Source organism: Alnus glutinosa, chromosome 13 (genome assembly GCF_958979055.1).
Source record: "Alnus glutinosa chromosome 13, dhAlnGlut1.1, whole genome shotgun sequence".
Lineage (NCBI taxonomy): Eukaryota > Viridiplantae > Streptophyta > Magnoliopsida > Fagales > Betulaceae > Alnus > Alnus glutinosa.
Window position 1 is genome coordinate 361,346 of NC_084898.1, and position 70,126 is coordinate 431,471.

Here is a 70,126-nt window from a genome sequence, read left to right on the forward strand (position 1 = left end):
ATTAAAACCATAAGAGAAAATGAGAGAGGGCCTAGAATTTTCGGAAAAACCGAGTGAAATAGAGTCTCTGCCCGATTTTAATAAAAGGGCCTGCCGTGCGTTTGAGATCAAAGGCCATGGCCGGCCTTTGTTCTTTTTTTTTTTTTTTTTTTTTAGAATGGCCGTCTGGCCCTTTTAGTTTTAATGGCCATCTGGCCTTTTAATTAAATGGCCCTTTGGCCATTTGTGTGAAGGTGGGGCGCAGGTCGCCCCACTTTCATATATATATATATATATATATTTTATTTTATATTACTTTTATTTTCTACTTTTTTCTTTTTCTAATTTCTTTGAAATTGAAAATATCTTCTTGCATTTTTAATGACACTAAATTAATTTTAATTAATCATTTACTCAAATTTTATACTTTAATTATTAAATAATGTCCGGGACATTACAACAGTTACTAATATTAAACATACTCAATGAAATAGTTTTTCAAGACTCAAGAGTATAAGAATAATCAAGAGATTAAATCGGAAACTCAAGGATTAAGAGATAGTGAAATACGGTGACAATATTTTTCATAACTTTAATTTCACTATAAATATTTTATGGAGGTGTTAAATGCAATTATAAGAAGTCAATGGAGCTTTGATTAATCAAAATAAATACTATAGTGCAATTTCAATTTTTTTTAGTGAAATAAATTGTAATTAATAGTAACCTAAAACAAGTTATGAGATATGTGTTTTAAGCCCATTTGAGCTTAAATATATTTTTAAGACACAGCTTAGTCAAAGACAATATAATATACTAAGCAAACATAAATATCAAAGAAAACTAGTATTATTTTTTTTTTTAAAAAAAAAAAAGAAAGAAAAAAAATTATCCACCTAAAAGTCGTTTTTCTTCAATTATTTAAGCCCCACTTGTGAGCTTAGTTCAGCACTTTGAATTTGAATAAGATTTTAGTATTTTCATAGTTATCCCCTGTTTTCTCTCTTCCTTAATTACTTCACAACCTTGTATATATCCACAATTTCTGCTTATTATATCCTTCGTTGTCAACTTGGCTTTTGCCTTTTACTTAACACGTGGTCCAATTTTAGTCATACAAATAATATAATAAATAAAAGAAAGGAATAATAAAAACGTGAAAGATAGGGAAGCTTCAAGCTTGATGCGGCCGCTAGGCGCCAGGTGAGTTGGTTGGTTGGAAGGCGTCCCAAATTTCCAGGACATTTTAAAAGAGGGGATAATTGCACCGTTGGTCCCTGTGGTATACCATAATTATTTTTCGAGAAATGCTTGGTTATATACTCTTATCCCACTCCTATCCCACTCTTGTCTACATGGACCAATAATGTTGTTAAAAAAATAGGGTCCCACTATACTCTCTCTACTATCTCTCACATGAGAAATGCTTGGTTGTACACTCTCATCCAACTTCTATCCCACTCTTGTATACTTGGACCAATAATGTTAGAGATAGTGGAGAGAGTGTAGTGGGACCCATTTTTTTTTGAGTAATGATTCACTACCACCTAAATATACAACTTTTCACCACCTTGTCTATGTGGCAAGGTGGTCTCCCACCTTAATTTATTTTTAAAAAATAAAAAAACTCAAAAAATAGTGGGGGACCACCTTGCCACATAGGTAAGGTGGTAAAAAGTTGTATATTTGGGTAGCATTGAATCATTATTCTTTTTTTTAACAATATTATTGGTCCAAGTAGGCAAAGGTGGGATAGGAGTGGGATGAGAGTGTACAACCAAGCATTTCTCCTCTCACATTATTAGTCCAAGTACACAAGGGTGGGATATGAGTGGGATGAGAGTGTACAACCAAGCATTTCTCTTATTTTTCACTCCCTATGGTTTAAAAAGTTCATAGGAAGTCCTTATGATATGCAATAATTACAAATCGATCCCTGGCGTCAAATTCTGTTAAAATTTTTAACAGATTCCGTTAAATGCCATGTCAGCGCCACGTGTCGTCATCTTATTGGTGACACGTGGCGCTGACATGTCTAATTTTAATAAAATAATATAAATTTATTTAAAAAGTAAATAAAAAATACTTATTTTTTTTTAAAAAAAAAGAAGAAAAAAACAAAAATGGGGAAAGGGGGTGGCCCCCAAAAGGGGTGGCCAGGCCACCCCCAGCCCATAGGGGTGGCCGCGCACCACCCCCAGAGGCCGCCTGGGGTGGCGCGCGGCCACCCCAGTGGCCGGGGGTGGCGCACGGCCACCCCATGGCCATTGGGGGTGGCCTTCGGGCCACCCCTAGATCTACTAAGGGTGGCCCGATGGCCACCCCCGGCCACTGGGGGTGGCCGCGCGCCACCCCCAGAGGCCACCTGGGGTGGCGCGCGGCCACCCCAGTGGCCGGGGGTGGCCATCGGGCCACCCTTAGTAGATCTAGGGGTGGCCCGAAGGCCACCCCCTGGGCCTTGGGGGTGGCCGCGTGCCACCCCCGGCCACTGGGGGTGGCCGCGCGCCACCCCCTGCAGCCACTGGGGGTGGCGCGCGGCCACCCCCAAGGGGTGGCTGGGCTACCCCTTCAGCTTTTTTTCTTTTTGTTTTTTTTTTTGAATTTTTTTTTGAATTTTTTTTTTTAAAAAAATAAGTATTTTTATTTATTTTTTAATAAATTTATATTTTTTTTTATTACGGTAGACACGTGTCGCCATCTTATTGGCGACACGTGGCGCTGCTGTGGCATTTGACGGAATCTGTTAAAAATTTTAACAGAATTTGACGCCAGGGATCAATTTGTAATTATTGCATATCACGAGGACCTCCCATGAACTTTTTAAACCATAGGGAGTGAAAAATAATTATGGTATACCACAGGGACCAACGGTGCAATTATCCCTTAAAAGAGTTTAAGAAACATCAAGGAAATTAACAGTTTTTCTTTGCTTTTGTGACTAACCCCCTAGACTCTTGGTTATTTGTTAACAGCCTCTGTACTTTTATGGTTTTTGCTTGCCGTTTCATTGACTAGACCCTAAAAATTGCCGATCGGGTTCGAGGCAATTTTAGAAGAGGAAAATGATAGTGTAAGACCGTCATCAAGATGAGAAGAGGTAAATAATGTTAGGTTGGTAGTTGAATGGCTCCTGAGAATTTTCGATGTGATCAGGTGTAACGTTTGTAGATGGTTAGGGTTAGGTTCGTCCATTTACTTATTCAAAGACACAAATAATTATAAGATTTGTCAGAGAATATTAGGTACACACTAATATATGGGTGACAATTTTCAATATTTAGCAAATAAAATAAGATAAAAGTAAGATCCAGCCGCCTAAAAGGAAGATCCAATTTGTGTATGCAAGCTTTGAACAGCTAGCCTTAACTAAAGTTGTCTTGGAGGTCAATTTCTTGTCTATTTAATGGTTTATTACATAGAAAAGATACTCAGCCTCTCGTTCATCAACTTCACCATCTCTTCTATTTGACACCAAAACCACATGAACTCCATGGAAAACCAGACGGGAACTGCATCCACCAAGGAATTAGATCATGATCATGATCATGATGAGGAGGAGAATCTCTCCCAATATGCTTTGCAGCTTGCAAGCGCATCAGTGCTGCCGATGGTATTGAAAGCAACAATAGAGCTTGGTGTGCTTGAGATCATACAGAGAGCTGGTCCAGGAGCCCTTCTCTCTCCTTCCCAAATAGCTTCCCAAATCCCCACTCAAAGCAACGCAGACTCATCTCCACTTCTTGATTCTATGCTCCGCCTTCTCACTACCCACTCCATACTCACCTGCTCTACTTCCACTCACCAGCACGACGGCCACGTTCTCCGGCTCTATGGTTTGGCGCCGGTCTCCAAATACTTCATCCGGAACCAGGATGGACGATCAATGGCACCCTTCTTAGACCTGGTACAGGACAAGGTCATCATGGATATCTGGTATGTATTACGAGTTAACAAAAGCTCGTTACTTTGTTTGTTATCATCATCATCATCATCAATCACCCTTTTCTCTCACAACAGGTACCATTTGAAAGATGCAGTTCTGGAAGGAGGAGTACCATTTTACAAGGCTCATGGGATGAATGCGATGGAGTACGTTGGGAAGGATGCCAGATTCTACGAGGTATTCAAGAGCTCAATGGAAGATTTTCACCCGGTGTTGATGAAGAAGATTCTTGAGACGTACAAGGGTTTTGCAGGCCTGAAATCGCTGGTCGATGTCGGAGGTGGCGATGCCACCATCCTTAACATGATCATCTCCAAGTACCCTACCATTAACGGTGTCAACTTTGATTTGCCTCCTGTTATAGAAAAGTCACCCTCCTATCCTGGTATGAATTATATTTCAATATTTGCATTTCTTCAAATAATTAAGGGATAATTACACTGTTGGTTTTGTGGTATGCCATAATTATTTTTTACTCTCTATGGTTTAAAAAGTGTATAGGAGGTCCCTGTGATATGCAAAAATTACAAATCGATCCCTGCAGTCAAATTCCGTTAAAAAATTTAACAGATTCGGTCAAATGCCACGTCAGCGCCACGTGTCGCCATTTTATTGGCAACACGTGGCGCTGACATGTCCATCTTAATAAAATAATATAAATTTATTAAAAAATAAATAAAAATACTTATTTTTTTTTGAAAAAATTAAAATTAAAATTCACAAAAAATACAAAAACAAAAAAAGGAAAAATGTGGCAAGGGGTGGCTGGGCCACCCCCAGAGGCCACCGGGGGTGGCTGCAAGCCACCCCTAGTAGATATAGGGGTGGCCCGATGGCCACTGGGGTGGCCGCGCGCCACCCCAGGCGGCCTCTGGGGGTGGCTGCGCGCCAACCCTGGTGGCCTCTGGTGGTGGCTGGGCCACCCATTGCCTGCCAGTTTTTTTTTTTTTTTAAAATAAATAAATAAATTGACGTGTAGGTCTAACAGATTCCGTCAAAATGGTGGACGGAAAATCGACCCAAGGAGTAAAACATAATTATTGCATATCACAGGAACCTCCCATGCACTTTTTAAACCATAGGGAGTGAAAAATAATTAGGGATAATTGCACTGTTGGTCCCTGTGGTATGCCATAATTATTTTTCACTCCCTATGGTTTAAAAAGTTCATGGGAGGTCCTCGTGATATGCAATAATCACAAATCGATCCCTGGCGTCAAATTCTGTTAAAATTTTTAACAGATTCCGTCAAATGCCACGTCAGCGACACGTGTCCCCAATAAGAAGGTGACACGTGTCTATCTTAATAAAAAAATATAAATTTATTAAAAAATAAATAAAAATACATATTTTTTTTTTTAAAAAAAAAATAAATAAAAAGCAAAAAAAAAAAAAAAAGGTGAAGGCTGGGCCACCCCCCGTGGCTGGGGGCATTGGGGGTGGCCCTGCCACCCTTTCAGGTTTTTTTTTTTTTTTTTTTTTTTTTTTTTTTTTTTAAAATAAGTATTTTTATTTATTTTTTAATAAATTTTTGCCATCTTATTGGCGACACGTGTCGTTGACGTGGCATTTGACGGAATCTGTTAAAAATTTTAACAGAATTTGACGCAAGGGATCGATTTGTAATTATTGCATACTACGAGAACCTCCCATGAACTTTTTAAACCATAAGGAGTGAAAAATAATTATGGCATACCACAGAGACCAACGGTGCAATTATCTCAAATAATTATGACATACCACAGGAACCAACGGTACAATTATCATAATAATTAACTCCTTTCTGACTGGGAAAATGCAATCGTTTAGATCATAAGTGTCTCAAATTAATAAATCTACTTCGCTGTCCTAATTCGTGTGTTGCAGGTATTGAGCATGTTGCAGGAGACATGTTTGCAACAATTCCTAAAGGAGATGCCATTTTCATGAAGGTTAGTCGATCAGTATAATCAAACTAGTTCAAATATTGCTTCTGTCCCTCTCAAAGACGGTACATAATTGAAGTACATACAAACTGAGTTCTTTCTAAGAGTTGGGTCTTTCTATCTCCCATGATAATTCAGAGAACAGCAAACATATATAAATCAGTAACTTGTTGCCTGCGCATTTAAATAACCAATTCATTGGTTGTTGTGCATTATGAAGAGTTTTTAACTGACATTGAGATATGAATGAGACAGTGGATACTTCATAGTTGGGACGACAAAAATTGCCTGAAGATACTGCGAAATTGTTATGAAGCACTACCAGACCACGGGAAGGTGATAGTAGTAGATGTGGTGAATACAGAAACCACTGCAACTACTAATGCTGATAAAAGCTTGTCTCAGTTATATTTGGTCCTGACGAATATAAACCAGGGCGGAAAGGAGAGGACAGAGAGAGAACTCGAAAGTTTGGCAAAAGAAGCAGGATTTTCTGGTGTTCAAGTGGCATGTCGTGCTTTTGACTTTTCAGTTGTGGAGTTGTACAAGAATATGTAACAATTTAGTCATGACATATTCTGTCATTGTATCAGTGGACATCGGCAAATAAAAAGTCCCCCAAATAATGTACTGTATGAGAGATAAAGATGCAAATAGAACCTCTTTCAAGACTCCTTTATACTTTGTTACTGAGCACCCACTAAATACTACAATACTAATCAGCACAAAGCCTATTCACTGACCCCTCAAAAGCCATTGCTTATCTCTACAGGAGAGGCCAAGACCATCTGTATTAAAACTGGCACCACATCAAAAACAGAACAACGGGCTCACAGCCTCATCAATTTAGGATCGAGATCCCTTACAATTGCATTTTCTCTAAGATCCGTCATAGCAACTGATTACAGAGGCAAAAATAGAAAGGTGAAAGCATGAAGCAAAGTTGTTGCATGAAGAAATCCACTCAATTAAGAATTTCCCGTCCACAATACACGCGTTACTAAAAAAGACCATCATAGCAGACATGATCACCGCATATAGAAAAGAATTGATACTTGAAAGACAACCGTTTGCAACATTATACCTATTATTGATTACTCTCTCTCTGGATCTACTGGCGCTCTATCTGAATAGTCACATGACTGATGTTGTACTCTCTTCGGATATAGTCTATAACCTTGTCCAGTACCATGTCAGCATCAGCCTCAGGCTTGACTATAACATGGCAAGCCAATAAGACTTTCCCCACGGTTATGGCCCAAATGTGCAGCTCATGGATAGCAACTACCTCATCCATCTCACAGAGACCTTTCTCAAGCTTTGTGGCATCGATTTCTCGAGGCGTGCTCTCCATCAAAACCTCCAGAATGTTCCGCAGCATCCTGATTGTTGTGACTAGCACAACCACGGAAAATACAAGGGTGCATATTACATCAATAATCTTCCACTCAGGCTTATACCATATAATTGCCCCACCAATCATAACACCAACACTTTGAATGGAATCCCCAAGTACATGAAGATAAGCCCCTTGTACATTAATGTTCCACTTCTTCTTCTTCTGTTTAGCTCCATCCTCTGACTGCTTTTCACCTTCACAGCATGTCTTCAGCAGAGGCTCAGTGTGATCTGCTTTGTACGCATGGTGGCGCTCTTCGTGTTTGGAATGTCCGCCATGTTTATGATGGTGCGCATCGTGCTTTGATGGTGCTCCATCCTCTGACTGCTTTTCACCTTCACAGCATGTCTTCAGCAGAGGTTCAGTGTGATCTGCTTTGTACGCGTGATGGTGCTCATCGTGTTTGGAATGACCCCCATGATCATGATTATGATGATGAGGGTGTGTGGTAATGGTTATCCCATGGCTATGCATTTCATCATGACCCCCGTGGCTATGACCATGATCACCGTGGCCATGATCATGTCCACCATGTGCATGATCATGGCCATGACCATGATCATGTCCCAACAAGAGAGCCATGGCAATATTAACCACTAAACCAAATGCAGAAACAACAAACATAAGAAAGCCTTGAACCTCACCAGTATCATTAACAATTCTAGCGATGGCTTCATAAACAAGGATTCCAGCAAGAAGCCATATCATTTGGATGGAAACAAGAGCACCCAATATTTCAATTCTGAAGAAACCATAAGACTGTCGTGGAGTTGCCTCCCATCCTGCTGCCCAGAGCGAGAACAGCGATATTGCAAATGCAGCTACATCGGACAGCAGATGAGCTGCATCAGTCAAAATTGCAAGACTGTTGGCTTTAATACCTCCGGCAACTTCTACACTCATGAAAATGACACAGAGTACAACAGCCATCAAAAGCTTCCGCATGGATGCTGACCGTTCCATGGCATCTCTGGAACTGGTTTTTGCATCTGAAAACCCACATGCTGCTTCCCCACAAATCTTACTCCCAGACAGACTTGTTCCCACTGCTGGCACATCTCCAGAGACTTCAATTATATGACCATGTTCAGAATTTTGTGCTTCCATCTGAAAATTAAAATTAACAAACAATGACAAACTTGAATTCTTTTTCAGATATTTTTTTAAGTATATGCATTATGCAGGCCTGTTATTTCGTTCCATACAACTATAAAAATGATGTCATAGCATGTTGCATCATTGGAATACAGCATAGTGAATGTACAGAACACTATATCAGAAAAAAAGCTTATGCACAATGATAGGAATCCAAGACAGTCAAGAAATGTAAATTAAGACGAAGATCTACTAAGAAGAAATAAATTGCATTAATAAGCAATTGACTATCTCACAGTAGCCTAAAAATGAGCTCCGAACTACAAAGAAAAGAAATCATTGAGCAACGTCATACAAAGACAATAGATTTGCACAAAATTCAACACTAACAGCCAAATCTGATGTCAGAGCCCAACATATGCTTTGTTCTAAGCCCCAGATCTTCCACATATTCAAAACCTGCTGGTTTGTGGATGCACTATGGGCAGCCTACATTCCAGAAGTGTACTTTATACTCACCAAAGCAGCAGTGTCGACAAATTCCCTACATTAGGCCCAAAATATAATCTCTAATCTATAAAGCATTTACCTATTCACCATGTCTGCAACATCCTAAGAGGCCACCAACAAATAGCTAGCAGTGGTTAAAAACACCGCCAGCTAGGTCCCACAAATCCTGATACAAACGGAGTCAAATGGAGCAATCAATGTCAGATTGGAGGCAGTAATGGTGTCCAGCCTTTATTCCACACCATTGCACCAAATCTAGCAAGCAGCTTATGTAGGGAGACATTTCATAGTGTGGCCATAAGGCAGCTGAAGATCACTAATAGAATGCTTCACCACATCAACAGACGGAAATCAAACAATAGAAAGAGATCGAAGTTTTTTTCTACACAACAATAAAAGCATACAACCACAATTTCAATCAATGTCAACAGATCAGAGGTTAAAAAAAAAAGAATCAATCATATAACTATTCTCTTCCCTTCCCTTCCCAGACTTCGCTATTGAACTTTCAAGTATTCAAAATTCCTAGCTCCAGTAATAGAAAAATCAATCAAAACCAGTGGTACTCCAGATTTCACCTCTACTTGTTGTATCAGGCTTGTTTGCAACCTCGCGGTCCTGTTCCATATGCCTTTACTGCTGACTTGAGGCACATCATTTTGCTACACATGATCACATAGCTTCCAGATATTCCTCATAAATAAACGACTAGTAATAATTGGAGAAGAAAAATTCAAGAACTACATCACCTTTGGGGGATGAGAGGGGATAGGAGTCTTGCATATAGACTCATTAGCCATTACCTTTCCTATTGCCAATATACACTAAATGGCTTCAACTGACAACACTGAATTTTCTTCAACCAACGACTCTGAAGATAACCCATCAAACCTATAGACACAAGCATTTGTTTTAACCAAACTTGTAACTTCAGAACTCCATAGAGCCTAAATAAGACCATCAATAGTCCCATACATCTCTAGCTAACTCCACTTCTCAAAGGACCCCGAAATGACCATCTTAAGTACTTCTAAAGTTGACTCTTAAACCCATTCCTTAACCTAAGATTACAAAATTAATCACCACTACTTGTTTCTTAAGCAGAATAAACTCTCAGGCCGTAAACAAAACTGTTTCTATGATAATAAATGAAAAACGATACAACTGAAGCCTTGCTTAACTCGTTTGAACATTTTTGAAAGGAAACAAAGTATCACACATGTTGCACTCGCAACTTTCACACGGAATTTCATGATCTAAACAGAAAAACAATCATGATCCTCTATTAACGGGCATTATGGACTCGGATAGTGAAATTAATATATGGGTATGTGGTATCAACAACAGAAACAAAAACTAAGCAGCAATCAACGATTCATTTAAGGCCCATAAGCATGGAATTCTAATTATAATCACCAAGTCCAATCCCATACAACAAATCAAGCATTCAACGAATCAACATACACATGCAACATACCTCAATCTGTGATGAGAAAGCAAAAATATGTCAATTTGAAAACCCTCCAACCACGCTCATTAAGTCAAAAACAAACCCACTTATCCACGAGGAACACAATCACGAGAACTACGTCGTCATCTATCCACATAAGAATCCCAAAAAACTCAAGAAACCCATAAAGCATAAAGCCATGCCACGTTAAAAGAGCACAAACAAGTAATCAAACAGCCAAAAACATACCAAAGAAACATGATTTCTTCTATCAATGGGATTTTGAGACGGTTTAATATGATTAAAAAAAAACATACTGCCTAATGAATCATGGTCTGGGAAATCGAAGGGGCATTGAATTCCAAAGGATGCAAACGAAACTAAACATATAATAAATGCAGAGAAAGAGAGAAATACCATGAGCCTTGAATATGTATGACGAGTATGTTTCAGTCAGATTGAAGCAGAGAGAGTAAAGGGGGGGTTTTTATGATTGGAGGTATTGGTGGTGGTCCGCCAGATTATCTGAGTTTCGGCTGCTCTGTGGTTTTTATTATAGTTCTACAAAACAAAACACTCGTACTTAATACTGCTAATTATCGAATTTGTTTGGATGTAAATGAATCTCAATCAATGACTTTGGGCTCTTGACCTTTTTGTCCTTTTTGGGCCGCCACCTTGATCCACATATATTATTATATAGTTTTATAGTCCTAACCAATTACTTTTATATATATATATATATATATATATATATATATATATATATATATATATATATATATATATATATATATATATATATATATATATATATATATATATACTTTTGTTGTGTAGTCAATTTTATGTCCAAAATTTATGTGATGTCAGTAACTAAACAAAATAACGAATAACCATATTTATCACATTTTTATCTTTAGATTTTTTATTTTTATTATTAATATGATTGATTCAATGGTTGATTGAGATTGCCACCTTAACTTTGTGAGATAATTAGAGAATAAAAATATAATTTCTAACATTACTTTAAAAAATATATATAATTAAGAGTACTGTTACTCTTTACACTAAGTTCATATCGGTTGATTTACCGTGTTTTAAGTAGTTAACACTTTTATTTTTTTTAAGTGACCTACATGAAAACCACTTAAAACACTTCACATCAACCGGTGAGGTAAGTCTATATCATTACTCTCAGTTAAAAGTTATGTAACAATTTCTTTTTTAAGAAAAATAAGAATAAAAAATTGTTAAATTGGTCATGTGGTTTGGTATTGTAATAATTAATAAATAAATTTGTGTAAAATGAATTTATAAATTTTTGTGACCTCCGTACAAATTCTGATTATTTTTCTACAGAGTTTATTATAATTTTATTTTTATCTTTAAGTAAAAAAATTTTTTTTTTTTTTAAAAAAAAAAAATCATTTAATGTATTAGTAGTGGTAGTGGATTACGATGTCGATGTCTCAATCCGTCCGCGTGAAGATATTAGAATTTTGAGGACAATGATAAGTGGATGACAATCCGACCGTGGCTTCTACGTTTGACCAATATCACTTGAATGTTGTTTCTACATGAAAACTACTTGCACTAGATGTATGTTCCTTTAATCCTACTTATAGTCTTACATGAAAACAACTTGGCAAAAGTGTAGTGCCTGAAGTCTTGGTTGAAAAACCGATATTTGGATATATAATATGAGAGGTTGTTCAGACCCTAATTGTTGAGATAATTGCTCGAACAATTTATATAGATAGAGGCCGAGGCGAGAAGCCTCTCATGTTAGATTGTACCGGATGCCGGTTCGGATACTTAAAAGGCTGGCCAGTTGATAAGATGTTAATAGACAAATTGGCCTCTTAGTATGGAAGCTTGGTTCAACCTTGGCTTGCAAGTTGGGTAATTTCATGTGGATAAGCTCTATCGACTTGACTATTTGGGTGTCAATTTTGGTCATGGAAGCCTTCTCTGGGCTCAAAAGCATGGTTGATTCTTAGGACCATATGATTCCATTGAACATCATTCTATGGTGTAAAAGCATGTCCAAAGTGGTAGGAAAATGTTCCGTGTAGACTGATGCGGAGCCCTTTATGTGATGCCCTTTTTGTGTCCCTAGAGGCTAGAGTAGGGATATTCTATCAATCCAAAGCATGGCTGATTCTTATATCATTTCATTCCACTAGACAACATTATCCGGCGGAAAAAGGAACTTCATAGTGGAAGGAATCTGTTACCCGTAGGCCGGTGCTTCACTTTTTTTTTTTTTTTTTTTTTTTTGTAAGGTTGACAATTTTTGACACGACTTACAAACTCAAGATGAAATTAACAAGTTTAAGGTAAGAGATCTAACTTATTTAATTAAATAGATCAGATTATGACTGATCTATGTAGTTACATATCCGTGCCTCGATATAACGCAAACCTAATACGCGACATTGGAACTAACAATTTTTTTATACGACCTGAAAATTCGACACAAACCAAATACGAAATTAGCGGGTTAAAGTCGAGGAATTTGATCCATTTAATTAAATATATCATATTATAATTAACTTATATAGTTTTCTACATATCTCGACATGACCCAAACACGAATTACTACCCATACTTTATACAAGTGCATAATCGTTTTGTGTTCTTTTTGGTCCCCCCCCCCCCCCCCCCCCCCCCTAAACAATGAACTTTGCCCTGTGTGATCAACAACTTTCAAGAAATCCATATTCAAACATAAAATCCTATCATAAACCTGTGAGTTAACTAAATCAAGTAATGCCCAGAAGACAAAAATCGAAGGTATCGCATATCAACTCAAGAATTTATCGATCTTATTGCACAAAGATGATTTCTAAATACAATTAAGGCAAAATCAAGGGAACAAAGAACAAACGCGTCTACAAAAGAACTTCCTTCTTTTTGGGTTCAAGAACCGGAGGATCAATATCAATTCCCATATTAGCTGCAGTGCCTGCTATAATTCTCATTGCTGATTCAATACTTGTGCAATTTAAGTCTGGCAGCTTTTCAGCAGCGATTGTGCGCAATTGATCAATGGTGATCTTGCCCACTTTCTCTAACTGTGGGTCTTTTGAACCTTTCTCTACACCTACATACATATCACTCAGTATAAGTAAATTATCACTACTCGATTATAGAATTTAAAGTGGGAGAAGAAAAATCACTAATTACTTAAACTTATAATAATAAGTTGTTATCAATATTCTACAGATAACAACACCATGGTAACAAGTCACTACCCGGGCATGCCATCAATACATATCACCAGGGTGACCACCTTCAAGCTGGATTCTCTATAAGACTGGAATATTTCTCAACAAAATAGAAAGAACAATAGCACATATGGTGAGGCAATCAAAAAGAAAGCATAAAGATGGTTAAATCAAAAGTTTCATTTAATTATTTCTTCCAATGTCATAGCCATTAGGACACCCTTGGGAGTCATACCAGCTATTCTTCTGCAACTAATAATGAGTCAATCTGAGTTTATTCTATGCATTTTGAACCCAATTTCTAATCATTCACACCATACACTAATAACTAAACTTAGATGGTTAATACAAGGTCAAGAGCCAATAGAAACATGAGTGTTTCATTGAACACTTTTTTCCACCTTAGACTCAGTAATTTAATTGTATAAGCCAAAATCAAATTAATACAACGTCTCTCCTTTTAACGTTTAAATTTATAGATATAATCATATTTGTGGTGCATCAAGCCTTAAAAATATAGAAACTTATAGTCTGGAGCCACTCTCAGGTGTTGTAATGTATTTGGGTGGGTTTTTTGGTTTAAGAGGTCTTTCAAAAATTCAGTAAGAGCACAAGTTCTCCATCCTAAGTATTCCAATAAACTTTTAGCGAAATACAATGAGCGCCTTTTTTCCATTTTTTTTATTAAGCACAATCAAATTCAATGCTTAAATCAAGACCAAAGAGCTTCCCGCTTATTTAGATAAGTAAAATTTTCAATCTGCTCAAGTAAAAAATTATAGTTGTCGAGATTCTAGTTGTAAGAAAACAGTTTGGGTGTAATAAAACCAAGCTAATGAACGCAAGAAATGCCTCACCCCCCACTCAAAGAGCTGCTAAATCAAGGGAATAGATCCTCTCCATTGCAAGTGAAATGGGAAACAACCATTTCATGGTCTAGATTAGATTTTACATATATAACACTCTATATGTTGCAATGGTGAATATGTTGGCAATACACTAATAAAAAATGTTAAATATCTTGAATTAGACACTTCAATTACACACACTGAGCACCCCCAACCCCTCCACCAAAAAGAGGAAGAACATAACACGCAAGATAGGGGGTAATATAATCAAACATGTAATGGGCGTGTCAAAGAAGCATACCTGCGGCCTTAAGGAGCAGAACCGAAGCAGGAGGGGTCTTCAATATGAAAGTAAAGCTCCTATCCTATCAAAAGAAAACAAGAAATTAATCCTCAAACCAAACCCAAATAAACGTGAAAGAAATAACAATAAAGGATTTTGAAGGGAATGGAAACAAAAAAACACTGAACTAACATCGTAGACGGTGATTTCGACAGGAATAACATAACCGGCCTTGTCAGCGGTTCTGGCATTGTAATCCTTACAGAAAGCCATGATATTGACACCCTTGGAACCCAATGCCGGCCCTACAGGCGGCGCCGGGGTCGCCTTCCCTGCCTCCAGAGCCAGCTTTATCAAACCCACCACTGCACACACATACCCATCAGCAAAATTACACAACTTTTAGCCCCTCAAACTCATACCCAGATAGAAAAAAGATAAAACGGCGAAACCTTTCTTGGATTTGCCACCGGGCTTGGGTGGAGCCATGGCGATGACCGCGAGACGCCTGGGTGTTGGAGAAGCAAGAGAAATGTTGTTGGGCTTTGAAGAGAAACTACTAATGGCAATGGGTGAACCGAAAAGAGAGGAGGAAAGCTTAACATTGTCACTGTTCTTGGAAGAAGAAGGAGAATAGTGAAAAGTGGAGAGTGAAGACGCCATCGACACCATTGGGTAGAGTATGGGATTTTGATCGATTCACATTCACCAAAGCGCAAAGTTTTGGATAAAACCTCCGCCACTCTCTGCCCTGTTTGTATCCTATCTTGTTTTGTTTTTGTTTTTGCCTTTCTTTCTTTCTTTCTTTCTTTTATTTTTTTTTATTTTATTTTTATTTTTATTTTATACACGTGCAAAAGAAAGATGAAGAATTCGAATTAATGACTTCCACTTCATTAGGCGTAATTCTTAACCAATTGAGCTATTCCTTAAGGATTATATCCTATCTTATTAGGACAACGTTCATTTGCAAAGCGATCATTCAAATCCGGCTAATCAATTTTTTATTTTTTAATTAAAAACCATTTTCTTTTAGTACGTACCACTATCTATTTCAGCTATTATTTTTTTCTCTAAATTATTTAGTCAGATATTACCATTTTTAATATTCCGACTAGTCAGAATTATTAAGGCCACCGTCAGGTTAGTGAGCCTGAGTTTTTCATTATTTCATTTTTTAGAATTCTTTTTTGAAGACTTTTTATTTGTTTAGTAAGTTGGAGAAGGAGAGGAATGAGGGTAAACGTAATCCCAATCTGAGCAATCTCATCAATAAGGCCCAAGTGTGCAGCAAGAGAATGCTAATTTTGAAAAGATTTTTAGCCCAACAGCCTCGAATTTGGGCCAGTGGGTTGGAGGTTATATCCGAAATGTGATATCAATATGGACCAACTCATGACTAATGCCCTTTAAAAAAAGAATAAAAAAACTTATAGCTAGTGAGATTTGTCAAGAAAATGCGGGTGGATAATAATTGTTCGCATTTGTTATCTATACATGTAGATGCAAATACGATTAGCAAAAATCAAAATCCGCATATGCGGATGTGAATAGTAATTTTAGGGAATGCAGTAATTCACAAAAACGTCGTTTTGGATTTGGTAAGTTTAAGACCTTTAAGTTATGTTAGGCTTTTTTCACCATCATCTCAAAGTCATACCTCATTACATTTACATTTTTCTTTTCTTTTCTTTTCTATCTTTGGTAATCATATCTCAATTATTCTATAAGACAATGACCATCTATAACTGATAATTGTGAATTTTGTAACAAGTTAAATCTTAATTTATTTAAGCTTCCGTAGATTAATAACTACATTATTTAATCTTGTATATAAATTTAAATAGTAATCCAAAACGTTCATTACCTCATATGCGAATAACGAATAATAACCACACTAACCGCATGGATGCGAATAATGATCATATAATACGGATGCGAATACGGATATCTAAAAATGATAATTGCATTTTTAATATCCGTATCCTATTTTCACTCCTAGTATATACATGTAAGGATAAGAAAATTGAGTCTCACATTAAAATATATATATATATATATATACATGTTACAAGTGTAAGCGATCAATATATATTATGTGTCATTCAACCTAAAGGTTGAAAGGAGTCTTAGAAAGATTAAATCTTGATGTCATGGTTGAAAGGAGTTAACAATCAACACCATCTGCAAAGAATTCAGCACTAGCTGAGGAGTTGGTCGAGATGCAAAACATGTTTAACCAATGCATGCTTTAATTTCGATCTCTAGCTTTTCTTGTTTGAGTTTGGGTTTTGCGGACAATCTCTCCTGCATGTTATTGAATATGAACAGTGAAGACATCTTCAAGCTGCTAGCTAGCATTGAATGAGTTAGCTCAATCTAATCCTCTAACCTATTGTTTATAGTCAGCAAAGGTTGGCACTTTTAAGTATGATATCGTTTTCACAAAACATATGGGTTTCAGATTCTGTTCTCGTTTGTTCTTTCTTTCTTTTTTTATTTATCAGTCGCTGTATTGCACAGCAGACGCGTTTGTACTGATCGATAAATGATGTTGGAGTAGGAATACTAAGCAGCAGTAGTCAGAGAACAAACAGGGGAATTCGCGGGTATCAACATTTTATAACCTTCTCAACTTACCTCTTCAAACCCGTTAGAGAACTCACACCGCCGGGTGATGTAAAATTTTATCTATTTTAGATAATCAAAACATCCTTTTTGTTAGTTTAGCTAATCACTCTCAAAACTATCCTCCATCCGACTATCTAAATTTATCTCTATTTTATTAAAATAATCATTTTTAAATTATTAATTTTTTTTTTCTTAAAAAAAAAAAAACCATCTCCACTGCATCTTCGTTTCCCACAAACACCCAAAGAAAAACTCCATTCTCTTCCTCTCTCACCTGTTCGTTTCCCACAAACCCATCCCACCGCATCTCTGTTTCCAACACTCCCAATTGATGTTAGAAAAAGCCCCAAAAATCAAACCTCCGTTCTCTTCCTCTATCACCCCAGTACTGGGAGCCTAGGGAAATCACCACCGTCGCTGAGGATTTGGAGGTGGTGGTGGGTGGGTTAGGTGTCGGAGGATTTGGTGAGAGACATGGGAGTTTGGAGGACGGCCTTGCGAGTAAGTTTATTAAGGTTTGGGAGATTTGGGAGAGGAGGAAGGGGTAGGAGACGATGACCCAGAGAGACGCGGAGACACAGAAAAAGAAAGCTGAAAGAAGAAGAAAACTGAAAGAAAAAAATAAGACAGCTGAAAGAAACAATAAAATAAAGATACATGCGTGAACAGTATAACTTCACATGTAGAGTTGCACTGTTCACAGATGTAAGAAAAATCTACTTTAGCGATGGTTTACATAATCGGATGGAGGGCTTTTTTTAGCTTTGCTTATCTATTATAGATTCACAGTGAATTTTACATAACCCACTGTGAATGCTCTTAGTTGGATCGATCGATCGTCAACCTCTGACTGACTTCTTTTGGACTTTTATGCACCTACATCTGTTGCTATGGGACCATGCAGCAGGTGTTCACCGAGGATCTGATTCCATGAGATCACCATGCTTTCATTTCTACGTACTCATCACCAAACAGTACTTCCTACTAATTTTTTTTCTTGCTTCCGAGCAACTGAAGATGGCGGCTGAACAGAGACGACGTCCTGGGTGTGTGCATGCATACCAAAATCCGGGCAATGGGGATGGTCATTCAATTGAAATGCTCATGATCATTAACTGTACGTCACAAGCCATTGGACTCCAACAAGGATCTTAGTAAAGTGCGAAACAACTATTTTATGGTACATAATATTAAGTAATAAATATGTTATCACGTTTTTTAAAATTTAAAATTTAAATTGATATATTAAATGTAGGTTCTTAATTCGTCACCTATATATCTACATGTTTTAGAGCATTTTTAATAAACTCATCAAAATATGAAATTGTCCAAAATGAGTCCTTTAACAACCTCACCAATTTAGTAAAAAGAAAATTGTGTGCGAAGGTAATGTTGGATGGAATTTATTAATATTTTTTATGAAAACGAAAATATAAAAAATGTCAAAAAAAAAATATTGGAGCAATGTTGTTTAAAAGTACAAAAAGAAAGACTTGATCATCAAGTCGAGATTTTTATTTTATTTTATTTTTTCTTATTTACAATTAAAATTTTATTTCATTTTTTTATTAGGACTAAATTTGCTTAATTAATTGATTTGATTGTAATCAAATTTGATAACAATCAAATGTGATATTGATTTGATTTGCTTAATTAATTGATTTGATGGTAATCAGACTTGATTGTAATCAAATGTGACATTAATTTGATTACCATATTTTTCTATCCAAATTTTTTTCAATTCTCCTATAAATATGAGCCTCATGTATTGTGAATTCATCGAAGATAAATAAAAGTATAATATAACCATTTAAACTTTATCTTATAAACGTAAGTCATTAACCAAACTACGTACGTAAAGAATTTTATTTATATTTTATTATTTCACATTAATTTTGTTTATATTATATTTTCTTTCAGTTTGGCCTTGCAGTCGGTCAATTGTTTGTGCCTTTATAAATTCATTTCCAAACATTATGTCACTGTCCACGTGACAGGACCGGACGGGGAATGGAACTACGTAAAAAAATTATTTAAAGAAATAAAAGTATAATGTAATGATTTAAACTTTATCTTAAACGTAACTCATTAACCAAAGTACGTAAACAATTTTATTTATATTTTATTATTTAACTTTAATTTTGTTTTTATTATATTTTCTTTCGGTTTGGCCTTGCAATCGGTCAATTGTTTGTGCCTTAATAAATTCATTTCCAAATATTATGTCACTGTCCACGTGACATGACCGGACGGCGGACGGAGAATGGAACTACGTAAAAAAATCATTTAACCATCGTTTTTCTTCTACGGATAATGCTACATATCATCTCCTTGTCCCTCTTTTGTCTTCTCAAAATTGATGTGGCTATTAAAATTACCATTGGATCAAAATTCAATAGTGATCTATCATAAATTCAATGGTGATTGTAAGAGCCACATCAAGTTTGAGAGGACAAAAGAAAGACAAGGAGATAATATGTAACATTCCTCTTTTTTTTTTCTTTTTTTTTTTTAATTAGAGATGATTTTTTTTTATTGGGAGAGGGGACGGTTAATAGTCCCCTCTCAATCATTTCACATTTATTAAATATCATCTTTGAATCGAGAAAAAGCTTCTAACATTGGATTTCTACGCCACCAAGACACCCCCCAGTCCCAGATAATTACCAACTATTTTGTTCAAAATATCTCTTCCCCTCGCATACTCATGGGGCTAATCTGTATTGTGCTTAAGATCCCAAAATGCATGAACATTGGATTTCTACTAGGCCTGCTGGAGTACTATTTGAAGTTCATGGTCATGGCGGCACTCGCTCGTCTGGGTCTTCTCGATTCGCCAGAACAAGCTGACACCGAAGATCACTCCAGTACTGATTCCACAAGTTATGTTCTTGTAATGGATGGCTTATCTCCGTCGCTAATCCCACTCCACAGTCTAATGGCCTTGATCAAGAAGAGGCTTTCTGTGATGGAATACGGCAATCTTCTTGAAAGATATGGGGCGCATGATAATCATGAAGATGTGGGTATGGTATGTTCTGTCTGCTTGGACTGCGTCGAGAGAAGCCACGAAGTCAGGGAGCTGTCTAACTGTTGTCATGTGTTCCACAGGGAGTGCCTGGATAGATGGGTGGATGAGGGCCAGGTGACCTGCCCTTTGTGCAGATCACTGCTGTTTCCAGCCAGGGGAGAGAACAGAAGCAGTGGAAGGAATGCTTATTTTGTTGGCTAGGAGTAGCTGATGGGAACTATTCCCGTTCGGATTTGGCTTAGGATCTCTAGTTTTTTCAACGGTGTAAATTTAATTCGATATCAGTGTTCTGAAACCTTCAGAAAGAAGCAAATTTACACAGAAAATCTAATAGAGAAAACATCAATATCAGTGTTCTGTTAGTTTTTAAGCTACACATTAATACGTTTTTGACTTTTTGGCGTCCTCTCTCTCTCTCTCTCTCTCTAATACACAGACACGCTATCATGCAGTTCTATTTAGATAGACATAATTAGCTTTATTTCCATGATCATCAAGATCCCAAAATGCATAAACAGAAGGTAAATTAATGAAACATTAACCACGAATATACAAGAGGTAAACTTGATGAACAACAGCCAGCATGGGAAAGGTTTATTACACTGCTATGAACATATATACTGACAAAAACATCGCGGGAAACGCGCGAGCACATGCGCGCACCACACAGTCCAAAGGAGAGAAGGCATAGACAAAGCCAAGAAACTAAGCATGACTAGCCAATCCCAGTATGCAAAGGCCGGCATATCAAACAAAAAATATACTTACTTTCTGCCGAACAAGACTTGGTGGCATCGATGGCTTGTGATTGACAGAAAGTAATCCATTCCAGCCCGTGAATTAGTATTAATTGTGTTTTCAGCCAATCCATGCATGTTAACTGTCGGTAATTATGCAAAAACAATTTTATATTGATCTTAATCTCATATTAATTAAAATGAAAAAAATAGTCAAGAGTACTGGATGAATAATGTTAAAGTATTTTCAAAATTAATATGTATATATATTTATTTTGTGTCTTGGGAATGATTTAAAAGGAAGGTGTTAAAGAGCATTAAATAAAGATAGTCCCACATGGGAAAAAAGAGAAACTGGAGTTGGCATTTATAAGGACCAACACACTTTAAGCATTTAAAGTAATGCTTGGGTGTATACTCTAGTACGGTGTGAAGCACAGGACGCACACGCGCGCGCGCGTGTGTGGCAGTGGGCTGCATGTAGGGCGCTAGTGGCGCTTTGATAGCGCACTCATGACCTTTCGATTTTGGATGGTCCTGATCAATCGATCTAGTGATTTAATCTAAACCATAGGATGCTTCTTAGGTAAATCCAGTGGTTGAATTTACTGGACAATCAAATAAATAAAGTGTAAGGTCAAATCACATTTGATCTAATGGTTGAGATTAATAAATAACGATCTAATGGTTATTATTAATCAATCATAGACAGTTATTTGATCTGATTGTCAGATTTAAGTGTCTATTAAAACAGCAGTTTATGACTGTTACTTAAGCAGTTATGGACGGTTGGATTAACAGTTATTTCAATATTATACAAAAGTAACTGCTGTCCAGTTATCAGAAATATACAGAAATAACTGATGTACAATGTTTAATAAAAGAAATAATAAAATTTCTTTTATCTTCAATGCCTTTTTCTGATACCTTTTGTATTTAAAATTAAAAAGTCTTTGTCTGTCTCTTGATATAATAGAAAAATCTGAAAGTGTTCGGTTTTGATTTTTCGTAAGTGCAAAACGAGATTAAAACAAACAGAGGTTTCTGAGCTCCATTGTATCCTGGAGAAATATTTGCTGTAACCTTTTTGCATACCTTTCTGGTGGGGACAAATAATTTCTTAAGAAAAGCGACGTTGTAATGCGGCTTAGGAGCATTTCGTTTTTCTGCTTTTGTTTATATTTTCTAACAAATAATAACACGAATCTAATTTCAGTAAGGAGATTAAAATATGGGAAAAAGTCTAGAAACTGAGTTTTTTTAGTAGTGAGATTAAAATATGGGAAAAATTATAAAAACCTCCCCAAGATTTAGTGCATCCTACACTTTGCAGGTCATACACTTGGACCACTCTGTCACCCTTCTAGATAGTCCCTATGATACCCTACTATTAATCAACCGTTAATTACAACCCACTGATTAATAATTACCCAAAAGAAATCCCAGAATTTATTTTTTTATTTTTTTTATATGAATGAGTAACTTTCATTATCAACAAAGTATCTAATTACAAAAAAAACCTTAGCAAAGGTAAAGCAAAAGACAACAACCAACCTAAAAAATTCAACAAAAGGAGGACAACAGGAAAAACACAACAAAATCAAACTAAAATCCCATTAAACCCCAAATCCTATGAAGGGTAACATTTCCTTTAGTAGCATTAAACTTACCTTTAGAGAGAATCCTAGTTCTAACATCCCATATGATCTATTTGAGCAATTGTTCTTCAGTTTTGGATAATTAACATAATGGATAGCATTTTGTTTCTTCGAAGGTTGTAAACAATAGAATTAAACATCAACCGGCAAAGATAAGCTTTCAACTTAGTACTCTTAATTCCAACTCTGCATCCCCAAATCAACAATATCATTCCACCTTGTAAGGGGTTCAAGACGTTAAAAAGACCTATAGCATGCTTCCAAACTCAACTACTCAACAAAAAAAAAAAAAAATATGATCTCTTGTCAATGTCATATCGAAAAAATACACACATTTCACCTCACCCTTATATCTCCAATTTAAAAGCTTTCTATCGGTGGCCAAAGCATCCTTTGTCCCCAGCGAAGTCACAAAAGCTTGTTTTGGGATGGAGAGAGAAAACCAACCTAAATCCCACCACTCTACTTGGTTGTGTTTAATACAAATTACATTCCAAGTATCCAAGTAAGAGAACTTACTAGATTTCGAATCAGTCCATTGAAGAGTATCTTGATCACCAACCGGAATCAAATACAGCTTACTCTGAATCTAAACAAGCATATTAGACCTTGCAGGCCTCTACTTACATGAAGATATTTTAGTGTCATCTGCTTGAATAGATTTGAAAGAAGCCATGAGATGATCATAGACGGCCTTAAATGTCGCCACTATAGCTTCACACTTTGCCATGTTAATTGTTATGCTGATTGGTTCGTTGCCTCTTGTTTCTCTCCTACCAAAATCTGCCCAATAATTTTGTTTGAATATTTTGATTATATGATTCAATTTATTATTTTCTATCGACTTAAATTTTGAATAACTGATGATTTATCATAGGGGTTCCGGAAATTTTGCTTCCCCATGGCATTTTTGTAATTATAGGTAATTACACAAATGCCATGGAGAAGCAAAATTTCTGGATGAATTCCGGAAATTTTGCTGCTCCGTAGCATTGCCCTTTATCGGAGTGCGTATAAGAATACTGAATACAAAGCAATATTGAATTTATCAAAATCCATCTCAAATTTGTGCCTAACAACATCATAGTATGATATATGCATGTTGACATTGGATTTATTTTTGTTAACATTAAGGCCAGGTCTCCGTTTCTAGCTAATAATGCCATACAGAGATTTTCTTTACAGAGGTTTCTCTACATTATTTCTTGCAAAACTTTGATCTAAAAGGTGTTTTGGATTGCTTTCATAGTGATTTCGGGTTTGGAAATACATTATAAGAGTTGGGATATTTGGGTTCATTAGGCCAAACGATGTAAATAATTGTCCGTTGCTTTTGGTTGTGTTGTTCCTCATTTTCCTACCTACTTTATTTGCTTGTTTACGCTTGGTTTGGTGTGATTGATGTACTACCAATACTAGCTGAAAGAAAAGTTGTGTCTTCAATTCACAAATCAACATCACTTGTTGAGAATGAAGAACTGAAATTACTATTGATGTCAAAAACTGATTTCCATACAAAAGCTCCAAACTTGTAACAACGCTCAAAAGGTTAAAGAAAAGGAAAGAAAATCTCCTAAATTTTAAGAATCCTCAAAGAAAGGAAAAACTGAACAAATATAGAAAGATTTAATGCTGAAATTCGTCCACATTTGGTGAGAAAATCAAAAGAAGCTGAATTGATCCTTTGCCTAAATGACAAAGTCTTCCAAATTTACTCAGAAGGTACATGAATTCCATTTCTTATCAAGCATCAAATGAACTAATAGTTCACTGTTGCTTTCTTTTGTTCATATCCCTTTGTCCAAGACTGAAGCAGATTCATTCTCAGAGATAATCATTCGACTGTATTATTTTCCATCCATCTTATGCATTTCCATATATATGATCCAGGTTTGATGGCCGTACAGCTATAGGAATCCTAACAAGATGCTTGCCGTCTGTCCATGTTAGACTTCCGAATTTGTAGTCTCCATATAGTTTTTGTGTTGAGGAGAAGGTAACTTGGAAGGAAAGAATTTGGGTGGTTGAATTGAAACTCAAAGTTTGAGGCTTTACTGTCATTTTTATGTCATATGGAGCCTCCACCATAACTTTATAGACTGAAGTTAAGTGTCCTACATTTGTCACCGTTCTTGTTACTGTTACTGTTTTTTTGAGGTTAGGAATTGTGATAGAAGGGAGGTTGAGATTGAGTTCAAAATGGCTTTTCTCCACACAATCGATTGTTGTCTTGGTCAAACTGGCGATGGAGGCACTGCTGTAACCTATGGAGCAGAGGAACTGAACATAATCATCTGTGCTAATGTTGTAAATCAGCCCTGGATCCACTGCTTTGTTGGGATTAACATGCCCACCACCTAAGTCAAATGCATCAGCTACCTTGCGATTGGGGCCATCTTGAGATATATTCGTTCCATCTGTTCCAATTTGGTAAGCTGCAATTTGCAGAAGTTTTGATGGTCACTGTTCATTACAGATTCCATAATCTTAAAGTGTAATGATGTCTGCTTGGGTTTCCGATTTTGAAAACGCAATATTTAAAAATCCAATTAAGCGTTTGATAAAATCATAGTTTAGCTTTTAACATCCGCGTTTTAAAAAACATACCCCTTGCATGCGATTTGAAAATGCAGATTTTTCTATGTTCTCGTATCGCAATTTTTTAAAAGCATATCCCCAAACATACATTTTTTACGATATGATTTAAAATTAAACTTGTAGTCTACGAAATTGCAGTGGACGGAGTCTTTACTTACCGGTTGTGACCAGAGCTGATCTTATCGCTGCAGGTGACCAGTTCTGATGTACAGATTTAATGAGAGCTACTATTCCTGCCACATGGGGACAAGCCATTGAAGTTCCTGATTGCAGTGCAAACCCATTGCTGTGTTTTGTATATACTGGTGGATATGCCGCTAAGATGTCAACACCCGGTGCAGCGATGTCAGGCTACCCCACCGTCAATCAGCATGTCATACAGATACAAAGGTTTCCCTGGTTAAATGGAAATGATTCATGGTATAAAAGACAGCAATTTTCAGCTTCTTGGCTTTACCTTTAGCACTGATGGGGACATGGAACTTGGTCCTCTGGATGAGAAAGATGCAACTCGTGGAGACACCCAATTCCCAATGTCCGTTCTTGGAAAACTAAGCTTTGCAGTTGGAGACCTTCATGAAGAGGTGGACAAAGTTAATTAATTTTCATTCGATTGCCTGAAAATTCAGTTTGTCGTACCATTGCCTTCCATTTCTCCTTACCTTGCTCTTCTGATGTAGGAAAGTATTTGTGTCCCTACTTCATAATCTACTCTAATACATGGGATTATATTGCATGATAAAAGCCCGTCATCATGAAAATGTGCAAATATGAGTCCAACTCCTCCTGCCACCAGAACAGAATTTGATGCAGAGGCTATATTCTGTTGATGTGATTTTGAGAAACAAAGTACAATTTTCCCTGCTGCCTTCGTTGCATTGAGACTTCCTGGCTGACAGTCCTTGCTTGAAGAACGCATAGGATGTCAGAGGACAAATGAGAAAAAAGTGAACCAAAAAAAAAAAGAAAAAAAAAGAGAGGTCTCACGCTGAATCATCTGTGGGATCTACAGCTATGCGTTCTGAGTATGTAAGGCCAGTGAATCCAAGATGATGTTTTCCAATATCGATAGATTGGCCCTGAAATAAATACAAGTTACAACCATTGCAGAAAAAAAATACTCTTAGACGTGTGTTTGCCAAACTACTCTCTTTTTCCCTTTTATCAAAGAAAAAAAAAACAAGCAAAACATTAACGAACAACTTTCAACACAAAACACTCAAAACATCTTTTAATTCATGTCATATCAAATCACTTTTTCAACTACAACACAAAAAAAAAAAAAAAAAACCCTCCTAAAAAGAGTTATCAAACACATTGGTACATCATTTGTCTGATTCGAATTCTAGTAATAATGTACTTTACCCATATAGTGCGGTTATTTCCAAGTGTAATGGCTGTTGGGAAGGCCCTGTCTATTGTGGTGGCTGCAACGGTGATGACCCATGGTGCAGTGTTTGATATTGTTTGCGAGATAGGACCATCATTTCCTGCTGAACAAACTACACTGATCCCCTTAGCGGTTGCGTGGAAAGAACCAATTGCAATTGGGTCACGCTGATCGACATAGGAGAACAGAGGAATGTCATCGCCAACAGATAAGGATAGGATATCCACTCCGTCATGTATGGCTTTGTCAAATGCTTTTAGAAGGTCAGCATCACTGCATCCTCCGTTACCAATTGCCCAACAAGCCTTGTAAATAGCAAGGTGAGCAAGCGGCGCTCCTCCTCTAGCTAAACCAGCAGCTAATCCCCTGTAGTTTGCATTTTTAACAAAATAGCCAGCTGCTGTCGAAGCCGTATGAGTTCCATGGCCAATTACATCTCGTGGGGACAGAAATTCTATGGTGTCAGTGTCATTAATGGGCAGTTTGCTTTCATCCCTCATTCCTTTCACAAACCAACGAGCTCCAATAAGTTTCTTGTTGCAATTTGTGGAATTGAAGCGCTCTCCTTGTTGGCAAATTCCTTTCCAGCGTGATGGAACTGGACCCATGCCTTCATCATTGAAACACTCAGACTCTGGCCAAACTCCTGCATAAATTGAGCTTTTTCTGCATTCAAGTACATTTTTTTTTGTCGTACTACTGCTGTGTATTGGAGGATATATTAGTTACCTGAATCTATCATACCAATGATTGTCCCTTCACCCATGTTGCTATTTCTTAAAAGATTTTTCGAAGAATGTTGGTTGATCCCAATGAAGTCCCAGCTTCTGGTTGTATGGAGCTTGTGAATGCGATTTGGGATCACTTGGACAACTCCAGGAAAGTCTGCAACTTTATCAGTGAATATGCTAGCTCATGCTATATAGTTTTGATCAATAGAATATCGTACCTGCAATTGCTTCTGCCTGAGATTCTGTCAATCTTGCAGCAAACCCAGAAAAGCCATGCCTATAGCTGTATAGTATGGAACTTTTTGCAGCTTCTTTGCTTCAATACAAATAGAAGAAACTATGACTTTGCATCTCTGAGTGTAATTACAACAAAAATTGTAGATCTTTAGTCATACCTTCCTAGCAAGGTTGATAGCATTTTATGGTGAGAATTTTTGGTAGTGGCTGGATCATCATACTTCTTCTGTCCCATATATACAATATGCACCTAGAAACGTTCCCAGGTAAGCATCTGTTCAAAGAAGGGAAAAAAAAAAAGGTGGAGCTAGAAGTACTTGAAGTTACACATGTACACTTACACTACTTTTGGCCTCAACAAACATTACAGAGACATGAAGATGGTTTTGCAACAAAAAGATAGAGAGAACTGCAAGCAAGTGGTTTTTTCTTGCCCATTTCCAGTTTCTTGAATTGGTATCCATCAGCCAATCATACGGAGAGGTGGGGTTTCCTTAGTGTATTTTGTTTTGAATGAAGTTCTGTATGCTTGGTTTCGCAGTTTCAAATCTGCCAAGGTTTACTAGTCAGTTATCCCTGTATCTGTGACTATATATTAGAGCTTAGCAACAGACATGAGGAAAGAGAAACATCTTTTTCCTGGTGCACTTTTGCTCTTTATTCTCAATCAATAGTAAAGCAAGCAAAATATAACTGTTAAGTGTTAGTGGATGGGGCTGGGAGTTGAAAGATGCTGATGCAAAATTTCCCATTATAGCTCTGCATCGTGTATATTGCATTCCACGTGAGACGTGATATTTCGCTTTTCAGAGCCTTTGTTTTGTCAACTTGAACAGTTGTAGGAATAAAGCTTTTTGATCATGCGTATTTGTAAAGATTATCGTTCAAGTTCAGCCCAAGTAGCGACCTTGGAAAAAGTCTAGCTATATCATTTTAAAAAATTAATCAAATTACAATTAAACCTTTTCAGTCTCCCTTAATAAATTAAAAATCAATGAGAGACTTAACACTTAACATCTTTATAATTTACTTACTTAACGTAGGCAGTTCATATTCCCGACTTGGAACTATAACTTTATAAGATATCACAGCCTAGCATATTATTAACGTACAAATAGAACTAACAATTTTTTACATGATCGACTTGTAAATTTAATATAAAATTAGTAAATTAGAATTAAGAGGTCTAATCCGTTTAAATAAATGGGTTGAGTTATCTTCATCAGTCTCATGTAAACACGAATCGGCAGCCCAACATACAAGTATGGATTTATAATGCTTCTTGTCGATCAACTGCATGGATTTATGATAGGTCTCAAACTCTCGCATTTGTTGATATGAAAATGTACTGTACCCTCATAGCTGCTTAAACTTGTATGCTGGATCTCATGGTCCCATGGACCCATGGATATGGGTAATAATTAAAGTCCTTCCGTCTAGTCATGTTGATGGTCTGCCCTTGAATGATCTAAGATGAATGATGGTGATGTTGCACTGTGTCATCGTAGACCCTTTTCCCACGTTGATTGTTAACACGTACCTTTACTTTTTTCTTTTTTTCTCCCGAAAGCCCAGCCATAAGATTCCCACCCCATAACTTCCGTGTGGTGCTTTTGCTTTTCCTGTTTGTCCATTGTCATCAGGGGGACTCTTCTTTTTCAAGGAAAAGAAGGATTGCTTTTCGGAAAGGTGTTTCTGGGGAAAAGGTCTTAAGGAGGGATGATGACAACATGCAGTGAATGGGAATGGTCTCAATAAACTTGCCCCCTCAAGTCTGGTAAAAGTTAACACTGTAGGTAACTCCAAAGGTCTTGCGGTTGTTGGGCCAATGGGCCTGATGGGTCTTTGGTAGGTCGGCTTAGAGTACTCACAATAATTTATGTAAATTTTTATGCAAAATGGCTACCCAAAACCCATTTTTACTAACTTAGAGCACTCTCAATAAATTATCTATTTGTAACTTTAAGTTAGAATAGATAATAAAAGTGCTAAAAAGACAGTGAAAAGCAGAGGAAACTTGGTTTGTTAGGAATATTACTTTTACTTGTCTGTTTTGTCATTATACATGTAAATTATAGGTTTTACAAATGGGATTTCAGCTGCTTTTCTATGTGAAAGGAAACACCTTGCAATGCCATTTCTCCATTTCCTGCAGTTTTAGAAGGTGGGTAAGAACCATGTGATGCACTTGATTATGATAAAAGCTATCTGTTGTTACCATGTGTTCTTTTGGGTACTGAAAGCAGCCAATGAATTGTTGTTTGGATTCTGTATTTTGTTATCTTTGAGTTGGAGAAACTTTTATCCATACCTGTTTTAGATTTTTAGATTTTGAATATTTTTTTTTTTGATGTTTCTCCTGCCAAACAAAACACAGGTCATATATCTGCAACCCATTTTGCTAATGTTGTTTTCATGCGCATATTATGTTAAAAGTTTTGGTAAATGATTTTATGGAATGTGAGACCTTTGTGATTCTCTTTTTGCATTTTGTGGGAAACAGGATTATGTGGCAACTGTTTTTGACAATTTCAGCGCTAATGTGGTCATTATGGATAATTTGATAATGCTGAATAGTTATTCAAATCCACTGCACCCGCTAATGCTAGGTACTTAGCCAATACATCAAAAGTTTTAAAGTCGATGAAACGCAGAAAGTTAAAGACCTTAAACCTATCCCATATTAGGTTGGTTCAATCTAGCGCTCACATCTCAAATTAGGCCCTACCATGATCATAACAACTTAATTACAGGGGTGGATTAAAAAAATTAAAAAAATAAATAAAAATAAAACTGGTATGAAAACTGGATGAAGGCTTTATTATTATTGATAAAATGATGATCCAAGAAATTAAAGTTCCAAAAATGAATGAAAATCTTAGTAAAACCTATGAATATTAGCCTAGAAAAGAAAATTTAACACCAAACGAAAGACCCCATTAATCCTAAATTTTTTCTATTAGTCATACAGCAAAAGATTGTTCAGTTCTCACTGACAAGGGACTCCTTACAGCATGCGCTTCATTAGTCCATGTTAGGCTCCCAAAATAGTATCCTGTGTTCACCTCCTGGGTTGTGGAGATTGTAACCGTGAAGGACATCTTCTTAACAGCAGAATTGAAGGACAATACTTCGGGTTTTACTGATACCTTTGTTCCAGATGGAGGTTCAATTACAGCTCTGTAAATGGATGTTAAGGCTCCGACATTTGTAACAGTTCTGGTGATAGTTATAGAATTTCTGAGACTTGGGATGGTTATGGAAGGTAGATTTATATCCAAAATGGAGGGTTTTCTACTGGGGCACACTGTGGATTGCCCTGTGAGCCGGGAGATAGCAGAATTGTTATAAGCCATGGAACAGAGGTAATGTATATAGTCCGTTGTGCCCATGTCATATACCAGTCCTGGGTCTGCTGCTCCATTTGCATTTACAATGCCACCTCCAAAGTCGAATGGATTAGCAAGCTTCTGAGGAGATCCCTCCGCAAAGAGTGGTAAACCTGATGGAGCAGTCTGCCATGCTGCATTTAAGATTTGTGAACATTGACTTTAGTCAATTTGTTAAATCATCAGTTATCTCAAAAGTTTAAGTTTATAGGAATGGATGAATTTAATTATTTAATTTATATTCTAATATTATATACCGTCTTGTGAATTGTATTGAACCAATGAAAAAAATAATAATGAAAGGTATCAGCATAGGAATACCAGTTGTGATAAGGGCTGATTTTACTGCTGCAGGGGACCAGTTAGGGTGCAAAGCTTTGATAAGTGCCACAATTCCTGAGATATGAGGAGTTGACATTGAGGTTCCGGAGAGCATGGCATATTCACCATCCATCGATGGATTATGGGGAGAAGTGGCAGCTAATATGTGGACACCAGGTGCAGTTATATCTGGCTGTTCCACACAGAAATAACAAGAGTGTCAAAAGAATCTAAGAAGAAAACCCTCAATTTTTTTGAGATGCTGCTTAGGCTAAGTTGGATCAGGAAGAGTATGCTATGTGAACTTGTCATTGTAAGATCTTCTAAATAAGAGGCAAAATGAGAAAAAGTATCTGTTACTCAAAGCAGTTTTTAAATGCATTGAAGAAAGTAGGCTTTGTCCCGTTTTAGTAGGAAAAATTTCAGAGAGTTGTCTGATCTTGTGTTCAGGTTGGTCCATGTCCAGTGTATGTTAATAAGGCATACTGTGTAATAAAACGAACCTTTAAAATTGCTGGTGCAATAGAGTTAGGCCCCCTAGAGGAGAAATAAGCAACCTTGGGTGATGTAGGATTGCCCACAATTGTTCTGGAAGGGCTCAACTTTACTAGAGGAGACCTGTGTACTCCATTCCAATAACCACATGTAAGAGATCAGAAAGGAACCTGGTGATAATGATCATGAAGTGAAGAATGATCATATCTATGTTGTTACCTGGTAGACCTGATGTAAAATAGTATCCGGGTACCAATTTCATAGTCAACTTCAATGCATGGGAAGTCGCCACCACATGAAGCCAAGATATCAGTAGGATTCTTGGCAACAATCAGCCCAACACCACCTGCTGCCTGCACAGCTGCTGAAGCCTGCATTGTAGCACCCCGTATAGCCGTTATTGAATTGAAGCAGAGAACCACCTTCCCGGCTGCCTTGGTGTCATTAAGTGACAGGTCTTGACACATACTACACGTGTAATTAGGAAAAAGAATTATGCTTCAAGTTAGCTTGATAAATTATAAGAATGCCCATCCAATAAAATCAATCAAGCTACCCTGCTGCATTAAGATCAAGTCCTGTGGCCTCTGGATATACCAAGCCTGTAAAAGCATTCTCATTTCCTGTAAACAGGGCTTGACCCTACAAGAAACCATCACACAAGACAATTGGTTCATCTTCATGCTCAAAAGAAATGTTGATGAAGACTGTTTTCAATTTGATGGTTGACATTTCAAACTGCATACCAGTAAAGTTTCATTGTTTCCAAGAGTAATGGGTGTAGGAAATGCTCGATCCATGGTACTTGCTGCAACAGTTAAGATCCATGGTGCTGTGTTTTGAACTGAATATGCTGAAGGTCCATCATTTGCAGCTCCACAAACAACAGTGATGCCCCTGGCCACAGCATGGAATGAACCAGTTGCAATGCCATCGCGCTGATCAACATCTGAGAACAGAGGAATTGAAGACCCAATTGACAGAGATAAAACATCAACCCCATCATGTATAGCATCGTCAAAGGCTTTCAGTATATCAGCTCCTGCACATTGGCCTCCAAGAACAGACCAGCAAACCTTGTATATGGCCAGGCGAGCATGGGGTGCGCCGCCTCTAACAGTTCCACGCGCAAGGCCCTTGTAGCTAACATTGCCCACGAATGAACCACTGGCGGTGCTGGCTGTGTGAGTGCCATGTCCATTTGCATCTCTAGGAGACAAATATTCTTGGTCTCCAGTTGTGTTCAATGGCTTTCCGTACTCAGCAAGAAATCCATCGATGTACCAACGGGCTCCAATAACTTTCCTATTGCAGTGTGCCGTGCCATTGAATTTGTCCCCAGATTTGCAGACACCCATCCAGCGAGATGGAACTGGCCCAAGGCCTTCTTCGTTGAAAGCTTTAGACTCCGGCCATATTCCTGCTTCATTAGGTGACTTCTTCAGGGTCTGTTTTAGACATGAGAGAGATAAAGATATGATTGCGATGGTAAAGGTGAAGGTGAAGCTAACGGACCTGTATCGAGGACTCCTATGATAACTCCATCACCCATATTACTATTATGAAGAATATTGGTAGAAGACTGAGAAGAGAGACCGAGAAAATCCCAGCTCCTAGTTGTCTGCAGCTTGTGAAGGCTATTTGGTATGACTTGAACAACACCAGGCAACTCTAAAAATACACACTATTATAATCGACAAACTCATATCTAAAAATAAAAGACCGTTTATCCAAAAAGCTTAAGTCGATAGGAATAGACAATTTAATCATTTAATTTATATTCGAGACATTATTCATAGTCACCAAAAACATGATTTAGCTGTTGCTTGTATACCAGCAAGTTTTTGCACTTGAGACTCTGTGAGCTTGGCTGCAAATCCAGAGAAGCCGTGTCTGTAGCTGTAGACCATCAAGTCTGAAGCCATTTCCTTGCTGCACAGAGAAAAAAGTGACGAGAAGAAAATACTCAGATTAATTTGTTTACTTGTTTCCACTTCATTTATTTCAGACCTACCTCCCCACTACTGTGGCTAGCATATCATGATGCGAATCTGTGATCAACTTGGGATCATCGTGCTGCCTCTCTCCCAGATAAACTATGTGAACCTGCAGATTGGAAAAGAAATTTACTCACCCCAATTAAGGACTTTTAAAAATCACCATAATTATGGGAAAGAAATGTGTTTCTGGATGCTGGAACAATACATACATTGCTCCTGGCCTCCACATGGCCATTCAGAATCAAGATTACATATACTAAAACAAACATTAGTGGACTCATTTGGTTTGCAGATATCATCCAGCAGTTTCACAGAGAGAGAGAGAGAGAGATTGATCCAATATGCGTTGAAAAGCTTGATCTCCAAATCACTTAATAAAAGTTTGATCTGGGAATCACAAAGCAAGTACCAAATACATAGAAACTCTGTTGGGTTCTGCAAACATGTTTGTTTGCGCTATTTAATACTATCAACAACCTCAACACGGTCAACGCCATGTTCCTTGTTACAGGATAAATTGGAAAAGTCAAATTTTACTGACCAAAACAATTATTTGACCGCCCTCCTTAACCGAAAAGGGACGGCCGTGGTAGTTGATGTGTTAGTAACCAGAAATTCATTAATGGCTAAAATTAAAACTCAAGACTTTGTGAAAGACAGGAGTTTTATCCCAACGCCCAGATAAGTGGCCTCAATGGGCTCCAAATTTGGAGAGTGTACTCCACGCAGTTCTAATGGACGCTAGCTTTTCTATCTGTAGAAATCATGGAGCACATTAATTCCTTAACAAACGGTGTAGGAAAAAGTATTTTTGTATATACAGTCAGATATTAACCATCCGTATCTGTCAGTAATTTTAGAGTACGTGAATGTGACACATATTTTTAAAAGCTAAATCCAAACTTGATAACCATTTGTAGACTAAAATTCTTCTCATTCAATAAAAGATGACCATATTATGGTCAAAAGGTGTCTATAAGAAGCATCAGATGTAAAAAGAGGCATATCCTCATACCAATATTTAGAGATATATATTTTGAGGAAGCCTCTCTAGCTATAACATGAGCTACAACATTAACTTTTCTACAACAATGAATCCAATAACAAGAGGATAAACCGGATGTAACGTGTCTAATTTCCTCCACAAAATGCTCAATCCGAACATGAAAAGATCTTGTATCACGAATTCCTTGAATCGCTTGTAGTGAATCACAATCACACTCAATATTAGTAAAGCTCGTTTCCTTAGAAAAAGTAATAGCTAAATAGGCTGTCATTACCTCTGCCAAGAGAGGATCCGCCTACACCTTACACACACAACATTTTGCTCCCACAACCAACCCTACATCATTCCGAATAACACAACCCAAACCAAGAACACCATCCCTTAAGTTAATGGATGCATCCCAATTAGCCTTTATAGTCCCCAAATTCGGATTTTTCCATATTTTACTATTATCCAAAGTTTCAACACCCGGCTTCACCACCTTTTGCTCCTTCATACTGAACAACCGAAAGTCCTCAATGAGATTAGATGCTTCTCTAAAAACCATTAAAGGAGGAGAAAATTTCTCCTCAAAAACCAATTTGTTCCTTCTCGGCCAGGTACTACGAAAAACAGCCACCATAAGACCCAATAACTCATCATTTGATTTATTAAATAAGAAAGAAACAAGCTCCACCATTCCTGAAAAAACAGAAGGACATTTCTGAAAAATATAGGGCCACTTTATCTTATCGTATATGTAGGAAAGATAGTGAGGATTGGGATGAAAAGTCGTAATGCACTAGCAAATAAGTAACGAATTAAGCTTTAGAAAGCCGTTTGCGTGTTAAAACAAGCAATGAACGAGCACAAAAGCTGTTGCTCTAATGCGCATCCATTTTCTTGCTATATCCATTTTCTTGGATGCATGCCCGGCTGCAAGTGTTAGAAGTCTCCAAACGAGTTCACATGCTTGAACACCTGTTCGCACAATTTGAACCTTGTTCGAGTAGGTAAACCCTATTGAAAACATCTCACAAAGGATCCCCAATTGTTCATCCTTAGGTAAACTGTTACTTTCAATATCATGCAGAAAAAGTCTTATAATACTAATTAATAATAATATATCCATTACAGCATTAGTATCAATCGCTACCTGGAAAACGACTTCAAAAGAAAAGTCTACGAGCAACAACGCAACAGACCAAATGCTCACCACCTTCTAGATCCGTACACAATATCTTCAATCCTAGATAGCTTCCATTTTCTTTTTCTTTTTCTTTTTCTTTTTCTAATAAAGAAAAGTCTGACGAAAAAATAGGTCAAAAACTGCATGCGTTATTCTTAATCCACCAGATGCAGGCCTGTGTGAATATATATATATATATATATAAACTGCATGCGTTATTCTTAATCCACCAGATGCAGGCCTGTGTGAATATATATATATATATATATATAAACTGCATGCGTTATTCTTAATCCACCAGATGCAGGCCTGTGTGAATATATATATATATATATATATATATATATATATATATATATATATATATATATATATATATATATATATTCAACATGCATTCATCCACCAGCTTGCGACTGCAATGCGTCATCGTCATAGGTGATGGTTAGGGCTAAACACATTGATGAAGAAAGAAAGAAACAAAAAAAAAACATCATTCATCCGCTTTGACTTAACTCTTTAATCAAAATGGCAAGTCAACAAATATTTTAGATTTTAATCAACAATGCCTCATCCTCATTTAATCAAAAAATTGTGAGAGATCACTTATAGAATTCACCTAACGAAATAAAAATTGGGCTGCCCAATCACTTATCTAGTCAGGTGGGTCTCATAAATGGTCTCTCACAATCAACTGCCCGAATTCTCTCAAATTCGGACAAATAATTTAAAAGGATACTAATCCCAATCATGCAACAACCATTTTTTATAAAGCCCTACAAATTGATAGGTGTGACACTTAAACCTATCAAATTACTATTTTGTTGCAATTAAGCCACTTTTATGCCAATTTTCCAAAAACACCCTTATTTTCTTATTTCGTAAAAAATCAAAATTTCATGTAAATTTTGTCTATACTAATTGAACCTTACTTTATGTATTTTAGTATTTAATAAATATATATATATATATAATTTTTTTAAATATATGTATAATTTTTTTAATGTGACTTAATTGTAACAAATTGGCATTTTTATAGGTTTAAGTGCCACATTTGTCGATTCATGAGACTTTATTAAAAATTGTCAAAGTATATTTAACACAATATTTTATCTATTTCGGTTGATATTTACCGGTCAATATTATCCTACTGAAAAATATGAGGATATTTTCATTCAACAAGTACCTTATTGTTCACATTTTCTTAGGAAAAAGTCTACGAGGAATTATTAAGGATTTTATTTTAGAATGATATATGGCCCTCCATATATAAACATCCCTTGGTTCCGTCCGTACATGGGACCCGCCCTCCATCACCATTTGAGACAGCACTGAGCCACTTAGGCCTGTAAAACCCATTTTGTGGGATGAACAACAGGCCGAGGTCGAGAAGCCCACTGGGCTCAATGAAGTCCAAACTCAACACTTTGGACAGAATGTTCACTGACCCGACCCAAGAAAAACATTCAAATATCCATTCTCGATGTTGTTTTGCCAATAAAACCTCTTACTCTGATCGACCATCCCATTCTGTCACACGTTTTTTTTTTATTTAATTATTTAATTCAATCTTTTTTTTTTTAGACCATTCAAATCTTTTTTTAGATCAATTTGCAAAAATGACACACCAACAATTCAATTAATCAGTTGCAATTATACAATTAAGGAGGTCATTATCTAAAATTGAAGATGTCAATTCAATGGTGAAACTCTCTCAAGAACTATGGGAACCCACCGGCGAACATCTTTGACTACATTCAGAAGTTGTAAGTTTCAATATTGAATGCTTTATCTCTCTCTTTTTTTCTTTTTCTTTTTTCTTTTTCTTCATTTTTTTTTTTTTTTTTTTAGGGTTAAAAGAAAAGAGAAAGCTTATTAAATTTTGAGAGGATAAAAAGATGATTTCTAACATTACTTCGTAATTAGTAAATAATTAGTTGACCATCTTGGCTGGGCCTATTCGTTTTAACACCGAACTTGTCTTGCTCGATTGATTGGCTTACTCTCGTGTGTCGTGCCATATTTGTTATTGGCTTATAGTTGTTCAGTTTTTTTTTTCATCATGCGAGTCAAAAAAAACGAACCAAGATCCATAATCCTACAATGTGAATGAGAATCCGTTGATTTCAATTAAATATTTTTTCTATTAAACTTTTTAGATAATTGAAAATTTAACACTACGTGCCTCAGCCTTACCATGCCTTTTGATGTGTAAAAAAAAAAAAAAAAAACAACAACCAATAATACCCCGCACTTGTTAAAAAAAAAATTGAATCCACACGTGAAAATGATGTTAATTTATTATTATTTTTTATTCAATTAAACTTTTAAGAGATTTTTTTGAAAAAAGAGAAAAAAAAAAAAAAAAAAAAAAAAAAAAAAACCCAACAAATTCTATCGAATGTAATACAATAATTAAAAAATAATTATTATTATTATTATAGTCTAATCTCTTGATTAGGAGCAAAGGATCCAAAGGAATATTTTCCAGGGTGGCGGTCCACTTGATTTCATATTTTAAATTTTTCATCACCTCGTCTTGTCTCGTCTTCGGACATCATTTCTTTTATTTTCTTTTGTTTTCTTTTCTTTTTACGCGCAGTCCTGCACCGTCTTGCCCCCAGATGACCATATTATCCTCTACCTTCAGCCTGATTTTACCATTACCTCCCTGCCTCTCCGCACTACCGCTTTCCAATTTTAAAAATCTTGCAACGCAAGCACACGTACATACATACATGTGAATTGCGATCGCACTTTTTCATTTGGACCAAACTGCCCTCTTCCCTCTTCCCTCTTCCCTCTTCACTAGTTTCATTTTCACTAGTCAAAATTAAAAACACATTTTTTAGTTTTCTTTATGTTTCTTAATCAATAAGTTATGTGATGTTTACTATATCTTTAGGGCAACCACGAAACTATTTCTTATCAATTAACTAAGGATTTTACCTAAGTTGATCTTAACGTAATCTTTCTGTTGTAGCAATCAGGACCCTTTTTTATCACTGCAGGCGTGTCTATCAGTAGCCAATTTTTTGTTTACGCTACAAAAGCTATCTTCTTCTATTTTTTGTGACCGTTTTCTTGGCCGGTAGGTTAGGAAATTATTGGACGGTGTTATTTATGGGTCAAAAGAGGTCTCACTTAAGAACAAGACTTGGTATTATTTTTTTTTGTATATATTACGTGTAGCAATGGCACATTGAGCCCTTAAGTTATTGACATTTAAAAATTAATTAAGATTAATGACCAAGACCATGTAACATGATTGGATGAATGGAGTTGAAATTTGTCTATCTTGACTTGACGTAAATGAATATGTTATCCAAATTAAAACTACTCCAACTCTTATTATTATATATGGTTGTTGATCCCTATGAGTAAAAACATCACCATATAGCAAGTTGGAAACTTGTTTTCAACGCACATTTAAAATTGGGAAAAAAAAAAAAAGTATTTATATTTTGATGATATCAAGAATGCTTGCAACCCACATTTACAACCACGATTACAACTCTAATATATAAAATTATCCAAAGAAATGACTTAATATTTCATAATAAGATGGTTCAATTTGAGCCTAATCATCTATCATCTTAATTTGAGTAATCTGTTTTTTTTTTTTTTTTTTTTTTTATGAGTTATTTGATACTTTGATGGTCTGGCACAGAAAAAACCGAAAAAACACTACCGGTAAATAGAAAAACAACTATAAAAAGGAAAAATGAAAGAAAAAAAAGAGAGAGAAGAAGATGAAGAAAATAGAGAAAAAACTGGGATGAGATTCCCTACAATTTTTTTTAAAAAAAATTGTAAATTTTCAAATTATGATAATTTATATCGTTTTATGCCTCAAACGAAATGAAAAATATTATCTATTAAAAATGTAATATGTTAATAATGAGAATTGAATATGCTTTTATATTTTTTTATCGTAGAAAATTTTTGAGCAAAAAATTATTTTTTGATTTAGTAAAAAAAAAAAAAAAGCATTTTTTTAAAAGTGAATAAAAAACCATCTAGAATAATTTTTTTTTTTACCTCAATAACGTTATATTTTTAATGTATAACAAATTTTTCACGTCTATGTAAAAAATGACATGAAATTTACTTAATTTAAAATTTTAAAAATTTAAAGAAATTATAAAAGATGTAATCCAAAAAGCTGACAACTCCAGAGTCCAGACATAAAGAAAAAGGAGAGAGAGAGAGAGAGAGAGAGAGAGAGCAGGGGGCACGGCCCGCACGGGGCACAGACAGTAGACAGTAGTCCTGGCTTTGCTTTTGAGCAGAGAAGGGCATTATTGGTAGTTGATGTTGTCCTGACTTTTGTTAAATTTTCATATTTTTAAAGGTTTTTCCCGTGACAAAACAATGAAACCGAACGTAATTTACAAGTGACAGCTTCATTCCCCAAGCGATTTTGAACATCATCGCTTTTTCTTCTTGTTCTCTGCATAGCCTGTTGCTCCTTCTCTAATGGGGTCCCTTTTTTCTCTTTGTAACGAGGACGCTTCCTTATAAAGCTGAAAGCTTTTTTAGAGATTGAAGAATGGGCCTGAGCAGACCTCACAAGGCTGGCAATGGGTTCTCCACCAGATGGGTTGCCATCTTCTGCATCGCCAGCTTCTTCTTGGGTGTTCTTGTTATCAACAGGTACTCTCTCTCTCTCTCTCTCTCTCTCTCTCTCTCTCTCTCTCTCTCTCTCTCTCTTGTGGAAATGGCTAAGATCTTGTTTTGAAGTTGTCGACTTTTAGATTTGCTGCTCTTTCTAATGGGGTGGGAAGCTTTGATAGTGATGATCTTTTGTGCAAATGGGTCTTCTTTTTTTCGGCCCAGGGATGACAAATGTTGTCTTTATGAATAGATTTGACCCTATGGCTTCTGGATTTAAGGGTCTTTGTATTTGGATTCCAGGTTGAAGATTGAGACTTTACTTATCTTTTATTCTAATCCTGTCTCCAAGTCATTTTGGGGGTGATGGGAGTTGTATATACCAAGATGCATGAATTGTTAAACGCAACTAGTTGTTGGGGTAAGACCTCAGGTGCTGGTTTAATTGTGTTTTACGATTTCTTTGCACTTTAGTAAAGCAAGGTGTAACCTTGATGATGGTTAGCTTTGGACGATGCCAAGCTTAGTTTAATTGGCCTTATGCGTTCTCTTATACCGGGAATATTTTGCTGCATTACCTTTGAAGTCAGCTTTTGTAGTTTAGTTTGATTTTCAGGAGCATACGAATTGCTCCCAAGTCTGAGAGCAGCCAATAGACAAAACCTTAGAGTTGGTGGAATTACTAGTATTGTAATTGATTACAATTCAGCTAAGAATTGTTTCAAAAGCTGACAATCGGGAGAAATGATCGACTGACATGAAAATATTGAAAGTATTTACCCCTCGTGAAGTTTTAAACTGCTCTTTTTCTTGTGTAATGACCATCACCATTTTTTTGAAGCCAAAGATTTATTGTATGAAAGACAAGCGGTGTATAACCCATTAGCACATTTATTCACTTTGAAAAATTGGTTGAGAATTGGTTCACTATGGATGAGACGGCTAAAGAGGTCTTCCTATCCCATGAACCAAAGTAAAGAGTAAATGCCTTTGCCGTCACAGTTTAATAATACTAATTCATCAACCCTTTTGAGTGTGCACATGTGAGTGAAAATCAATTAAGTTTCACATTGGAAATATATCATAAGAATGATGGTTTATCTAACACAAATCATTAGCTTAAGCTTTTGGGTTAAGTGATGTCCTAATATGTTATATTATGGCCTCATTACAAGAACTCTCTAAGGAATAAGTCTATCCTACAATGTTATTAGAGCTGAGGGTTTGGCAGAGTGAGTGTTGAAGATGTCTCCCATGTGGTTCTTGATTTGTTGTTACCCATGGTAGAGTGGACTAAAGAAGCACAAGGCTTGCGTGCATAGTTGCGAGAGTTGGGCTCTTGGTGATGACGCGTGAACACTTGGTAAAAGAACTTCCGTTCAAGGGGGAGAGTAGACTCATTGTGAGGGGAAGATTATGGAGTCCCACATTGAAAATATATCATAAGAATGAGTGATTAATATAACACAATTGAGCCCAAATCCCATTAGCTTAAAATTTTGGATTGAGTGGTGTGATAATATGTTATATTATGGTCTCATTGAAAGAACTCCCAAGGACTAAATCTACCCAACAAAACTCCTCTCTTTTTATGTGGAAACTACTGAAAATAAGCATCATTACCCTATATCTGTAGCTGACACCAAGGCTCAAAAACATGACGATGGCATCTCATGGTTTGATTCTAGCATCATATGGCTTCCTTTGTAGTCTTGCAGATTTGCGAGATTTGTTTTGAAAAGATACAGTGCTAATAGATTGTATATACGAGGTTTAGTTAGTTGTGCCTTATATTGAGGTCATATGGGTCCATATCCTACTAGATAAGACTTAAACATTTCTGCATTTCCCTGTCATGATTGTCCAATATGATTAAACTTGTTAGATTAGTATCTGAAGGTTGATTCTTTTCCAAACTTTTGTTATTCTTCTGCCCATCCATCAATAAGTTGCTTATGTCTATTTCATAGGTTTTGGGCTATTCCTGATCCAGCTAAAATGGACGAGGAGGCTTTATCAGTGGAGAAACATCAACAAAGAACTTTGCATCCCATAGACAATTGTGAGAAGAAGGCAAGTCTCAAGAATATTGTCGTCATAAGCTCCACTGCCTTTATTAACAATCCTGATAGTATTCTTCATTTATAACAGGATACTTCTGTTGGGGCAGGCGACATCCTTTCTCAAGTTTCACAAACACATGATGTAATCATGTAACATTCTATATCCTGCTGAATAATGTTTTAAAGAATTCTGGCTATATCTTAGATTTGATAATTGTGTAACTTTCTGTGTCATGTAATTTGATTTATATGGTAAATTGTTGTCTTAATACTTTCAGGACATTAGATAAAACAATTTCCTCGTTAGAGATGCAGCTAGCTGCTACTAGAGCTGCCAAAGTTGATGATGAGGAGGAATCTCCGATGGGTACAAAATCAGGAAGTGAAAGATTAAAGGAGCGTCAGAAGGTTTTCTTTGTTATGGGAATCATCACTGCGTTCAGCAGCAGAAAGCGAAGAGAGTCAATCAGAGAGACATGGATGCCCCGAGGTTCAGTTCAAAACTTAATAGCCTTTCTCGCAGATGTAACATTTAGTAAATGTTGAAATAAACTTATTACTAACTCTCTTTGGTCACTTTTCATTTTAGGAGAGGAGTTAAGGAAGTTGGAAACAGAGAAGGGAATTATAATACGTTTTGTTATAGGACACAGGTGATTTTTCGTGATCTCGTCAGGAATTTGCATGCTACATTTGCTTGCTTCATAATGGTTTAAATTTTGTGGTTGTTAGTGCAACTCCAGGTGGTGTATTGGATCGTGCTATTGATGCAGAAGATGAACAACATAACGACTTCTTACGACTGGTATGGTAAAACTGCTAGGGACCAAGTTGACCTCTTATCTTTAGTCATACTATTAAACCAGGAGCTGACAATGATCTTATTGAGGTCAATCGGTGACTGATTCAACTAGTTGGTCAGTGGTTGTACAGGTGGTTTGATTAAAAAATTGTAAAATAGAAAATTAAGTTCAAATTGGGAAAATCAATCTAAAAAATACGGCCAGAAAGTTACGACCTATATTCACAATAAATATACACATAAGAAAAAGTGAATAGTTATGTAAGTACAATAAATTTATTAGGAGAAAATTACCAAGTTTTGTACAAGCCATTCTCCAAATTATAATGACTTGGAAAAACGTTTTTTGAAATCGAAACTCAATGTTAGTTAGATGTATGTATCACAACTCAGATAAAGCAAACATGTGCATGGTTCATCAAATTTGCTATGGAGCGTCAATGAACATAAATAAATCCTTTGTTGTGTTTCTATTTGTGCATGATGTTGGATTCATTGCCTTGTTTGAATTACAGTTAAAGTAATTTGGAATGGCTATATTTTAACATATAAGAAGAAAGCCTTGCCGGCAGATGTTTCAATAAGCTATCAACTATCAGAAGTCAGGATTATAGATATAACTTTAGTCAATAATAGTTACTTATCAAAAAAACTTTAGTCAATAATAGTTGAACCAGCTAATTAAATTTCCGTAGTGGTTAGAATTAGCAGATTATCCTTTGATTGAAATTTATTCTCTGAGCTTATGCAGGGTTACTTGTTTTTTGCAGAATCATATTGAAGGATATCATGAATTGTCCTCAAAAACTCAAATATACTTTTCAACAGCTGTTGCTAAGTGGGATGCTGACTTCTATATAAAAGTTGATGATGATGTGCACATAAATCTTGGTTAGTTTATCTGCATTCTAAAAAAAGTGCCTGTATGTTGAAAAGGAAAAGGTGCTAATTGGGGGAATCGAATTGATTTAACATTTGACAGGTATGGTTGGATCTACCTTGGCTCGCCATAGATCAAAACCACGGGTTTATCTTGGTTGTATGAAGTCTGGACCTGTCCTGGCACAGAAGTAAGCTTCTTCTTTTTCTTTTTTTGAAGTTTGTTGAATTATTAGGGATCATCATCTATGGATCTCATTCATCAGATGTACCTTTGGCTACTAAATGCAGAGGAATCAAATACCATGAACCCGAGTACTGGAAATTTGGTGAAGAGGGAAATAAATACTTTAGGCATGCAACGGGTCAAATCTATGCTATCTCCAAAGATTTGGCCACTTATATTTCAGTGAATCGGTAGGTTCCTGCAACAAAATCATTCTATACTTATTATATAACTTAAAACTTTCAATTATTGAATGTTATTCCTCTCTAGGCACATACTTCATAAATATGCAAATGAAGACGTCTCTCTGGGTTCTTGGTTTATTGGTCTTGATGTTGAGCACATCGATGATAGGAGCCTCTGCTGTGGGACAGCCCCAGGTAAGATGCTTGCAGATATATACTCGTGATATTGTTTCCCTTCATTATTACTATTTTTTTAAGTTTCACATTTTGACTTATGTATATAGTCAAAAAAGAAATAGCCAACATCACAAGTTTACTACCATTATTACTTGTAAACAGTGCATAGGTGTGAAAGAGTTAGACAAAAGAAACCATGAATTGAGTTTCTCTGTCTGTGAATAGTCGAGAAAAATTTCTTATGATGTAAATTTCTGCTTACAGATTGTGAGTGGAAGGCTCAAGCAGGAAATCCTTGTGCTGCATCATTTGACTGGAGCTGTAGTGGCATTTGCAAGTCAGTGGAAAGAATGGAGGAGGTGCACCAGCGCTGTGGAGAGGGTGATGAAGCTATCTGGCACACCAGCTTCTGAAACATCTCTCTATGGGTTGTAATATATGTGTATGTGCATGTGGTGAAAAGGGTGGTTTAGACACAATTTTTCTGCCCGATTTTTGTCCATTAATGCCTCGGGACAGTTGGTATATGATTAATTTATTCTCTGCACATAGATTCTCGAGTCAGGAAATATGATGCAATTCTTTAGTTCCAAGTTAAACTTCTCTATTGGTAGTCCAGAAATCTAACAGGTTTGCAGTTGTTTTGATGCATGAACATCACGTATAAGCATGTCAAACCATAAAATCACAAATGAAGAATACCTTACAGTCATATTTGCACACGATAAGAGTAGACCCTCTGGCCTCTGTGCTTATATGGAAAGTGCGTACAATTGTTTTTGTTACAATTTCTTACTATTTCTTTACAAACTTATGGGAGTCCATAATTGGTGATATGTTTAATGCAAAAGCAAATTTTTGGACTGCCAAACTAGGCGACGGATCAACCGCAAGACAAGAAGAAAACAATCAGAGTGGCACCAGCCGGCGGTCGACCAGGATAGTAAATTCGTTAAGAAAACAAATATAAAGAGCTTTAACGGAAAAGAAGCTATTATCCCTTTGGGGATAGTGATCTTCTTTTATGTCAGCGACAGATCACCTGCAAGATAAGAAGAAAACCATCGGAGTGGCACCAGCCGGAGGCCTATTGAGATAGTAAACTCGTTAAGAAAAAAAAATATAGAAAGTTTTAAAGTAAAAAAAATTCTTATCCCTTTGGAGATAATGACCCTCATTTATGTCGGACACTTTGTTTAACTACCACTTTAGTAGGTAATAGTCATTCTAGAACAATAATGTGGTTTGTTTTCTTAATCATTTTATTAATTATGAATTTGTAAGATATTTATAATAAAAATTGTAATATCTTTAACACAATAATGTGGTTTGTTTTCTTAATCATTTTATTAATTATGAATTTGTAAGATATTTATAATAAAAATTGTAATATTTCTAACAACACTTTTGCATGTAAGTAATATAGGGTTTACCTACAAAAAAAAAAAATATATATATATATATATATATAGGGATTGGGTCCAAAAAGATCCCGAGTAGCAAACCCATTGAATTAAGCTTATGTGGGCAGGCCCCATTTGCAGCTCAATGGGCTATTTTTGTGGGATTTTATTTTCAGTCAGAAGCTCTTGGGACCTTTGAAAAAATTAAATTTGTCGTAGGCTTAATTAAATATGTTTTCAATTACGGCTTAGTTCATGGACTTCAAATGGTGGTTGAGCCCTAGCAAGTAGTAAATGTGAAACCAAAATTTGATTTGACCACGAAAGTTAAATAAAGCATAATTTGACCTAATTCAAGTATAATTTGGGCTTCAATTTTTTTTTTTTAAGCAATATTGGGAAAAGGGTTATAAGGAATAAAAAACTATAGGAAATGAGTCAAAAAAATATCTCGGGCCTCTAAATCTTGATCTAGAGACCAAAAAATAGCACCGCAAAGCAGTGTTTGAGGCGTGCCAAAAAAAACTAACTTGATTTGACCTACAACAACCATCGGAAAGAAGCTATTAAAGGAGAGACAAGTATTTTAAACATGGAGTTGTTGAAGAGAAGGAATAATCTCCAACTACACAAAGTCTCCGCAACAAAGATCAAATCAGGTAGGCACATGGAGAATATGTAGGTTGAGTAGTCACTATTGGTGCCATAGCACTAGCACTTACTATCTCTTTTTAAAGGAGCACCAACGGATGGATATTATTAAAAATACTAAAAATACATTGCCGAATAAAAATAGTAAAAGATTGGAAATTATTATTATTATTATTTTTTTAAAAAAATAAAAAAACCGATCCAATCATGTAATTAACCAGACAGCACACTTGAAGAACCTGTTCACATATGGGATGTTGAAATAAGAGTGTCCATAGTCATTAGATACACACTAGGGCATCGTTGAATTTCTCAATGAGAATATTTATGTTTGATTAGTTTTCATTGATATCTTAGTAGAGTTGAATCAAACTATTTGAGAGAACGCTTACGGTTCTCACCGTCTAAACTCTTCATGTGCGGCTACCACCGGATAGGTGCTATTATGGTCACGTCCAACTAAAATAGCTACAATTAATCTCTCCGACCTACCTTTTTGCTTTGAAAAAAAAAGGTGGTATGGTCCATGGTTTAAGGGCAGGTGTGTCAGCCGGAATTCTCTAGTGGAGAAGTGTGGTGAGATGGAAGTAGGGTATCTCTTCCGAAAATGATGTACAAGAGGCAAACTGACTGAATCACGGACCATATATATTCACCGTCAATTAGGTAGATGAAACAGCGACATCCATTGTCTTCTTCTTCATCGGACGTCCATGTCGTCTCGACTCTAAACTTTTTAATCTTCCGAAAGAAAGGCTGTGGCCGGGGCCGGGGCTGGGGCCGCGGGGGCTTTCGTTTCTATACTAACTAGAATTAATTACAGGCCAGTTTCGTTTCTTGTCATGGGTCCCGTCTCCCATTACGCATGCTACTTTGAAACTTGAAACTGATCACCACAAACTAAATGCTTTCTTCCTTTTTGATCTCAAGCATGCATGCATGACCCTGAGCCACAGATCCCCGAGCCGTGTAGCTGACCACCACGCAGTCGTACATAAAAAGGTCAAAAAGAGTGTGCAATGATCAGAACTTTGAAGAGAAATTAATACAGCGTCCGTACAATCTACAACAAACGAATTTGAAGAACATAACACGTCGAAAACATGTACTTCATGACTTCAATAGTGGTCGGTTCAATACGTGATATTTGTGTTTGAAACTTTAACCACTATTTTGGGAGCTGCTACAAATTGAATAATTCGGCCCTAATGACTCACAATACTGTTCACACTTCAAACTTCACACCCAAAAGTGGTGATTCGTGATCTTGTGCCGGGTTTGGACCGTATTAAAACTAGCCAAGTATAAGAATATATAAATAAATCTTAAATCGACTCAAATCTTTTAATTTTAAGTTGTTAATTTTTTTTTGTTGGGTTCATGTCAAAAATTAATTGCCTTTACTTTGCTTACTGGGTTCAGATCGGTGTTGAGATATAAATATATATAAGACTATATATATATAGGTAATTTATTTAATTAAACGAATCAAACTTTTCAATTATAACTCGTTAACTTTGTGTTTAATTTATGTTGAATTTGTGAGTTATGTCAAAATTTTACGGTCGAATCGCTCGTACCACTCTGTAATTACTTGAAAATTTATTGTGTGTTTCAAAGGTAATAGGTGAACCCTGTTGAAAATTTCTTTCACATTTTAATTGACGGAGTAAGGGGGGGAAGTTTAGTCATACACGTGAGAGAGGGGGATTAGGTTCTTCAGCTGAAGTGGTCCAAGTGGAACATGTCACCACAACGACTGACAAGACTGTATTATCATATGGATTTCTCACTAAACATGATGATTACGAAACCAAAAGCCATATTTTTAGGCAAAGCAACTTTGTTAGAATATTTATTCAATTATTAAATTTAACATTTATTTATTTATTTATTATTTTTATATATTTGAGTTTTTGAAATAACTGATAATTTAACATAATATCATTATCTCTCATTTTAATTGAACATTTTACATATTAACCGAATCTCATTTATTCAGGTGGAGTTTTAGAATATTAATTAAATGGTTACACTCACAATTTTTAATCAGTTAAAACTTTTGAGATAAACAATGTTTTTACCGTGTACAATAATGATGAATAATATGAAATGAAAAGAGATCGAGAGAGAGAGCAAGAGAAAATCAAGACATAGATTTACGTGATTCGGTAATGTGCCTACGTGTTCACAAGAGTGCGGGTATATTCAATAATAATTTAGGATTATAGCATAATATATTTATAACAAAACCATACTCTCGTGTTACTCTTTATTTCCAACAAACAGTAATTTGTTGAAGAGTACCGCTGACACGAATTGTAGAGTGTGTTTGGCAACACTTTCATCTCCCTCTTTATTTTTATTTTTTCACTTCTCTAAAAAAAAAATCAAATCCAAAACATTCTAACTTTTTTTCACTTTTTATATCACATCAATAATTTTTTATTACTATTCAAATAAAAAAAAACCCACAACAAAACAAAAATATTTTCACTATTTTATAAAACGTCCAAATTTTTTATATTTTATATCACATCAATCACTTCTTATTACTATTTTTTAAAAAAAGAAATTCCACAATACAACTATTTACCGAACACACCCTAATCTTTTTGTGAAATGACCATTCCAACCTCCTCGCCATTCTCGTGTTTACTTGGTCTTGGTCTAAAGAAGTGCCTTACCACATCCATGAATGGACTTCTCCAACTCGGTAAGGTCAAAATAAAAGGGCAGTCAGAGGCAGCGGCAAAGCAAATCCGCGTTAGATAATTGGAAGTCAAGAATATTAAATTAGCGAAGGGGTACTACAAGTCTACAATAATAAACCTTTTACAACCTCTAAATGTTGGTCCAAGTCCCCTGTCGGTGTTGGATTTCTGTCTTCACAAACTTTTTATTTTATTATGTTAATAAACATAAACTGAAGTAATAAAAAATTGAATATTATATAAGATTTACTCTATTAAAAACCAGATGTGGACCTAAATGATTAGTTCTAATTAATACTATATCAATATTAAGATTAGGATTAGCTGACTCATACAAAGGAACAGCAAATCACAATATCGTGAAAGCAAAAACAAAATGAAAATGGTGGCCCGGAGTAACAAAAGAGTAATGCTAGTCTTCACCAATAAGGATTTTTAAATATTTTTGCATTCGGATAGTCTAAAATTAATTTGAAGGTGAAAGTTTCATACAGGCTTTTCACAATGTACTTGGAGATCGAGCAAATTGCTGAAGATTTCGATATACTTTTCATACCCCCTAAACCCTAAGATTTTTTCCAAGGAAAAAAAAATTATTTTTTATTTTTAGTTTTTGCCCCCCCTAATTCATTTTTTTCTTTTTTGGCCCTTCCAAATTGTCACGTCTGGGTCTGCCATTGCAGGTGTGTTTCATATGGGCTTTCTCACGTTAATTGTGTAAGAGCATTCGCAATGATCTCTCTACTTCTAGCTTTTCTCTAAAATTTTAACAAAACTCACAAAATACCCCATTTAATAAACTCTCGACTCATTGTTAAATTTAACTCTTGATAAGTAATGCTCTTTAAATCTAAAATGTCCAAAAGTTAAAGGTTTTTTTTAATGTTCTTCCCACTTAACTAAAATAAGTTTTTAATGCAAAGAGTTCAAAAAATTGGTTCGATCAATAAAATAGAATACTTTGTTAAAGTAGAGAAATATTTAAAATATTTTATATTTAATGATTTTGAAAAGTGGCCGGCCAAATCAATTAAGGTAAATTTTTAGAGCTAAATTTAGAAAAAAAATTTAATTCGAATACTCTTAGCCTAATTACTGTGAATCCAATATCTATCTATCACTTAATTTCATATAGGTTGATTAGTGAAGTGTTTTAAGTAATTTTTTATGTTAATCACTTCAAATACGCCAATTATATGTGTGAATGGTGCTGTTACTTTAAAATAAAATAAAAAATAAAGTCGGCGAACGTGAAAAACAAGGATCCGTGACCACAAACACAAAGCTAGGATTGCAGCGTACATTAAGGTTAGGTAGAAAGTGAAGTGGCCAATGAAGAGACAGAGACAGACCAGAGAGAGAGAGGCATTACTCATTTGGGAATTAGGGATTTGGGGATTTAGGGGAACGGACTATACCATATAAATTCCGGACCACATTTTAAAGTTCAAACACATGTTTTTTTTTGTCTTTCTGAGCTCCCTTGGCGTCCACGTACAGCGTTATATATAGAAAAGCCTTATCCAAGCTACCATCATCTCATATTTTCATTTCCTCAAACATTTACTGCGCAAACATAGCCAGGGAATTATATCATTTTGCTCCCCAAAAAAAGAATTTGAAGAAAAAACTCAACAGCCTGAGAGTGCAAAAAACCCGGCCCTACGGTAATCCTATCACCACGTCTCTCTACCGCTTATCTCGAAATCCTTATCCGTAGCTTCTGAAAATACTTTGTCTTCTTCTTTCTCTGTTGCTCTCTGTCTCTGCAGAAATCACATATCTAGGCCTCATCATTCATTCTTCGCCAATCTACTCTCTCTAGCTATATTCTTTTCTTTTTCTTTTTTTTCGTTTCTTTTTATTTATATATCTGCTGAATTTAGTGGGTTATCCTCTACCTTATCCGTCTCTCTCTTGAAACCCTCGTTAATCGCTGTGCTTTGACGCTCACCAATCCGATTGAATCGAGGGTTTTTCTTTCAAATTTTGTTGCTTTTATTTATTTGGTTCTCTGGGTCTTCTTTGAATTTCCATTGGGGGTTTTGGGTTGCGGTGTTATGGCTTTGCTTTCGACTTTGTTGGAGATTTTGCGGAGACCCACAATGGTGGATGTGCTAAGCGAGCTCATGATGTTCATAGCGCCTCTTTGGGTGGCGGTGATAGTTGGGGTTTTGGTTGGGTGGGCATGGAAGCCCAGATGGGCCAAGATTTTGGGTTGCTCCGAGTCCAAGGACGCTTCGCCTGCGTCGCCGACCACCACATCGTTGTCTACGTGTTTCCCTTCGATTCCGAGCTTGAACGCCTTGAAGTTTCAGCTGCCCAGCTGCGTTTCTTGGACCACCGATGATAAGGAGGGTCTCTCTTTGCCACCACCAGCCACCAAATCCGATTCCAGGTTTGTCAGGTTTCGTATATTGTAGAAGTGATTCGGGAACTCGAGTTTGCAAATTATTCATTTTTGAGGTCTTAGTACTTTGGATTAGGAGGTGTAAATGAATTCTATTAGTTGAATTGAGATTTTCGTCATGTATAAAAGTTTGAATCATTACTTCGTTAGGTTTGCATGAATTCGTTCTTTAATCTTATTTGATTGTCAAATTTTCAATCAAACGGGTTGACTCGCTGAATTGAGATACGGTTCATATCTAAAAGTTTAATTGCCAAATTTTCAATCGTACGGTTTGAATTTAATATTGGAAATGGAAATTGAGAGTGCAACTGTGATCTAGCTCGTTTCTGACAGCTTGATTTTACTTTGGCAGTTCGTCACAGCTCGATAGTGAAAAATTGGGTCCAGTGACGGGAGAGGATTTAGAGCATTTATACCAGCTCGTTGAGGAAAGAGACGGAGGTCCTGCTTGGATTCAGATGATGGATCGTTCTACCTGTACTATGGGCTATCAAGCTTGGCGTAGAGATCCTGAGGTAGCCTTTCATTCATTACTTGAAATGTTCCGCAATGGATATGTAGTTTGATAGATGATTGGCTGATGGAAATGAGTTCTGTATTTATATGTATTGCTAGGATTCTTTGCATATCATATTAGTGTGGAATATCATGCTTGTGCACTCTCGTAATTGATTGGATTACTTTTTGGTGGCTTTGCTAGACTGGACCTCCACAATATCGTAGCCGGACATTGTTTGAGGATGCCACTCCTGAGTTGGTGAGAGATTTCTTTTGGGATGATGAGTACCGATTGAAGTGGGATGACATGCTTATACATGCTGAAACCTTGGAGGAGTGTCCCACCACTGGAACCATGATGGTGCAGTGGGTGCGAAAGGTAAGGAGAACAATTTCTTGTATCTTTAGATGCTTGGATTGCCCTCGTTTCATTAGCTTATGTTTTACCTTGTTTTTTTGTGGTGCAGTTCCCCTTCTTTTGTAGCGATCGGGAGTATATAATAGGCCGTCGAATCTGGGAATCTGGACGATCTTACTACTGTGTGACAAAGGTATGGGAATGCTTTTAGCTTTATTCATGCTCCTTATCTTAGACTGGGGAAGTTATACATTTATTCTTTGAACTCTTTTCTCTGGTTGAAGGAATTGGGCATTTTTTTTTGCATTGGCTTTCTTGTATTCATAGGGAGGAAAAATGAAAGATTACTTTTTAGATTCTGCAGTACATATATGTGCTTGTACCTTTAGGTTTATATTGTCGTGATAAATACAAGAATCTTTTGCCGGTCAGACCAGCAGATGTAGTCTTCTTGGGATACTTGTTGCATTCTATCCACTTGCGCCATTGCAAATTAATGCTTTAGTTTGTATAGGTGCAGTATATGATGACAGTTACTCGTTAATGTTTGAAGTATTAAGATTTATGTAGCTTTCAAATTACTGGATCTTTTCATATATAAAATGATAGTTACTCTGTAGCGACTGAAACTTTGGCGATGTGAGGCAAGTCACTAGTTATTACCATATGCTGTAATTGCACAAGGCACTTGCGTCATTCTAATTGTATCCTTTTACTTGGCATCATTAGTGAACTGAGTCCAACTGCAATATAGAGGGAACTTGTTGTGTTAGATAAGAGCATAAATAATGGTTATAAGTTGGAATTGTTTTTCTTTTCTTTTAGCTGGGTGTGCCAGCTGTGTTGTGATGTATTTGTAATTAGTGTTTCATGAAAAAATCTATAAGCCAGTTTTGATTTCTTAAATTTTCTGAATAGGGAAATAACTTGTTTTCATGTTTTTTCTTATCTTAGGGAGTACCTTGCTCCTCAGTGCCAAGGCGCAACAAACCTAGACGTGTTGATTTGTTCTATTCAAGTTGGTGCATTCGTGCAGGTAATATATTACTGTATATCTTATTCATCATAAAATCAAAGTGGTTTTGCTTATCTACTTGTGAATGAGAAGTTGAAAGAAAAACTGTGAAACTTCTTAAAAGGATATCCTTCTTGGCATATAATGGGCAGCTTAAATTTTCAGTATTTCTCTGCTATTTCTTGTGGTCTTGGTGGAGTCAATCAATGACTAAGGCATGTTTTCATTGGATGTGAAACAGTTGAATCAAAGAGGGGAGACGGCCAGTTGACTGCATGTGAAGTGTTACTGTTTCATCACGAAGATATGGGTATACCATGGGAGATTGCAAAGCTTGGGGTTCGGCAGGGCATGTGGGGTGCTGTTAAGAAAATTGACCCTGCCTTACGTACCTATCAAAAACAGAGAGCATCTGGAGCCCCACTCTCACAATGTGCTCGCATGGCCCAGATCAACACTAAAGTCAGTGCAGACTACCAGAGATGTTTGGAAAGCAGCTCCGATAATTCGTCAGAGATTGAAAAGCATGAGAATCCGAAGGGGAGGCACGTACCAAAGCTTCTAGTTGTTGGTGGAGCTATTCTCCTTGCCTGTAGCCTTGACCGGGGGCTCTTGACTAAGGCAGTTATATTTGGTGTCGCGCGAAGGTTTGCCAGAAATGGAAGGAGGTTGTGATTCAGAATGATTTTTGCACCATTTGAGACATGCCTGCTAATGCATCGTTGCCGTGAAGTGAGAAACTGCCCGATGGAGGCCATGCCCCTTTTGAAGAGCATAGGAAGTGCTATTCTTTTTCCTATTGTTTGAGCTATAGAGCAGCTTTAGATTGGAAAAGAGGAGATGAAAATAGTTTGTACTCGTTACAGTTGGAGATCTCACCAAGGGATCTCATGCTGTAGATCTAGAAATAATAGGAATATTCAAGTTCTTTCACGTTTTCCCCCCTTTTGCATATCTTCTGTGACATCATCCTCTTGCACTGTGACTTGAAGGAGACGATCAACAGAATATTATACATTTTTATTTCCCAGAGCATGACTCATTTCCTTACAAGAGTTTGTGGTGCAGTTATTAGCATTCACAAATATACAACAGATATTTTCCCCAGCAGAGAGATGCCTTTTCTAATAATAACGGCTACATGGGCAAAGCAGTGCAAGTGAAACGAGGAGTACCAAAAGTACCATAATGAAATTAGCCGCTCACTCCTATAGACATAGGCACACTCTGTTTTGTTTTGTTTCATTCTCCATAATTTTCGCTAAAATCACATAGTTTAGACAATCTTAACAATAGTTTATTTGAATTTGAGCCATTAAATAAACTATGAGGAGCAAATTGGGAGGAGCCCCCTAAACGGATGGATTACACAACCTGCTTCCATTCTTAAAGAGTAATATAATTTTTAACACTTATTTATAACATGTGTATTTAAAGTGGTTTATCATGTCAATCACTTAAAAAGAAACCAAAAAAAAAAAAAAAAAAGACCTCTTAAAATACAAAGCAATAATATAAGCGTGATAAATGAGTACGAAAAGAATAGCATTACTTTATCTTAAATTATTAAAAGTTGAAAATTAGGTAAATATTAGAGGCATGGGTCGTTCGGTAGTTTGAGGAGTTGTTTGTGAGGTAGCCAAGTTGCCACAAAGGCCCAACTCTTGTGCGGTTCAAGGGTCAAAAGTTGCCCATTCATATTGGATTGAGATCACCCTTTGGCTTATTAGACATAATAATAATAATAATAATAATAATAATAATAATAAAAACAATAATTAATCAACGAAAAAGTAAAGAAAAAGAAAGTATAGCCCGGCACGATGAGTGCCTTTCAGAGCAAGAAACGGTGGAGTCGGTGATGGTGTTGTTCCTTGTTGCGCGTGATTATTTCATCTCCAAAGTTGAGATCGATCGATGAATCATAATTAATTAAAGAATAAAGAATAAAGAAACAAGAAACTAATTAAGATTAGAATATCAATTAGATCGAAGCAGGTGCTTACATATACCCATCAGAATCAATGAATCATCAAAGAATGAACGCTAAATTTCAAAACTTTGTATGCTCCTATCTCTACTATATCCTGCCATACAACACATTCATATGGCGCAATTAATCAAAAGGCTAACTAATAAGAAGAGACGATGGTCTCGAAACAGTTCAGCCCATCCAACTCCGGCGCGAACCGCGGCGTCTTCTTCGGCTGTTGCTTCTTGTTCACGTTCTCTGTAGCTTTCTTGGGGTTGGGAACCCCATCATGCTGCGACTTGACGCCGCCAGTAGCAGTAGCGGTAGCGGTAGAATCACTCCGGCCGGCCTTGGGGGCAGAAGGGAAGAAGGAAGCCTTCACCGTTTGACCGAGGAACTCAGCACACAAGAAGTCGAAGGAACTGAACAGGGAATTCATGGCGGATCGATTAAAACTCTCAAACAAATTAACCACAAAAGCAAACAAGTCTGTAAATTGGAAGAGGAAGGTTTGTGATTGCTTTGAGGGGAAAGAAGGTCGTTTTTATAGGTATTAATTAGGACTCCTTTTCCATGTTGAGTTGGTAATCGTAGGTAGCGTGGAAGTTGTGTGAAGCTTCTTCGAACTTCGTACACGTGTAAGGAAGCTAAAGACTTTTCCAATCCAAAGCCGTCTACGACGGTCAGCGTTGGTTTACGAAGGTGCGGTGAATGGTATTGGTCCGTCCGCATGCATGAACCATGATGACCATGTCCACATTTGACTTGAAAATTTGAGAAAAAAGGGAATGGTTCATTGCCACTATCAATGGCATTCGTTGTACTAAATTCCATCTTTATCCTGTGGAGCCGTGTGATTAACTTCATTACTGATTGTGTTGTCTACTGAACAAGGAATTATTGTTATGCCTTTTTGGGCATTGAGGTATAAATGAGGATGCGGACCTAATTATTAGCAATATTTGAATAATGAAATTATTACTTTTAGGTATTCGTATTGTATGATTACTATTTGAATAATGTAACTCATATTGCGGATGCAGCTACCTGCATATGAGTTAATAGGTATTTTGGATTACTATCTAAATCTATATACAAGATTAAATAATGCCATGATTACTATATATATAATATAAAGGTTTTAAACTTGCCAAATTCAAAACATCTTTTTAGTGAACTTATATATATATATGTAAAGGAAATGCGAATAATAGATTTTGATAACTGCATCCGCATATCCAAAGAATTACAACCAAGACCAACAAATTAGGGTTGAGTAATCCAACAATTAGCACCAAAACAACAAGAGAAAACATAAAGTAAAAAGGAATATATCATATGAATGACGCTGCCTTATTAATTTTTGGCACGAACACCAAAAAACGTGACCGTCAATAAAAACGGTAGGAGATGGGGTAGATAGGGGCATGACCATCGTGAGACCTTTCAATTCTACCCGAACCCCTAGTGCAAGAGACTCAGATATAGGCATAACCCTCGTAACACTCTTCAACCCTACCCAAACGCCTGAAGGAAAGAAAAAAAAAAATACAACAAACACACAGAAACAAAAGGAAAGACAAAAGTTTAAGAACAAAAAATTTACGACAAAAAGCACAGAAAATACAAAAGAAACACAGCAAGACCAGCAGAAGGCTACTCTCTTTGGTGACCACGCTCCAGCTCAAGGTGGCCGGAAGTGAGGAGACCACCCTAGGAGATCGATAGTGGTGGTGGAAGACAGGGGATGGGACGACAGGAGGCGACACGTGCATCTAAGGGCTGTCGGCACATGTGAAACACGTACTAGCAAGTGAGATATACTCGCAGGCGCATGTTGGCCAGACGAAGACGAGATTGGTGGCGAATGGCAGCAGAGAGGCTGAGGAGCAAGGTGGAATGGCGCGTTTGACAGTCGTGTTTCCTAAAGTGGACAGATCGATGTTTTGAAAAATCCAAATTCAAAAACTTCGAAAAAGGGGGTAGATTCGAGGGTGAGAATGGTTGGATGAGGCTGAATCCGAAGGGTTTGCGGTGGAGGAGGGGCCAACAGAGTTGATGAATAGAAATAAATCAACAAAAGTGATGGATAAAGCCCTCAAAAGAGGCAAATAAGGCATCCAACAAAACGGTTTGAGCCTCAGAAGAGGCAGGAAAGAGGGAGGGGGGGGGGGGTGGAGGCGGGAATAAAATACTCCCTTATCCTCGGCATCCAGAGACTAGGAATTATGGTCCTTTTATTTATTTTTTTCCAGAGAGAGAAGGGAGCTATGATCTTTACTCTTTAGTTTGAAATTCTTTTCACAAGTTAGGTTTGTTAGAGATGAGAAAGTGACACTAGTAGCAAGTATTGAGGCTACATGGCAAAGCATAGTGAAGCAAGCATAGTGCAAGTGAAACGAGAAGGGTATCAAATTTGAAATTTAACTAGAGACAATATAAATATTATTTTTAGACATAATGAAATTAGCCGCCTATAGGAATGCACAATATTTTGTGTTTTGTTTTCTCTCATTCTCCGTACTTTTCGCTAAAATTGCATAGTTTGGACAATCTTAACAATATATAGTTTATTTGAATTTGAGCCATTAGATAAATTATGAGGGGCAAATTGGAAGAACTCCTAAACGGATGGAATATACAACTCTCTTCCATTCTTAAAGAGTAATACTACTTTTAACACTCATTTATCACATCTATGTAACACTAGTTGGCATAAAGTATTTTAAGTAACTTCTCATGTCAGTTACTTGAAAAGAAAAAAAAAAAAAAAAAAAAAGTCTCTTAAAACATATTATATCAATATAATAAATGAGTATAAAGTAGAGCATTACACATCCTTAAATTATTAAAAATTAAAAATTAGGTAAATATTAGAACCATGGCTCGTCTAGTAGTTTGCGGAGTTGTGAGGTTGCCAACTTGTCACAAAGCCCAAGCCTTGTGCGGTTTAAGGGTAGGGGTGTAAACCCGGAGCCGATTCCTAGTTATTGGGTAATAATCGGGAATCGACTCCGAAACCGGGTACCCCGGTTAATCGGTTTTTACTCGATTACCCGGACCGGATAGTATTTTTTTTAAAAAAAAAAAAAAAATTATTTTTTGGGCCGGGCATATATACTTTTTTTTTACTTCATTTAAATTACTTTTTGTATTCACGTTTTTTTTTTTTGACTTGTCCACACAAAAGGGGAAGATGAATTCAAACTAATGATCTCTACATCATAAGATATGGTTTCTAACTAATTGAGTTACCCCTTGATGACACTTTTTGTATTTAGTTTTGCTATAGTAGTGTGGGAGCAGTTACAACAAGCCTTAATTTAAATTTTCCTTTCTTTCTAAAACAATCCTTTAATTTGAGAGATATTAAGGTCGTACAAGTCAATATAACTTCCATTTATGTAAGGTTTTTTTGTATGGCAGGTTCCATATGATACCATGACTCCATTACAAGCTGCAATGGATGTGAGACAGGTTTAATTTGAACATCTGTATCGCTGGGCCATGATTTTACTATTAAAAATTTTGGCATCTCTTTATCAAACGACTAATCTCCATCTTTCTAATGAATTTTAATGAATTAACACGGTTATCCAGTGTTCATTGCTAAATGTTTCAACTTCTAAATGAGAAATAAACCTTGTTTACATGTCAAATACCATTGATTTTGAAATGACACTTAAAAAAGGGTAGGTGGTAATTTAATAATTCTTTTTAATATATTATATACTCGGAATCGGTTATCCGATTATAACTGAGTATTCATTTCCTAGGTACCCGGTTATAACTGAATAACCGGTTCCAACTCCGAGTACGCGGTTATCCAGTTATAAAGAACTGGATACTAAACCAATTTTTTAAAGCCAATTAATATTCGAAGCTAATTTCTCAATCGGTTATAATCGATCCGAAATTACACCCTTATTGAATAAGGGTCAAAAGTCACCCATTCATATTGGATTGAGTTCACCCTTTGGCTTATTAGACAAAATAAACAATAATAATAATAATAAACAATAATTAATCAACGAAAAAGTAAAAAAGAAACGGTGGAGTCGGTGATGGTGTTGTTCCTTGTTGCGCGTGATTATTTCATCTCCAAAGTTGAGATCGATCGATGAATCATAATTAATTAAAGAATAAAGATTAAAGAAACAATAAAGTTAGATTAGAATATCAATTAGATCGAAGCAGGTGCTTACATATACCCATCAGAATCAATGAATCAAGATGAATCAATCATCAAAGAATGAACGCTAAATTTCAAAACTTTGTATGCTCCTATCTCTACTATATCCTTGCCATACAACACATTCATATGGCGCAATTAATCAAAAGGCTAACTAATAAGAAGAGACGATAGTCTCGAAACAGTTCAGCCCATCCAACTCCGGCGCGAACCGCGGCGTCTTCTTCGGCTGTTGCTTCTTGTTCACGTTCTCTGTAGCTTTCTTGGGGTTGGGAACCCCATCATGCTGCGACTTGACGCCGCCAGTAGCAGTAGCGGTAGCGGTAGCGGTAGAATCACTCCGGCCGGCCTTGGGGGCAGAAGGGAAGAAGGAAGCCTTCACCGTTTGACCGAGGAACTCAGCAAACAAGAAGTCGAAGGAACTGAACAGGGAATTCATGGCGGATCGATTAAATCTCTCAAACAAATTAACCACAAAAGCAAACAAGTCTGTAAATTGGAAGAGGAAGGTTTGTGATTGCTTTGAGGGGAAAGAAGGTCGTTTTTATAGGTATTAATTAGGACTCCTTTTCCATGTTGAGTTGGTAATTCGTAGGTAGCGTGGAAGTTGTGTGAAGCTTCAATTCTTCGAACTTAATTCGTACACGTGTAAGGAAGCTAAAGACTTTTCCAATCCAAAGCCGTCTACGACGGTCAGCGTTGGTTTACGACGGTGCGGTGAATGGGTATTGGTCCGTCCGCATGCATGCATGAGCCATGATGACCATGTCCACATTTGACTTGAAAAATTGAGAAAAAAGGGAATTAATGGTTCATTGCCCTATCAATGGCATTCGTTAAAATTAGTCACAGATTTGTATTAGAATCAATTTATTTATTCATATTGAGTTATATATTGTTGAAATGTTTGTATGCAATATAACATTATTTTTATTTATTTTTTATTTTATTTTTATCAAAAGTTGATTATCAGTACCACGCCGCCATCACCGGAGTAATTACTCCTAATTTATGATTTTAAAACTAATAAAACATGCACTGTCATTTGTCTCCTAGTTGAAGGTCTCATGAGTCATGACTCTCATCCATTCAATAGCGTGGGGGAGTTAGCATTTTATTTTTCTGGCTAAAATATTATAATGATTACATATTTTGTATTCATTTCACGTATTAGAATCATTTTATTTCAATTTTATTGTACCTAGAATTTGACAGAAAATGATACATGAGATGGTATATAGGTTAGGATAATAATTTTTTTTTTTTTTTTTTTTTATTTATATAGGGTTGGAGTAAATCATTTTATTTCAATTTATTTAAATTGACATGTCCTTAAAATACGTGATTTTCAAGTGTATTTTTAATAATGCATGTGTTAATTCTATTAAAAATGCGTATTAGAATCACGTGCTTTAAAAACATATCAATTTAATAGTCTAAATTTTTTTTTTTTTAAAAAAAAAAAAAAAAAATCACAGCCCAATTTAAATGAAAACTTTATCCTTTTAAGTTTAAGATCTTGAGAATCAGATAATTTATTTTAGAAGGTCACCTATAAATTTTAAATATGAACTTTCGATAATTTACAGTTCAAATTGCCAAGAGTCATTCACTTCTTTAAGTAAGAGGATAAACTATCCGAAATATGCTCAAACAAGTAGACTCGTTTAAGAACCTTTGCATTTTTTGTTCTTAGTAATTTGAACAATAAAATTGCTGAAAATTCTGCTCATATGTTTAAGTGGTGGTGTGCAACAACTTTGAAGGATTTTAGGTAATAAGTTTGGGGACCTCAAGCTCTACCCTCGTAGATATGTGAATATATTCTAAGGAGTAGATTCGTTTTATATTTTTTTTTTATATTTTTATATGTTTTTTAAAAAAAAAGCTTGGAAAGTCAATGGCATTCGTTAAAAGTCACACGATTCTAATACGTATTTTTAATAGAATTAACACATGCATTATTAAAAATACACTTGAAAATCACGTATTTTAAGGACATGTCAATTTAAATAAATTGAAATAAAATGATTTACTCCAACCCTATATATATATATATATATATATATATATATATATATATATATATATATATATATATATATATATTAAAACAAAAATTAAAAAAAAAAAAAAAAAAAAAAAAGTCTCTTAAAACATAGTATATCAATATAATAAATGAGTATAAAGTAGAGCATTACACATCCTTAAATTATTAAAAATTAAAAATTAGGTAAATATTAGAGCCATGGCTCGTTAGGTAGTTTGAGGAGTTGTGAGGTTGCCAACTTGCGACAAAGCCAAGTCTTGTGTGGTTCAAGGGTAGGGGTGTAAATCTAAGCCAATTCCCAGTTATTGAGTAATAACCGGGAACCGACTCCAGAACCGAGTACTCCAGTTATCTGGATCGGGTAGTATTTTAAAAAAAAAAAAAAAAATTACTTTTTAGGCCTATTTTAAGTATTGGGCCTACTTTTTTGGACTTCATTTAAATTACTTTTTGTATTTAGTTTTTTTTTTTTTTTTTTTTTAACATGTCCACACAAGAGGAGGAGAGCGATTCGAACTAATGATCTCCGCTTCATAACAGCCAAGGCAAGTCCTGCAGTTACAACAAGCATTAATTTAAATTTTCCTTTCTTTCTAAAACAATCCTTTGAGAGATATTAAGGTCGTACAGGTCAATATAACTTCCATTTACGTAAGGTTTTTTGTATGGCAGGTTCCATATGATACCATGACCCCGTTACAAGCTGCACTGGCCATGGATGTGAGACAGGTTTGAACATCTATCTGTATCTCTTGGCCATGATTTTACTATTAAACTATTTCAACACCCCTTCCCTGCAGGCCAGTTAATAGTGATATATTGTACTTGCATAATCATTTAGAGTATAACTTCTGTTCGGTCGTGGCAGAAAAGAAGGGTTTTTTGCCAACTAATAAGAAATCGACACGTCAGCTAAAACTCAAAAAATAAAATGCTGCTGCCCAAAAAAATCACGATTCAGCCTGAAGAAAAACTCCCCCAAGGCCCCAACTAGAAGAACACCATCACTGCCCCAAATCCGCAGCTCCAGGCCGAAAAGCCGCCGCCACCGGGCTGCGAGGCCACTCCACAGAGGCCGGGAGTGGCCGCGCGGCCCTGTGGCGATGGCTTTCCATCTTGGGGCTGCGGACCTGTTGCTGAGTTTTTTGTTCATTTTTTTTTTCTTCATGAATTTAGTGTGATCGGGTGTTTTCACCCTATTGTGCTTTGGTGTGCTAAACTGACGTGTCAAGTACTCATTGGTGGGCAAAAAAACTCTTATTTTCTGCCGTGACCTTATAGAAGGGGCTCTCAATGATTTAACAGTTCATCCAATTTAAATTTTAATGAATTAACACGGTTATCCCGTGTTCATTGCTAAATGTTTCAACTTCTAAATAAGAAATAAACCTTGTTTACATGTCAAATATCATTGATTCTAAAATAACACTTAAAAAAAAGGTAGGGGGTAATTTAATAATATTTTTTTTAATATATTATACACTCGGAGCCGGTTACCCGATTATAACCGGATGTTTAGAAAATGAATACTCGACTCCGACTCCGACTCCGAAGACCTGATTATAAATAATCGAATACCAAATAAGTTTCTTATACCAGATTGAATAGGGTCAAAAGTTACCCTTCATATTGGATTGAAATCACCCTTTGGCTTAATTATTAGACAAAATAATAAATAATAATAATAAACAATAAGTAATCAACGAAAAAGTAAAGAAAAGGAAGTATAGCACGGCACAATGAGTGCTTTAGTGAGCAAGAAACGGTGGAGTCGGTGATGGTGTTCTTCCTTGTTGCGCGTGATTATTTCATCTCCAAAGTTGAGATCGATCGATGAATCATAATTAATTAAAGAATAAAGATTAAAGAAACAAGAAACTTAGATTAGAATATCAATTAGATCGAAGCAGCTAGGTGCTTACATATACCCATCAGAATCAATGAATCATCAAAGAATGAACGCTAAATTTCAAAACTTTGTACGCTCCTATCTCTACTATATCCTTGCCATACAACACGTACATTGATCATATGGCGCAATTAATCAATAAGAAGAGACGATGGTCTCGAAACAGTTCAGCCCATCGAACTCCGGCGCGAACCGCGGCGTCTTCTTCGGCTGTTGCTTCTTGTTCACGTTCTCTGTAGCTTTCTTCGGGTTGGGAACCCCATCATGCTGCGACTTGACGCCGCCAGTAGCAGTAGCGGTAGAATCGCTCCGGCCGGCCTTGGGGGCAGAAGGGAAGAAGGAAGCCTTCACCGTTTGACCTAGGATCTCAGCAAACAAGAAGTCGAAGGAACTGAAGAGGGAATTCATGGCGGATTAAATCGCTGGAACAAATTGACCACAAAAGCAAACAAGTCTGTAAATTGAAAGAGGAAGGTTTGTGATTTGCTTGAGGGGAAAGAAGGTTTTTATAGGTATTAGTTAGGACTCCTTTTCCATGTTGAGTTGGTAATTCGTAGGTAGCGTGGAAGTTGTGTGAAGCTTCTTCGAACTTCGTACACGTGTAAGGAAGCTAAAGACTTTTCCAATCCAAAGTCGTCTACGACGGTCAGCGTTGGTTTACGAAGGTGCGGTGAATGGTATGGGTCCGTCCGCATGTGCCATGATGACCATGTCCACATTTGACTTGAAAAATTGAGAAAAAAGGTATGGTTGATTGCCACTATCAATGGCAGTCGTTAAAAGTCACAGATTTGTACTAAATTAGTAAATTCCATCTTGATCTTGTGGGGCCATGTGATTAACTTCATTAGTGATTGCGTTGATCAAGGAATTAGGGAATTAAGGATATTAGCAATATTTGAATAATTTAATTATTACTTTTAGGTGTTAGCATAATGTGATTACTATTCGCATTCGCGCCATTATTGTTGATATTGTTTGCTATCCGCATATGAGATAATAGGCATTTTGGATTATTATTTAAATCTATATACATGATTAAATAATGCGGGAATTACTATATGCAAGCTTAAATAAAGTAATATTTTACTTGTTACAAAATTCAAGATTATCAATCATAAAGGCTCATTGTCTCATAGAGTAATCTCAATTTAGATTATCCAAAGAATAAATAAATAAAATAAATTTATTAACATACGTATAACTTTGAGATAATAATGAAAAAAACCTAATATAACCTAAAATTTTAAACTTACCAAATTCAAACCTACTTGAACCCCTAGTGTAAGAGATCAACTCAGATATAATCATATAGGGATGATCATTGTGATACTCTTCAACCCTACCCAAACTCTTAAAGGAAAAAAATAAAATAAAATACAAGAAGCATGCAGAAACAAAAAGGAAAGACAAAAATATAAGAACAAAAATTTACAACAAAAAGCACAAAAAATAAAAAACGCAGCAAGACCAGCATAGGAGAGCAGTAGAAGGCTGATGTCTTTGTTGACCACACTCCAGCTCAAGGTGGCTGGAACTGAGGAGACCACCCCAGGAGATCGACAGTAGCAGTGGAAGACAGGGGATGAGACAATAGGAGGCGACGCATGTAGCTGAGGGCTGTCAGCACATGTAAGACACGTACCAACAAGTGAGATATACTCAAGAGCGCATGTTGGCCAGACGAAGATGAGACTGGTGGCGAGTGGCAACGGAGAGACTGAGGAGCAAGGTGAAGTGGCGTGTCTGAGGGTCGAGCTTCCTAAAGTAGATAGATCGGTGTTTGAAAAATTCAAATTCAAAAAATTCAAAAAGGGGGTAGATTCGAGGGTGGGAACGGCTAGAGGAGGCTGAATCCGAAGGGTTTCCGGTGAAGGAGGGGCCGACAGAGTTGATGAACAGAGATAAATCACCAAAAGTGATGAATAAGGTCCTCAAAAGAGGCAGATAGGGCATCCAACAAGGCGGTTTGAGCCTTAGAAGAGGCAGGAAAGGGAGGGGGGAGGAGGAGGGAATAAAATACTCCCTTCTCCTTAGCAGCCAGAGACTAGGAATTATGGTTTTTTGTTTTTTGTTGTTTCCGGAGAGAGGAGAGAGAAGAGAGTTATGATCTTTACTCTTTAGTTTGAAATTCTTTTCACAAGTTAAGTTTGTTAAAGATGAGAAAGTGACACTTGTAGCTAGTGTTTTGTTTTCTCTCATTCTCAGTATCTTTCGCTAAAATTGCTTATAGTTTGGACAATCTTAACAATAGTTTATTTGAATTTGAGCCATTAGATAAATTATGAGGGGCAAATCGGAAGGAGAGCCCCCCTAAATGGATGGATTATACAACTCTCTTCTATTCTTAAAGAGTAATACTACTTTTAATATTCATTTATCACATCTTTGTAATACTAATTGGCATAACGTATTTTAAGTGGCTTCTCATATTAGTCACTAAAAAAAAAAAAAGTCTCTTAAAACATATTATATCAATATGATAAATGAGTATAAAGAAGAGCATTACACATCCTTAAATTATTAAAAATTAAAAATTAGTTAAATATTAGAGCCATGGCTCGTTGAGGTGAGGGTGTACAAGCGGTGCGGTTATTAACAGGAAATAACGGGTTAATAACGGTTATTAACAGGAAATAAAGAAGAGCATTACACATCCTTAAATTATTAAAAATTAAAAATTAGTTAAATATTAGAGCCATGGCTCGTTGAGGTAAGGGTGTACAAGCGGTGCGGTTATTAACCGGAAATAACGGGTAACCGTTAATAACCGGTAACAACCATTAACTAAAAAAATTGAAAAATTAAAAATAAATTGCAACCGAATAATCAGATAATCGGTTGCACTTACCTGTTATTTCTGTATAAAAAAACCGGTTTTGTTGATTGCTTGTTAGGGGAAAGAAGGTTTTTAGGGGAAAGAAGGTGTACGTGAAGCTTCTCCAAGCTTTCCAATCTAAAGCCGTCAACGTTGGTTTACGAAGGTGTGGAGGATGGTCCGCATGAGTCATGCATGATGACCTTGCAAGTCCACGTCTGACTTTAAACTTGATAAAAAAAAAAAAAAAAAAAAAACAAAAACAAAAACAAAAACAAAAACAAAAAAGTGTGGTTGAAATTAAAAAGAAAATGAGGGTTCAAATTCCTTGGTGATATCAAAAAGAAAAAAGAGAGAAGATTATGTTAGCTCAAATTAATCTTTAATTTGTTTGGACACTTTGTCATGTATTTTTTGGTGATGTAAGACACTTTAACACGCTTCTTCACGTGTGGTAACTTTCGTCAAACATGTGTTCAACATCGAGAAGGAAAGGCTCATCATTGTCCAAAAAACCTGCTCTTATACAATGTAAAAGTCTATGGACCTTACCCACTCTCAAAAGATACCTTGAGAGTGGAGGGGTGTCAATGATTTATAAAGCTTCCAAGTCATATATCTCTTAACAATATGAGACAGTACTTTAACAGTTTCAGAACTCGATCCCTTGGTTTAATGGTTGACATTATCTATTCCTCAATTTATTTGTCTTTTTTTTTTTTTTTTTTTGGGTAGAGATCAAGTAGTTATAGATAAACCAAAAGTTTAAGTCAAATGAATTTAAAATTCAAAAGAAAAAAAAAAAAATCATATAATGACTTATGTTTATCATTACAACTCAACATCCATGTAAACCACTAAACCATTCGCACTTGCTCTACAATATATATACCCATATATTCAAAGCAATAAAAAGACCAAATCTAAACCATGACTTGAATTACCAAATTAAAAAATAATAATAACAAAAAGTTCAACCTTCAGGCCTTCACGACCGGAGGGAACATGACGAGGTGATACAAAAAGCTCATCCACCAAATGCCATCACGAAGAGCTCGATTGAGTGTGTGATTTTTTTTAAAATATTTAAAATTACAAATATCGGGAGAGTTTACTTTTTTGAAATTATGTTTGAATGGTTTAGAAAATTTGAGACAAAATTAGAAAAAACTTGAAAAAATCTTAGTAGAATTTGAATTTTTTTTAAAAAAATATTTGAAATATAGAAATCACCCAAACATGCCCCAAACTTATGTACGGACGGTATTTGTGAACGACAAAATATATAAACTTGACTCGGCCTTGGTCGCCTGCAAAATCGAATGTATCATGTCAATCCAAATAACAAAAAAAATCTATCAATATTAATTTGGTCATTATAATTAGATCTTGCTGTCGCGAAACATCAAATCTAACAATCTCAATCACCTCGCAAGCTAGGTGATTAGTGATTGTGTCGAGAGGGTGTTTTGATTGATGTGACAATGATACATCAACTAGTAAAATGCACATGCAAGTAACATGCACTACAAAAAAAAATCACATTTTCTTGACTGTTTTTTTCTAGACGGTTTTCAAATTATAGTTTTATAGATGATTTTTTAAAAACCGTCTCTAAATTTAGAGATTAAAAACCGTCTAGAAATTAATATTCAAATTTATTTAGAGACGGTTTTTTTTTTCAAACCGTCTTCTTTTGAAACTGTCTGTAACATTTTTTTTTTCTTCCTTTTCTTTTCTTGTTTTCTTCTTCTTCTTTTTTTGTTCCCTTTTTTTTTTCTTTTTTTCTTTTTTTTTCCTGTTTCTTTCTTTTTAAAACACATCGTTCGATCTTCTTCCTCTGCAGGTTCGAAAAAACCCATCTCTCTCTCAAAGCTCTCTTTGTTCTTCTTCCTCTCTCCGGCCGACGATTGAAGACAGACGTCGATGGCATCTGGACGGTCGGCAAGAAAGGGATGCGCGACGGGATCTCGCGACGGTTTTCAGCCGGATATGTCAAACCTACGTCGGTGTACGTGCGTGGGTTTGACAGATCCGGCCGAAACCCACACTCAGCCGGATCTGTGGCCAGAATACAGAGAGAGATCCGGCCAGTTCTCTCTTCCTCTCTCTTTCTCTCCCCCCTCCAGCCCCTCCTCGTCACCACTCTCTTCCAAACCACCGGACGGATCTAAGCGTGCTCATAACAATCTTTGTTTTTTTTTTGGGGGGGGGGGGGGTTTGGATTGTAATTTAAAAAAATTGTTTAAAACAAAAAAAAAAAAAAAACAAAACAAAAACAAAATCTGGACGGTTTTTCTCAAACTATCTGGAATTGCGGACGGTTTGACCCAAACCGTCCATAACCCGAATTAGCGACACATTTTCTTGAACAGTTTGAAACCGTCAAGTAAATCGTCTGAACCTTTTTCTAGACGGTTTTTTTCCAATTTCTTGACTGTTTGAAACCGTCCAGAATTCATGATTTTTTTGTAGTGATGATGCGTGATTTCTGATAGAAGTATGAAAAATATGGATGAATGTAGAAATAGAATGGAAGATGATCGATATTAATGATATTCCACTTAAGGTAGGAATCACCGTAAACACAAGGATTGCTTATATCTTTTCTGCCCTTCTCCTAGCTATCCCTTTCCTTAAATAAACCAACTACGTTTACTACTCCTAACATGTCTCTCAACCCCTCTAATCATTATTGAAAGATAAACATATATAGTCTAGAAAGATAAAGATAAGCATATTCTAGAAACATAAAGATAAACATAATCTAGCTATCCATTTAGATGCTTAATCCAAGTAACGTGGATTAGCCTCCTAACCTTGAGGGACCGGTTCTATCATAACATTACTCCAATAAAATTCTCTTTCTTAAATTTTTTTTTCTTGGACGAATAATTCTCTTTCTTAAATCTTGTACTTTTGGAATTATCATATTCTCACACCATATGTGGGAAGCCTTAAAAACCACTCAAACGCTTTGGATAATTTCATCTTAATTCGGTTCAAGGAAGCCGAGAAGTGGTAGTGGCCAACTCAAAATTTACTTGAACACATTGATATTATATTAATTTTTTTTTTTTTTTAACATTTGTTATTCGAATTGTTAGTAATTAAAACAACAAAATTGTTA

The 70,126-nt window shown here is 36.3% G+C and overlaps 8 protein-coding genes across 10 annotated transcripts; 4 read left to right on the top strand and 4 right to left on the bottom strand.

The window, feature by feature from the left end:
- The first annotated feature begins 3,362 nt into the window (after positions 1-3,362).
- On the top strand, positions 3,363-6,522 carry LOC133854114 (caffeic acid 3-O-methyltransferase). Its single transcript, XM_062290158.1, has 4 exons — positions 3,363-3,912; positions 3,997-4,307; positions 5,789-5,853; positions 6,103-6,522. The coding sequence occupies exons 1-4, from the start codon at positions 3,461-3,463 to the stop codon at positions 6,403-6,405; spliced, it is 1,131 nt and encodes a 376-aa protein (XP_062146142.1). The 5' UTR covers positions 3,363-3,460; the 3' UTR covers positions 6,406-6,522.
- LOC133854113 (metal tolerance protein 1) lies at positions 6,479-10,878 on the bottom strand. 2 transcript variants are annotated; one of them, XM_062290157.1, is made up of 3 exons: positions 10,719-10,870; positions 8,931-9,017; positions 6,479-8,353 (listed from the first exon to the last, which is right to left on the bottom strand). In XM_062290157.1, exon 3 carries the CDS (start codon positions 8,351-8,353, stop codon positions 6,959-6,961), a length of 1,395 nt encoding a protein of 464 aa, XP_062146141.1. In that variant the 5' UTR covers positions 8,931-9,017; positions 10,719-10,870; the 3' UTR covers positions 6,479-6,958. The 2 variants fall into 2 exon arrangements, with proteins under 2 accessions (XP_062146141.1, XP_062146139.1); XM_062290155.1 differs by lacking the exon at positions 8,931-9,017 and having other exon boundaries at positions 10,719-10,878.
- Positions 10,879-13,110: 2,232 nt separating this feature from the next.
- Positions 13,111-15,430, bottom strand: LOC133854490 (large ribosomal subunit protein uL11c). Its single transcript, XM_062290721.1, has 4 exons — positions 15,118-15,430; positions 14,858-15,030; positions 14,684-14,747; positions 13,111-13,410 (listed from the first exon to the last, which is right to left on the bottom strand). Exons 1-4 carry the CDS (start codon positions 15,335-15,337, stop codon positions 13,199-13,201), a joined length of 669 nt encoding a protein of 222 aa, XP_062146705.1. The 5' UTR covers positions 15,338-15,430; the 3' UTR covers positions 13,111-13,198.
- Positions 15,431-19,893: 4,463 nt separating this feature from the next.
- LOC133854825 (brassinosteroid-responsive RING protein 1-like) lies at positions 19,894-20,689 on the top strand. Its single transcript, XM_062291094.1, has one exon. The coding sequence runs from the start codon at positions 20,004-20,006 to the stop codon at positions 20,526-20,528; it is 525 nt and encodes a 174-aa protein (XP_062147078.1). The 5' UTR covers positions 19,894-20,003; the 3' UTR covers positions 20,529-20,689.
- A 3,449-nt stretch (positions 20,690-24,138) lies between these two features.
- LOC133854937 (subtilisin-like protease SBT3.9) lies at positions 24,139-28,247 on the bottom strand. Its single transcript, XM_062291220.1, has 10 exons — positions 28,020-28,247; positions 27,837-27,928; positions 27,660-27,757; positions 27,440-27,595; positions 26,686-27,356; positions 26,308-26,399; positions 25,983-26,225; positions 25,778-25,892; positions 25,479-25,671; positions 24,139-25,157 (listed from the first exon to the last, which is right to left on the bottom strand). The coding sequence occupies exons 1-10, from the start codon at positions 28,140-28,142 to the stop codon at positions 24,586-24,588; spliced, it is 2,355 nt and encodes a 784-aa protein (XP_062147204.1). The 5' UTR covers positions 28,143-28,247; the 3' UTR covers positions 24,139-24,585.
- A 2,237-nt stretch (positions 28,248-30,484) lies between these two features.
- LOC133854926 (subtilisin-like protease SBT3.3) lies at positions 30,485-34,326 on the bottom strand. 2 transcript variants are annotated; one of them, XM_062291209.1, is made up of 10 exons: positions 34,093-34,326; positions 33,898-33,989; positions 33,718-33,815; positions 33,399-33,554; positions 32,630-33,303; positions 32,440-32,525; positions 32,103-32,351; positions 31,892-32,006; positions 31,389-31,581; positions 30,485-31,201 (listed from the first exon to the last, which is right to left on the bottom strand). In XM_062291209.1, the coding sequence occupies exons 1-10, from the start codon at positions 34,180-34,182 to the stop codon at positions 30,642-30,644; spliced, it is 2,313 nt and encodes a 770-aa protein (XP_062147193.1). In that variant the 5' UTR covers positions 34,183-34,326; the 3' UTR covers positions 30,485-30,641. The 2 variants fall into 2 exon arrangements, with proteins under 2 accessions (XP_062147193.1, XP_062147194.1); XM_062291210.1 differs by lacking the exons at positions 33,718-33,815; positions 33,898-33,989; positions 34,093-34,326 and having other exon boundaries at positions 32,630-33,331; positions 33,399-33,503.
- Positions 34,327-40,403: 6,077 nt separating this feature from the next.
- On the top strand, positions 40,404-45,550 carry LOC133855019 (beta-1,6-galactosyltransferase GALT31A). The gene is made up of 11 exons (XM_062291307.1): positions 40,404-40,713; positions 42,642-42,744; positions 42,823-42,884; positions 43,013-43,224; positions 43,324-43,387; positions 43,467-43,539; positions 44,307-44,427; positions 44,519-44,606; positions 44,707-44,832; positions 44,912-45,021; positions 45,268-45,550. Exons 1-11 carry the CDS (start codon positions 40,610-40,612, stop codon positions 45,414-45,416), a joined length of 1,212 nt encoding a protein of 403 aa, XP_062147291.1. The 5' UTR covers positions 40,404-40,609; the 3' UTR covers positions 45,417-45,550.
- Positions 45,551-51,221: 5,671 nt separating this feature from the next.
- On the top strand, positions 51,222-55,085 carry LOC133854121 (uncharacterized). Its single transcript, XM_062290168.1, has 6 exons — positions 51,222-52,169; positions 52,537-52,699; positions 52,885-53,061; positions 53,150-53,233; positions 53,995-54,076; positions 54,297-55,085. Exons 1-6 carry the CDS (start codon positions 51,832-51,834, stop codon positions 54,728-54,730), a joined length of 1,278 nt encoding a protein of 425 aa, XP_062146152.1. The 5' UTR covers positions 51,222-51,831; the 3' UTR covers positions 54,731-55,085.
- Positions 55,086-70,126: the final 15,041 nt, after the last annotated feature.

Coding starts and splice junctions, on each gene's coding strand:
- LOC133854114 (XM_062290158.1), top strand. CDS start 3,461: ATGAACTCCATGGAAAACCAGACGGGAACTGCATCCACCAAGGAATTA. Junction 3,913..3,996: donor AAGGTCATCATGGATATCTG/GTATGTATTACG, acceptor CTCTCACAACAG/GTACCATTTGAAAGATGCAG. Junction 4,308..5,788: donor AAAGTCACCCTCCTATCCTG/GTATGAATTATA, acceptor CGTGTGTTGCAG/GTATTGAGCATGTTGCAGGA.
- LOC133854490 (XM_062290721.1), bottom strand. CDS start 15,337: ATGGTGTCGATGGCGTCTTCACTCTCCACTTTTCACTATTCTCCTTCT. Junction 15,031..15,117: donor CGGTGGCAAATCCAAGAAAG/GTTTCGCCGTTT, acceptor ATGTGTGTGCAG/TGGTGGGTTTGATAAAGCTG. Junction 14,748..14,857: donor TCGAAATCACCGTCTACGAT/GTTAGTTCAGTG, acceptor TTCTTTTGATAG/GATAGGAGCTTTACTTTCAT.
- LOC133854825 (XM_062291094.1), top strand. CDS start 20,004: ATGGGGCTAATCTGTATTGTGCTTAAGATCCCAAAATGCATGAACATT.
- LOC133854937 (XM_062291220.1), bottom strand. CDS start 28,142: ATGGATACCAATTCAAGAAACTGGAAATGGGCAAGAAAAAACCACTTG. Junction 27,929..28,019: donor TTGTTGAGGCCAAAAGTAGT/GTAAGTGTACAT, acceptor GAACGTTTCTAG/GTGCATATTGTATATATGGG. Junction 27,596..27,659: donor TCAGGCAGAAGCAATTGCAG/GTACGATATTCT, acceptor ATAAAGTTGCAG/ACTTTCCTGGAGTTGTCCAA.
- LOC133854926 (XM_062291209.1), bottom strand. CDS start 34,182: ATGATATCTGCAAACCAAATGAGTCCACTAATGTTTGTTTTAGTATAT. Junction 33,555..33,717: donor TCAAGTGCAAAAACTTGCTG/GTATACAAGCAA, acceptor GTGTATTTTTAG/AGTTGCCTGGTGTTGTTCAA. Junction 31,582..31,891: donor TTGCACCAGCAATTTTAAAG/GTTCGTTTTATT, acceptor TGTGTGGAACAG/CCAGATATAACTGCACCTGG.
- LOC133855019 (XM_062291307.1), top strand. CDS start 40,610: ATGGGCCTGAGCAGACCTCACAAGGCTGGCAATGGGTTCTCCACCAGA. Junction 43,388..43,466: donor CGTTTTGTTATAGGACACAG/GTGATTTTTCGT, acceptor TGTGGTTGTTAG/TGCAACTCCAGGTGGTGTAT. Junction 45,022..45,267: donor CTGCTGTGGGACAGCCCCAG/GTAAGATGCTTG, acceptor TTCTGCTTACAG/ATTGTGAGTGGAAGGCTCAA.
- LOC133854121 (XM_062290168.1), top strand. CDS start 51,832: ATGGCTTTGCTTTCGACTTTGTTGGAGATTTTGCGGAGACCCACAATG. Junction 52,700..52,884: donor CTTGGCGTAGAGATCCTGAG/GTAGCCTTTCAT, acceptor TGGCTTTGCTAG/ACTGGACCTCCACAATATCG. Junction 54,077..54,296: donor AAGTTGGTGCATTCGTGCAG/GTAATATATTAC, acceptor GATGTGAAACAG/TTGAATCAAAGAGGGGAGAC.